General features: G+C 44.1%; 1 protein-coding gene and 1 pseudogene across 1 annotated transcript; both read left to right on the top strand.

Annotated features, from left to right (window-relative positions):
* Nucleotides 1-4,440, top strand: part of LOC126964139 (sorting nexin-19-like) — a 16,571-nt pseudogene extending 12,131 nt beyond the window's left edge.
* A 29,625-nt stretch (nucleotides 4,441-34,065) lies between these two features.
* LOC126929262 (nephrin-like) lies at nucleotides 34,066-58,881 on the top strand. The gene is given in 30 exon segments (XM_050745451.1): nucleotides 34,066-34,168; nucleotides 34,276-34,491; nucleotides 34,564-34,686; nucleotides 34,865-34,997; nucleotides 35,507-35,587; nucleotides 36,301-36,404; nucleotides 36,591-36,718; nucleotides 36,807-36,982; nucleotides 37,163-37,319; nucleotides 37,556-37,700; nucleotides 37,787-37,911; nucleotides 39,132-39,318; nucleotides 39,546-39,675; nucleotides 39,800-39,972; nucleotides 41,262-41,402; nucleotides 41,478-41,618; nucleotides 42,127-42,276; nucleotides 43,172-43,339; nucleotides 43,438-43,594; nucleotides 43,864-44,015; nucleotides 45,761-45,872; nucleotides 45,960-46,141; nucleotides 49,571-49,627; nucleotides 53,559-53,638; nucleotides 53,640-53,682; nucleotides 53,797-53,821; nucleotides 53,929-54,001; nucleotides 54,151-54,244; nucleotides 54,327-54,439; nucleotides 58,668-58,881. Coding segments are annotated over 30 exon segments (3,756 nt in total). The 5' UTR covers nucleotides 34,066-34,110; the 3' UTR covers nucleotides 58,800-58,881.
* The last annotated feature ends 13,208 nt before the right edge of the window (nucleotides 58,882-72,089 follow it).

Genomic DNA, 72,089 nt, shown 5'->3' with positions numbered 1-72,089 from the left:
CAGCCCGAGAGCACAGTGGCACCGGATTCCACGCATGCACACTCTGTACTGTGAAATATGAGACAGTCCTTGGTGACAACAGCAGCAGCCTGCAGCAGCTGGCCTGCCACACTGTGAATCATCGCTATCGGGTTCTTGAATCTGCATGTCATCGGGAGAAGAAACCAGATCTACGAAAGTTCATTAAAAATGTGAAGGATCCTAAAAAGTTCTTTCCAGATCTTCCATTTGGATACATGGACAGTGACAGAGTAGAAGCCCGTAAGAGCCTCCTAGAATAATTCCTAAAGCGACTCTTTGCCATTCTGGAGGTCACTGACAGTGAGGAGGTGCAGGAGTTCCTTGCTGTGAACACAGATGCTCGTATTTCCTTTGCCAGGAAATAATTTATGGTCTCTAGAATAGAGAAGATGGTGTTGAATATCATTGTGGACACCCTGAAGACAGCGTTTCCTTGCTCTGAATCCCAGAGCCTCACAGAGGAGCTGAGTGAGGCCAAGACTGAAAGCAAGTCCCATACAGAAGGCAAGAAGGCCAGCAAGTCCAGGCTGAGGTTCTCATCCAGTAAAATTTCTGCAACAGTAAGAGAAGAGAAAGAGAAGAGAGAGAGAAAGAGGAAGAGGAAGGAAGGAAGGAAGAAGGAAGGAAGGAAAGAGATTTATTATGAGAAAAGAGCTCCTGTGGTTATGAAGGATGACAATCTCAGTATTTCCAAGGTGAGTTGAAATGTTGGAGGCATACACAGAAGAACCAATGGTGTAGTTCTTGTTTGGGTCCAGAAATTGAGAACCAGGAGAGCTGATGGTGCAACTCCAGTTTAACAACCAGCAGGATGAAGACCCAGGAGGAGCAGATATGCCAGTTTCAGTATGAAGGTAGGAAAAATACTCCCTTACATGGAGGAGTTTCGGCCTTTTTGTTCTAATTAGCTCTTCAGCTGATTGGATGAAGCCCACTCACATTAGTGATGGCTAGCTGCTTCCTGGTCATCCTCCCTTATCTGTAGTTCTGCATTTTCATTAACACATGGTCAGGCATGATTCAAATATGTCAAACAGGAAATTTCAGAAATAAACAGTTCATAAGTTTTGAATTACATGCCATTTGGAGTAGCATGATGCAGTCTTACACCATCCCACAACATCCCTGGTAGGATGTGAATCACCCCTTTGCCCAACAGATCCATTCTGTATACACCACCCACCCATTAGTCACTTAGTAGCTGCTTGGTTCTCAGCTTGACTGTTGCAGTATAGCAAGGCAACGGCAGTGTTGGTGTTCAAGGACCCCTTATTTTACTTCGTAATGGTCCCAAAGTATAATAGTGGTGATGCTGGTAATTTGAATGTGCCAAAAGTAAAGTGCGTCCTCTAAGTGAAAAAGTGAAAGTCCTCAACAAGGAAAAATATTGTGTGTTGAGGTTGCTAAATTCACAGTAAAAGTGAATTTTCTATCCATGAAATAGTGAAGAAGAAAAGAAAATCAGGCTATTTTTGTTTTCCTATCTCAAACTGCAAAAGTTATAGCCACAGTGTGTGATTATAAGCACTTGGTTAAGATGGAAAAGGTTTCACATTTGTGGGTGGAAGAGATGAACAGAAATATGTCCTGATTGACAGCCGTTAGATTCAGAACTATTTGTGGTTGCAGGCATACACTGAAGATTTTTGAAGCTATCTCCCTTCCAAGGATAAGAAGAAACTACTGTACTCAGTGTACCAATGCACATGTTTATCTCATCCAAAACACCTTCACAGAGAGACCCAGAATAATAATAAATAGTGGAGTACCTAGAGGAGCAGTTACAAACAAAATTTACATTCACCTGTCGTTAGAGTCCTAATTTCCTAATTGAAATTGCTCTTTATTTAATTTAGTCAGTATTTTGACTGAAATCCTTGTAAAGAGTATAGTAAAAATTATTGATATTTGCATATAACTGTCAAAAATATAGAAATTCCATTTTTAATGTATGCAGTGACTTAAAATTTAGAGTATGTTTTCATATTTTTTATTCCATTGGATCCTAACAACTTTATTTTATGGTATATGCTCTTATCTTTATTTTTCCAAGTGACTATATATATAATTAAATTCTACTTTGATTGTTAAAAAGGATGACATTTTTATGTTATGTTAATTTTATTTAAATTATAAGTATGAGTTTATTTTCCACATATTCTATACTGAAAACTACTTTATAGAAGCTTTTTGATATATGCTGATAATGTTTATAACTAGAATCTAGTGGTTTCTTTTGCAGCATTTGCTGACTGAATAAATGACTATCACTATTGGTTGTATGCTGGTCTATGGCACTCCAGTTTGATACTATATCCAGATGAATACAGGTACAAAATGATAAATGAGTCATTCATGAATAGATGCCATTAAATTACAAATGAGTGCAGGGTATAGAGCTTGTGTTTGATATCACAGTTGATCTCGTAGTACTAATCACCAAAATTTTAAAATTAACCTTTCTAAGTGTTTTAACAATTTCTGAATTTATCATTTAAAATGGTACATGATTAGTAAAAGGACAAAATATTCTGTGATCATCAGAAGCTCATATGTGTATTATCTTTAAGACATAGATTTTCAAGTTAACTATTTTAGTATCTACATAAAGAAATTATCTAAACATCAGTGGTACTCCTATTTGATAAATAAAACCATAGTATTTGAAAATTTCTTTATTATTTTGATAAATGTTAAGACTCATACCATAGCCACTTGGACTGGAAGTGGTTATCATGAAAGAAAAGGGCATGGGCTTTCTAATCAAATAGTCTAGAATATTCTTTTTAAGCTTTAGCACTTATGAGTGATATAACCTCAAGCAATTTACCTCCTAATGTTTAGATAGGTAGGTGATAGACAGGTACACATCTAGTGCGGAGTTTGGCATGTAATAATTGGTAAATTAACATACATTTATTCCTTCCCATAAATTTTACATCTTATTGGATTAAATGTGTGTATTACCCATTGATTGAAAAACACAGAGTAAAGGCCAGAGAGGGAGAGAGAGAGAGAGAACAAGAGGGAGCACAAAAGAGTGTGTCTGTAGAAAACCTAAATATCTGCATGTAAATGCTGCTTCCACTTTTGTTATGATTAAGTTAAAAATACGTTATTACTGTTGATTAATATATTCAGAAATAAGCTTTAAAAGTTTATTTCTTTTACTTAAAATTTATTTCTTTTACTTGAAGTTTACTTATTTCTTTAACTTAAAGTTAAACCATTACTATTTTATAATTCAAATAACAATAGTTTACTTTCTATTTTCTTCAAACTTGTGTTAATGATTATATGCCTGGTCAAGATTAATATACTGGTCAAGATTAAACTGCGGTAACATAAACACTGGGGATCAATGAAGCCATCCCTTCCTTTCTTGTATGCTTTCTCCCCTAATTTATTCCATTTTCTAGTAAGGCACAGGTAACATCTTATATTCATACTTTGACATTAAAGTTTATATCAAAAATTTGCCTTATCAAACCTAACGGTGAAAGATCCGCCGCAACAAAACAGCACAATACTTGCTTATTCAATTCAATCATTTCTATAATCAAATTCAAACTGTATTTCATCTTAAGTTTTCAACTTGTTACTTGAGTACCATAAAACAAGTTGGATTGTGATCATTATCATATCCACCATATTCTGAAGACATACGAGATGACTGCTAATCAACTATGAAAAAATTCTGAGTATAAGACTAGCAATAGGAACAGGCAAGGGGCAAATACAATTCTGGAGAGGGAAAGAAACAGTGTAACCCACGTGATTGATGTTTCTCCACTTAGCTTATTTTTCATAGCACAAACATGACCAATTTTTATTTACTTTGATAGGCTTTAACGCATACACATTTGAAATATTTTAATAGTCTTGATATTTTGTTTTTCAGAAGAGAATACAAAAAATTTATATTAATGTTACCTTATGCCTTTTCAGACTTTTTAAAAGAGAGACTCAAAATGTATTCTGATCCATATTAAAATGTTTGTTTTGTAACGACAAGCCCTATGACATTATGTCTTACAACATTATGTGTGCTAATCTCCTGAGACTTCTTGCTTTAATAAATTGTCAACCAACTGGGAGGAGATTTTATTCTTGAAATTCAAAAATCCCTCTTCAAAGCAAAGTGCTGTCATAATGGGAAGCTTAATTCAAATTAACTAAAATCAAAAGTCAGAGTTTTCTGAAAGCAAAACAGAATCCAAGCAACTTTTGTCATGTCAGCACTCTTTTGTGGTGAGTTCCTACAGTTTTATGTTGCCTTGGCATCCATTTTGAATGGCAGTTTAACTTTCTCATGCCAGAAGCAGAGTCCAATTATCCATGACACAGTTTCTAGATCTACATCCCACCGACATCAAACTGGTGGCCAGAGACAAGAACTTAGAAGCGTTTTCTGACTAATATATTTGGCTCCCCGCTTTCTTGCCACTTTTTTAAGATGGAAAATTTAGGCATTTGTCCTTGAACTTGAAGTCACCCACACTCTATTCCCTTATATATACCACTAGTTGCCACTCACTTTTTCTCTCTCTCTCTCTCTCTTTTGCCTTGACTCTTCATTCCCATCTTGGATGACCCAGGGACAGAGGACTGCCCTCATTATGATCTCCCCATCCAGCTTCAAGTAGAAATCTTTGAACTAGTTTCTTGTGGCGGCAGTATATGGAATATGTGCCTTCCATTTGGAAAACTAGGGACTGCTCCAGGCCAGGATTTCCGGGGAACACCAGAGGAAGCACAAGGTCAGGATCTTAGCACCAGAGTGATGGTCAGACAGGCGTAAAATTGGACGTGGTCACACAAGAACCACACACAAGGACCTCTGACAATACAAACAAGTTTCCTGTGTGAGGACCCGTATCCCCTTTCCCAGGTCTCAGGTTAGACAACTAAGCCTAAGGCCATCTGCCAGACAGAAGAAGTATCTCATGGCAGGCACACTGTAAACACTCATTTCCAGCTCCCCTTCATTTCATGTTAAGACAGGGTTGCTAGGGTGACTAGCCACTGTGGCAGCTACTGGAATCCCAATTTAGCTAGGCACTCTCAAAGCATCTATAAAGCCTAATTCTTTTTACTCTTATTAATGTTTGTACAATATCAAGTTAACATAAATGTTCTCTTACACACGTGCCTTTCATGTTATAATTCTTAGAGAATGAAAGCCTCTCTAAAGCCATTTTAAGAATTTAAATAACATTTACAAGCGCAATTACCTTAAAGATCCGAGAATGGCATCTCCAGCTAATTCTGTTACTCCTTAGTGGTATTTGCCTAAGTGAAGTGAGAAATAAGAAGGAATGTAGAGTTGTTGGCAGGGTGCTTTTATGAACTTAATAAGTGAACTGAATCAAGTCACAAGCGTGTGTCCAAAAAACCCTTTTTGATGTCTGACAACTCAATGGCCAAGTAAATATAAATATTTTTGTCTTGAATGCTTTCTTGAGAAAATGTTTATTAGTTTGCATATTGTGATGGTTAAGCTGTTGCATGTAAAGTATTTATTTTAAATCATAGACACTATTGTTATATTTACTTTTCATTTATTTAGAGGTAAACATATTATATTCCAGGATGATATGTTAACCTTGAACTATAAATCTGAAATTTGAAATACTGTCCACTAAGATTAAGTTTTATAAATTTAATAGTATTGCCTTTTCTTCTGATAGAAAAATTATGTGATAATCACCTAATTATCACTAAATTATTACAGAAAGGTTTATACATATATAGTTTTAAGTAGGAAAGGAAGCAAACAACATAATTATTCAGAAACTACTTTCAAATAGTTTATAATTTATCATCCCTCTCTAGGTAATATTGCAGTTTATATTTACCAGCAAAGAGTTATTTATTTAAGAATATGTAATAATATAAATTTAATTTATAAAGGGTGAATACAAATTACTGCATATAAATTTTGGTGTCAGGAGGAAATTCAGATGGTAGTACACTATAGTAAATAACTTTTAAAAAACTGCTCTTTTTAGAAAAAATGAAAGTAGTCTTTTCAGTTAATCAAATAACTAGTACTAGATACAAGTAGTGAACATTCAAAGAAACACAGGTGTTTCCAAAAAATTTACAGAATAATTATTCCATTTCCAAATATGTATGGGTGTCAGTTTTATATCCAGAAGGAATAATACCACATTTAAGAATTAATTCAAAGAATAATAAAATACAGTATCACAAATAAAACACATTATCAATAGGGAAAAGAAAAGCCTTGATAAGACCATAAAACTAATAATCAATACTTACAGATTTGTGTAATTAATTTTAAAATATTAATAAAGGCAAAATAAGCAAATATAGATTTTTATGCAAAATAGTGATTTCTTTTTCCAAAATCCTAGGTGATTTAAAATAGAATGGAATATTTTGAGAATTGTTAATAATATCTTGAAACTAAGCATACTTTATGGAAGAAAGCAATGTGGCTTTTAAAATTTATCTTAAAGCAGCTTTAAAAATTGTTGTATTGACTGGGCGTGGTGGCTTGTGCCTGTAATCCCAGCACTTTGGGAGGCCAAGGCAGGTGGATCTCCTGAGGTTGGGAGTTCGAGAACAGCCTGGCCAACATGGTGAAACCCCGTCTTTACTAAAAATACAAAAATTATCCAGGCATGGTGGAAGGCACCTGTAATCCCCACTACTTGGGAAGCTGAGGCAGGAGAATCGCTTCAACCTTGGAGGTGGAGGTTGCTGTGAGCCGAGATGGTGCCTCTGCACTCCAGCCTGGGTGACAGAGCAAGAGTCTGTCTCAAATATATATATATATATATGTATGTGTGTGTATATATATATATATGTGTGTGTGTGTGTGTGTATATATATATAAATGTATATAGATCGGCAGTTCTCAAAGTGACTCGTGTTAGAAATGTGTATTATCAAGTCTACAGCAAATCTATGAATCAAAATTCTTTGGTGGGAACTTGCAGTCTTGTAATCTGTCTTAACAAAATACTGGTATATTTTAAAGAAATAAATGGACTAAGTTTGCAAAACGCCCTGTGTGACATCTTGAATATATAAAAGCTCAAATGTATTGAAATTGCTTACAATTGCTATCTTACAATTTCTTATAATTGCTATATTAATATTTTATTAACTGCATTTAAAAATATTTTAAAACTTTTTGATAAAGTCATTTGTCTATTGATCAGCATTATTTGTCTAATATTTATGTAGTATTGATCTATGCCTTGAATTTCTACATGGAGGTATTGATTGGTCTATGCATATGCATCATAGTTAGACTTATTTTAATTTTAACCCTTTGTATTACATGGTATTACCTTAGTGAGTACATCATCTTGTTATCTTTCAATACATTCTTATATCCTTCATTTATGGTTTTGTGGGGTTGTTTGTTTCATTTTTAACTCTTGTGTATACACGACATGGTATTATATTATGAGGAAACAGCAGTAGATATATCATACAGAGTCCCTGTCTTCACACCATGTAGTTTTCAGAGAGAGAGAGACAGATCATTTGTTTTCACAAACAAGACACCACTTTACTGATTATCTCTAGGATGAATTATCTCTGTCCTCTTGACTTCTTTAGTAGCTTTCTAAGAATTTTTCAAATTTTGCTGCTTTAGATCATGAAATATCTTGCAGATAATTGGGTGAAAGAAAAGGTGTTATTCTTTCCAATCTTAAAAACATAATTTTAAAAAACATTTCTCAAGCCTTGTTTTCCTCTGTGTATTCTGGTATTCTGCCAGCTTACTCTGTGATTTTGTCATTGTGATTGTGATAGTTAATTTTATATGCCAACTTGGCTGGGCCAGTGTCTTACTCCATTTATGTTGCTATGAGAGAATTCCACAGACTGGGTAATTTTTAAAGAAAATAAATGTATTTCTCGTAGTTTTGGAGTCTCTTATCAAGGTACCAGCATCTGGCAAGGGCCTTCTTTCTGCATCTTCCCACAGCAGTAAGCAGAATGGGAAGAGTGCATGAGAGAGGGAGTGGAAGAAGCCCAAATTTATTCTTTCATCGGGAACCAACTGTTGCAATAACTAACCCACTCCTAGGATACTATCATTAATCTATTTATGACCTAATCATCCCTTAAACATCCCACTTCTCAACACTGTAAAATTGAAGATTTTCACTGCACTCCAGCCTGCGCAACATAGTGAGACAATATAGTGTATATATACACACACAAACGCACACGCACACACACGCAAACACAGTCTATTGTTGAATTGATCTGTAAGTTATCTTAATTAATAACGAGAGCTTTTGGGGCTTTTTAAAACCATTATTTTATCTCACTTTCTTTGAAACCTTTATTTGTCAGCTTATTACTCACTTACAGAAGGTTTCGGTTTCCACATTGAGGAGGGGGAGGGGTTGGTTACTTTTTAAGATCTGTGCTCACTTCTTCCCAACCCATGAATTAATAGTTGCCTGTTCCCATCCCTGAGCCTTGCAACTTGGGGCTGTTGTTCAGCAGTAACTAGGGAGAGACCATGTCTCAAGTAGCCTAGCCCAAGCCAAAGTTTAATGGTTGTCATTTTTTGTCTCGCTATCACAGGGGAGCAATATCTATAAAAGGCACAGCGACAGGGCTCCGTTTCTGATGTTTTTGTTCCTGAGTCTTTGTTCCTGGGTGCAAGAAAGGCCAATTCAGTGAGGAATTTAGAGTTGTGAGCCTGGTTTTGATTTTCTGCAATGCATGGCCACTTACCCACCAGGAATAAAACGCAACACCTATTCCTCAAAGGAAAATTAAGCAGACTGATAGTTTTAGCTTTTGTTTCCTAACAATAACTTGAAACATTTATCTGGTTTTTGAGTATGCCCATAGTCACAAATATAATGTAATATGAATTTAAATTGTTTTATGTCAGGGAGTACTTAATCCAAATTACATTTTTGAAAAGATCACTCCAGCAATCCAGAATGGATTGGTGGTGCTAAAAGTTAAAACAATAATAAAAGTATGGGAAAAGAGAGGTAACCACAATGATGTGGTTGGACATAAAGAATTAAAATAATAATGTGAACCATGATGAGTGTAACTTACCTCACAGTTGAAAGTGACAGTACTTATTACAAGATTATTCATTATTAGTAGAAATAGCAACTAACATAAGGGAGAATCCATACCGCTTAATTAATTCCTGTCATTTTTATTCATCTTTTTTAGGCCTCAGCATAAATCTTAGCTCTCTCCATGTATCACCCTCCATTTGTAGAATTTCATGTTTATGTTGGTTTATTTCATTTTTACGTTCTCTGACTTTGTCTTTAGGTTAATAATTAACCATATTGTTGTGTCCTAAGAATCTTTTCTTATTTTCTGAAAAGCAGAATAATGTAGTCCAATTTTATTCCAGTAATAAAATTTTGCCATTAAGTAGAATTTAAAATAAATAAGGTAAAATTTAAAATCTGTCTATAAACTGTAATATTGCTGAGTATAAAACAAAATTTAAAACAAAAGGGAAACGAAACTGTAGCTGAGTCTAAAGCAACTCGATGGCCTCCTTGAATTTCCTTTTGGCTTTAAAGATGTAATACATTCACCCCTGTAGCCCTGATATTTTCCCTGCACATAGAAAAATAAGTCATCCTGGTTTTTAAAATTATGTTACCTTTAAACAACCCAAAAACGAAAGGTTAAAGAGCTGCACTGTGACATACATTTTCTATAGAAACAATAATTTTCTCAATTGATGTTAATACTCAGTCATTTAGACTTTTCAAAGCAATGAAGATATTGAAAATGTCCAAAATTAAAGAGAAATAAGAGGAGCCTGAAAAAACCGGCGTACATGCTTTTTAGGAAAATGCCCTGCAAGCGTGATCCAGATCTCACTGCCACAGTCATGGATATTTGAGGAGTATCAGTACACATACCCTCAAAAAGCATTGGAATAGTACAGCTTAATAAACATCTCACAGGTCCCTGGAGTGACCTTAATCAATTTACCAAAGAAAGCAGCTTTACAATGAAGAGTTTTAAGACACTTAAAAATTCTTAGCTGAAAAATCAATGCTACTTTTTATAATTACTTTGTTCTGTGAGGTGGTTGCACTTATAATTATTCCGGACATGCAATAGTAACTCTAAAATATCTAAATGCCATGACACATCTGTGAAAAAAATTTTTTGAATAATATTTCATTTAGAGATAAAAATATTTACTCAAATATTTTAAAGGCTACAGTTATCTCAAAATTTACACAATTGTAATTTAATTTGCAATTGAGTCTCCTACTGCTCCCCTCTCCATTTCACCTTGCATTTCTACATCTTTTTCTTTTTTTAAAATTAAAAAAAAATTTTTTTTAATTATACTTTTAGTTCTAGGGTACATGTGCACAACGTGCAGGTTTGTTACATATGTATACATATGCCATGTTGGTGTGCTGCACCCATTAACTCGTCATTTACATTAGGTAGCTCTCCTAATGCTATCCCTCCCCCCCACCACCTCCCCACAATAGGACCCGATGTGTGATGATCCCCTTCCTGTGTCCAAGTGATCTCATTGTTCAATTCCCACCTATGAGTGAGAACATGCAGTATTTGATTTTCTGTTCTTGCGATAATTTGCATCTTTTTCAATATGGCCATTTTCATTGGGACAAAGAGACATAAATTTATACTTTCTTTATAGTATCAACTTTGCTTGTTACTCAGCCCTCCTGCCTTCTTGATGGCATTTGCCAAGACTTAGTACAGAGCTTTCCTATTTGTACATCTGCCCTTCACAGAACATAAACCATGTGTGGCAATCTCAGATCAAAAGCCTACTACTGGTAGTGGAAAACTTTACAGATTGCAATTGGACTTGTTTCTTCCCTAGAACTGCACAACACCCTCCCTAAGCTCAGAAGGAACTTTGAACTTCAAAGTTAAGGTAGGAGTTTTTCTGTGTACATGGCTATGTTGAATATATCTGAAATTCTTGCTGTTTTGTCAAGTTACATTCATGTAGATCTTATTTTTTTTTTTTTATTTGAATGATACTTTCTAATTTCTTTAATGGCATATAACTTACTCTTTTCTGACAAATGGGCTTTTTTCCTTAATAATTGTTGTACATTACGTAATTCTTTTATTTTTTTCTACTCATTTTCCCCTTTTAAAACTGCACTTAAATTTATAGATGTTATGCTTAAAAGAAAGATAAGTTATTCGTTTTCATTGAACTAGTTCTCTATAATAATTTCACTGCATTCATATTTATTTACACATGATGTATTTTTATTTACACTAGTTAAAATGCAGGAAATTACAAAGATTAATATCAAAGCATGAATGCACCACTGAAATTGACCAATAATTTTGTGATGTTTATTCACAGCTATATTTTAAAAATAAACATAGGATTGCAGATACAGATGAAGTGCTTTAGGGATCTGTCCAGAGAGAGACAATAAATATTACAATTTGTTTACATTAGGCAGTAATTTTCTACATATTGTTATAAGTAGAATGTCCCCACCCAAAGATGCCAGACCCAAATCCCTATAATCTATGGATAGATCGTGTTATGTGGTAAAGCTGAATTACGGATGTAGATGGAAATAAGTTTGCATATTAGATGATTAGCTTAAAATAGGAAGATTATCTTTGGGTTATCCTAGTGGGCCCACTGCAATCACACGTGCCCTTTAAATTAAGAGTGAGGCAGAAGAGGAGTCAGAGGGTTTTTTTGAAGATGCTATGCTGTAGGCTTTAAAGATGGAGGGAAAGACTATAAGTCAAGAAAATAGGCAGCCTTTAGAAGCTTGAAAAGGCAAAGAACTGAATTCGTTCTTCCGTCAAAGAATGCAGCTTTGCCAATGTTGATTGAAGGACAATGAGATTTCTATTAGAGTATATTTGTGTTGTTTTAATCCACTAAGTTTGTGCTAATTTTTTATAACAGCACTAGGAAACTAAAACAAATATACATCCACTATACATATATGTTTGCAAAAACCTTTAATTGTATTTTTATATAATTAGATTTTACAGTTTATCTGTTTCCTTTACCTACAAATCCTAGTGCCTGGCTATATTCACAAGTCTTGTCTTTAGCTGCTTTCATGAAACTGAGTATGTCTGATATGATGTGAGCAAAAGCAACCTGCACCGCCTAAGATGAAGCCCTATTGAGAAGATCATAGAAAACCCTCCACACTCTCTATCCAACATTTACTGACTGAATACAGAGGAGTAGGAGACCATAAAAGCTGCAGAACCCCATGATCGAAGGACTGAAGATGGTGTGGAACACAGCCTCTACTCCTTTCCTTACTGCCGACATGTAACAGTCAACTGTGACATGACCAAAATTCTATGATAAGTTGCTGACATCTAGCGTTGTTTAATCCTTGTTACTCTTTCTCCTGCCTTCTCAAAGGCAGATCCCTAGTCGATATGACTTGAAAAGTACAGCATCTAATTCTAACTAAATTGTTGAGATTTTCTTTCCATACAGCACTGTATTTGATACTTAATTGATGAGCTTATAGAAAAATTTACTTATTTTAAATTACTAGCAAGACATCATTGTAATAATAAACTGCGATGTAATATATTTATCCACTTGAGCAGTAGTTTTGGGAAGATATACACACACAAACATATGATATGTGGATATATAGTAACTGTACTTTGGAAATATATATACATGCACAAAAAGAGAGACGCGTATGAAATAGTTTTGGAATATATGTATGTAGAACAACTTTACAAAATTCCAAAATAACCACACTATAACCAACAATATATCCCAAAAGTAATAAAATGGATATATAATTTTTAAAAGTTGATAATAATATGGCTTTTTGGATATTTTGTCAAGTTGCTCCCCAAATTATTCTTAAATACTATCAAAACTGAAATCACTGCCAACAACGTAAAGGGGCTCCAGTCATCTCTATCCTTGTAATTATAGGGTATTGTCAGAACAATAATGACATAGGTATAAAATATAGGTGTAAAGTCTAATTCCCATTTTGTTTTTAATTCCCATGACTATTAGATTAGCAGGGTGGGGTGTTTGGCATTTTGTTGCTTTTATGGATCTCGTTGCTCTCAATTGCCTGTTAGCACTTTGTGAAAACATATTTAAAAACTGAGTTTAATTATCACCCATTGTTCTGAACTTAGTCGTATGGTTACACTTGATTCAAAGAGGGACACTGGCATTTAACTTGCGTTTTTCTCCCTCAAATAAAACCTGAGCTATATTACAGTGAGGAAAGGATAAGGGGAGATTGGATGAATAGTAGTGGTCTCTATCTTCACCCATTTTTATGTTTCTAAGTTGTCTGTAATTTATAAGCTTAAAAAGTAGATGCAGATATACGGGGAGGTGCCTCCAAACTTATCTTTTAGATCATTAAAAAAATTGCTTTCCTCTATTTTAAGATACCTGCTCTAAATTTTTATAAATGTATTGCATTTTTTTATTTAAACATAACATTTATTTTTCTGAGTCAGAAACTTATTCGACTTGGAGTTTTTGTTCATGATGGATATGAAAGAAAATTCTGTCTTCTAAAATATGTGTAGCATGTTGTTTAATCATCATTTATTAGCTCTTTCCTTCTCAGTTTTATTTTTTATAATTTATCAGATAAATTTGGATTTGATTTAAAAATAATGATTTTATTTAACTATTAGGGTTTACATGAGTATTCGAAGACTTGGGGAGTGAAGTCTGGGGAGACTCAAAGAAGTCAGGGAAACTGCATCTGACAAGTTAAGGAAGGAGATACTAGACAGTTTTATTAAGATATTCTCAGCTGTAGTTCTCCTAATGTCAGTAGGAACCTGCAAGCAATTCTTAGGATTCTTTGTTTCCACCAACTATCTCAGGCTACAGCTTAAAAGTTATTTGCAAGTCATTTTCAAGACACTACCATGAATCACACGTCTGCACATCCCAGATCTCTCTCACCTCATCTATTTGGTATGGAATCTGAATCTCATCCCACTTCCTTCCTTTGACAGATTCTCACCCAGAATAGCAGAAGGAAGGGAATTAGGAAATATAGTATCAGCTTTTTATCTTTTCTGTAGTTCAGAAGGAAGACAATAGAAGTGAGAAGACGGTTGTTTAAAGCAGAAAATTCAACATAGATGACATGTTTCTACTTCTGATATATATAGAAGTTGTATTTCTTTATATATTATATATTTTATATTTATATATGGTATATAGTATTATATATAATATCAAATACATATATATAATATTAACCTTTAGACCTTAACTTGGGCAAGGCTTCTTGAACCATGAAATCTTTCTAGTTAACGCTGGAGAACAGCCCAAAGTTGTGGGGCTCAGAGTTGGGGGAAGACAACTACATGTAAAAAATGTGAGTATTTTCTAGATGGTGTTGAGATAGAGATGTGAATCCAGAAAGATTGTCATAATTTAAATGTTGCTAAATGCTGCTGGTTTTGAAGATGGAGAGAGTGGGCAGTGGTCGAGGTATGTGGCAGAAAATGTTCAAGAAATTGAAAAGAATAAGGAAATGGATTTTCCCTTAGAGTTCCAGAAAGAAACACGGCAATTTGGACACTTTGTTTTTTAGCCAAATACACTGTTGTCTTTCTTATAACCTACAGAATTGTAAGATAATAAATTTGTATTGTTAAAGACACCAAGTTTGTGGTAATCAATTACAGAAGCAATGAAAAAAGATTTAATATTTTATGAACTCAATTTTTTGAAAATAGATCATTTATATGGTTACTCATATATTTTATATTTCTGGCAGCAGTGCTTTTAAATTTTTATTCCTACAAAAAGAGTTTAGCTCATCTTTAACAAATATTTATTCCCAGATAAATAATTTAATAGTTGTTTTACTACTTCTCCTAACTTGCCATTGGTGACAGATACACAGACTATTGTATTTAAGTGCACATTATTTTTCATTCATACACATTGCTGAGCTTCCATAATGGTTTTAACAGTGAATAAATTACAAAAGACACTTTATCTAGACCAATATTTCCTCACTGACTAACAATATTTTGTTTTTAAAATTTCAGACTCTGTAAAACAAAAAAATATTTAGAATTCCTTCTGAAATAAAAATAGGATCACTAGTGTATATTAACAGTACAAGCCTTCGTTGGGAGATCCTTATATGGTTAAAGATTCTTCCTTAAATTCTTAGTTTGCAAATATATATAATATATATCCTTAAGTTTTGTTGATTTTAATTAAATTGTTACCTATATCAGTTCAAAAAATAATATTTTGTGATTTTCTTTCTTAAACTTTCAATGTAGTGAATAACATACACTATTTTTATACTTGGATTCTTGGTGATAAAAATAATAGTTATTGTTTATTATTTTGCACCTGTTTCTTAATTCGAGTTGTTTATGCTTATTTGAGAAGTTTGCATACTTGTGCATGAGATAGATGTATGCATTATATTTTGTTGTACCAGAACATACGGATAAAGTAAATTCTGAGTTTTGTAAAACAACTGTTATAAGCATATTGCTGACATTTAATGAAACTATTTTAAAAATTTTTAATGTTGCTTAGAACAAAATGTATAAAGCCACAAAAAACACTTATTTAGTTTTATTTTCCTCCCCTCTGCTATTGTTGCCTCTACTCTCATACCCATTCACTATGAATTGAATGGAGCTAGATTATCATATAGCATGCACCTACCAAGGATTCGCAGTTTTCCTTGCCTTGCAAAACAGATATGCAATCAGGGTACCTGTATTTCTTCAATATTACAGAAAACCTTGAACTCAAAACGTTAGCAGTGACAAATCTGAGAGAGTTGCATATATTCACATTTCACTATTATACATAAAGCAAGCTAGCTCTTCAAGGAACATACTTGTTTGAATTCTGTAATGTAAGATCTGACAACACAGATTTGCTACGTGGCTTATAGATGCTATTATACACTCCAGTCTGGCAAATGTATATTCAGAGAGATTATCCTCAGAGCAGGGCAGATAGTATCATTATGGCTATCTTTTAAGAAAAATCCAACAGCCTACATAGAGGGAAATGTGTAAAAAATATTTTCAACATCAATCTGAATTTGAAACTCACTTCAAAACTTAGTGAATGGAAGTTCAGTGAAAATTACATTAATGAGATAACAAATAGAACTAATTTTTTGTTTTATCCTTTTTGCCTAATTTATTATATCTTTTGACTTAACATATATAATGCTTTCAATGCTACAACATTGAAATAACTGCACAGAGCATGTTATTATCTATTTTATCATTTGAAATTAGTTTTGACAAAAAGAGTCAAACTCTGTAAAATATTTTAAGAGATTTATTCTAAGCCAAATATGAGTGACCATGGCTCATGACACAGCACTCAGGAGGTCCCGAGAACGTGTGCCCAAGGAGGTTGGGGTGCAGCGTTTTGTTACAGGTTTTAAGGAGGTATGAGACAATGAAACATCAATCAAACACATTTAAGGAATACATTGGTTCGTTTCAGAAAGGTGGGACAACTTGAAGGTGGGTAGTCTTCCAGACTATAGGTAAATTTAAACATTTTCTGGTTGACAACTGGTTGAGTTTTTGTCTGAGGACCTGGGATCAATAGAAAGAAAATGTTTAGATAAAAATTGTGGAGGTCAAGATTCTTTTGAAGTCTCATAGCAGCTGCCCTTAGAAACAAGGGATGAGAAATGTTTCCTATTCAGACCGTTTAAAAGGTACTAGACTCTCAGTTAATCTGTTCAGAACTGGAGGAGCCGGAGGAAAAAGATCTGGCTATGTTAATAGGGATTCTTTAGAGATGTGAATTTTCCCCCACAGAGGATGGCTTGCAGGACAACTTCAAAATGTGACCAAAGAAACATGTTTTGGGGGTGAAATATTTTTATTTTCTTCCTTGTCTTGTAATGTTATACCAGAGTCAGGTTGGAAAATAAGCCATGATATATAGGGTGAAATAAAACCTATCTGATGAAAATTTATGGTTTGTAGGGCGTGACTCCCTAGACCCCTTAGACGGGAATTTGGGCAAGATAAAAAAAATCCGAGTTTGGCCTCATTAGGAATAGAAAGACTGGATTACCTTGGCTACTTTGTATATCTAACCATTTTTTTTTAGTAACCTGGACCATGGATCACATAGCAATTTTTTATTTAATATAAAGTCAATTAAAATCAAGACAATCTTCCATTTGATTGAAGTAATTTGGTAGCAGAATCAAAGAGTAGCTTTGCATACTAAGTAAGAAATATGAATTGCTCTCAATATTAATTTATGTCTCTTCAATATTTCTGATGGCTGTTACCAATCCCTATTTTGCAAACATATGTATCTATGAGGCCTTCATGATGAAATTTGACCCATTCAGTTTTTCTCTTCTCTTCTATATTGTGCAAGTAATTATCATTATCTATTCCATTGAGGCAGAAAATAAATCCGAAAGACCACAAGGTACTGCACATGGGACAAATAAGCAGGCAGGTAAACAAACATACTTACAATGTAAAGACCAGGTGCTTAATTGCCTCAAGTGATTTCTTTTTCTATTTTATTTCAAAATAAATATACAAGAAAGTGTGTGTCTGTGTTTGCAAAGAAATATGTTATAAATGGATATTTAAATTTTAATTTCTCAATGTAAGTTAACAGAGTAAAGGAAATTGTTCACATTTATTCTAACTTTAATCATGTTATTCTTTCCTTGCTCTAAGTCTATTTAAAATTATTCATTTAACAACTTTTTTTTTAGTAACAAGTATTAGCCCAGCACTTGGGAGAGATGCATCTGTGAACAAAACAGATGAGATCCATGCCTGCAGAGAGATTTTATTATATAGTAGTAGGTGGGGCCAGGCATGGTGGCTCACGCCTGTAATCTCAGCACTTGGGGAGGCTGAGGCGGGCAGTGAGAACAGCCTGGCCAACATGGTGAAACCCCATCTCTAATAAAAACACAAAATTAGCCAGGAGTGGTGGCGCATGCCTGTAATCCCAGTTACTCGGGAGGCTGAGGCAGGAGAATCACGAACTCAGGAGGCAGAAGTTGCAGTGAGCCTGGATGGTGCCACTGCACTCCTGTCTGGGAAACAGAGGCAGACTCTGTCTCAAAAAAAAAGAAAAAAAAAGTATGTGGGATAAATAAAGGCAAGCAAAAGTGGTAAGTAATTAAGTTATGTGTACATTAAAAAGTGACAGATTTTTAAAAAAGCAAAAGTAAGGGGCTGCAGGAAATTGGGAAGGGAGGGATTGGTTTATTTTGTTAGCTGGGTTGTTCAGGATAGAATTAAGACGTTGACAAAGATTCAAAAATATGAGGGTATTAACTAAGGAGATATTTCGAAAAACATTCCAGGCAGATGGAGTATCTGGTGCAGAAGCACTGAGAGAAACATACCTGGCCACGTCACGCAACAGCAAGTGGGCCAAGGTTGTTGGCAAAGGTGGGCAAAATCAATATTAGAAGAAAATGAGGTTAACTGGTAAACAGAAAGCAGAGTATGGAGTATTTACAGATAAGTGGAAGAACTTTGATTTTTATGAAATTAAATGGGAAGTCTTTGTAAGGTACTAAGCAGAGAATACTATTAACAGAATACCACACTAATCCAGGGGAAATGGGATGGTATTGGAAAGGGATGGAGCACTGGGGAGGATGAGAATTTTTCAGTTTCTGGATAAATTTTGAAGGCAGTATTTCTGAAGAGTGAAGTGTGAGGTGACAGAGAAAAATTTTGAGTTTTTTCCTGAGCAACTGGGAAGACGGATTTGCCAGAAATTCAACAGGGAATAAATAGACAGTAATTGAGATCATGAGACCACAGTCCTGAGGACATGAGATGACACAGGAGTGACTGTAAAAGGGAAAAGTAGATCAACATTTCACCTTGGACCTTTCCAACGTTAAAAACATAAGGAGAAGCAAAGACGCCTGCAAATGAGACAAAGACGGACAAGGCAGTGACATAGGAGGAAAACCAAAATATGTTGCTGTCCTAAAAGTCAAGGAAAGTGTTTTAGGAAGGAGGGTGTGATCACCAAAATCAGCAAATAGGTCACCTAAGAGGAGACTGAGAAATCAGTGAATTTAGCAGTTGGAAGTTATTACTGAGGCAGGAGGAAAACCATCTGTTGGATATAAAAGAGGAGTAGAGTCAACGAATATTATCTTTTCTTTTTGGCAGTTTGGTACAAAGAAATAGGAGGGTAACTAGAAAGGAAAGGTGATCAAGATTATATATATATATATTTTTTTAATATGGGACAAATAAAAGCATGCTTTTTTAATGCTAACAAACTTGATCTTGTACAGAGCCAAATATTGATAGTGAATCTGTGGGTATATTTGGTAATGGAATTTTTCTTCTAACTCCAGCAGTATCCTAGGTGAAGTAGCATATACCATTCGTTAAGGAAGAGGAGGTTCAGAAGATTGATAAGCGAGAAGTTGTGAAATAGACATCCTGGTGCACGGTGGAGTATTTGTATTGAGGAAAGTCAGTAGGACTGACTGGTAGCCTTAAGAGCCCACTTGAGGTTTGTGGTCCTCTGTTTAATGTGGGACCAGCCATAAATACAGCCTTAACTTCTGCATAGATATGGGCATGGAACAGGCAGATAATTGTATTTAACTAGGGTTGAAGTTTTGCGCGGTAAAATTAAGGAAGTAAACAAGGGGTGAGTGTCAAGACAGTAATTATACTGACTGACAATGGCATTTAATCTGGTAAAAGGAATGAGGATATCAGTGAGGTTGGGGATGCAGAAAGATGAACAGTGAGGATCAGCACGCTATGGCTTGCAGATGTATTCAGCCTATCATCCGATTTAGTAAATAATGTGTAATTGAAACACAGTTATGCTCTTTTGTTTAACCACTGTGTGTAATTATTCTAACTCTACAATGGCAAAGACCGTATTACCTAAAGAAACTGAAATGTTTGCTACTTGGACCCAGGGCCCACATTATGACTTTTGTGGACCTCAGGATTTTTAAATTTCTTAGCCTCTCTCTCTCTCTCCATAGTGATATATAGATGTACAGATATAGCTGTGTATCTGCAGAAATATATATATATATGTCTATATAGATTGATGCTTCTTAGCTCTCTCTGCTCTCTGTCTACATAGAATAGCTAAGTAAAATATATTATTTATGTTTATGTATTTATGATACCTATCTATGTTTCTGAGACCCTCTGCTTACTGGGCCTCATGGATAAGTCTAGTCATTTACAGAAAACGTTTGCCAACCCCAATGCCTAGATGTTCAATTATACACATATAGATGTATGTAAGTATATATGTATATAATTGGAACCAGGGTTCTAGAGAAAATAAGCAGGAAATATAGAAACGGATAGAGGAGCATGAATGAAATAAAATTTTTTAATGTTTAAAAGAATGATTTTCTTGTTGTAGCACTATTTGCTTGAACTATATCAAACAGATTTCTTCTGCATTTTAGTACAACTGGCTCTGACCAATTGTGATGCTAAAGAGACATGAACTTTCATCACTTCAGCTCCATTCTATTTGCCAAAGTGGGTCACAAATCCAGCTGTAACTCAAGAGGTAGATAAGCAGATTCCATGTCTTTAGGGAGAAGAACTGAAGAATCGCATTGCTCAGGATGCAGAAACACAGAGCAGTGACTATTGGGGCATTTTCTTTTGCCCCATATTTATTCTCCAGCTTGATTTTCCAGCAAAGTTGCTCTAGAATTCTGGTAATTATTCTGAAATTATTATTTCTTGAGGATTCCTCAAGGAAAACAACCAAGCCAGATAATTCTGCAGAGAAGATCACTATTGACAATTCTCAACTGTGTATTACATGGCCAACTAATTTTTAATACCCTATTTTAAATATGAGCACATAGCTAAGAATTGCCAGAATCTAGATCTAAGAAATATCCACTGAAAAAAAAAACCCACAGAAACAAGCAATTTTGATAAAAATTGATTATGCAGGGAAAAGAAACCTTTAAAAATGTCAACAACTTTGTATATATTACTAATAAGATATGTATATTTATATGTAATCACATATTTAATATCTATAATACCTTTGTGTACACATATACACATAGTAAATACAACTCTTAGAACACACCTGTTTCAAAATTAACCCTAATTACCTTCTCAGAACTTCAGTATCATAATTTTTAAGATGAATTCCCCACAAATGCTTTGCTAGGCATTGAAGGGTGATCTTAGTCTTGTTAGCTTGAAATACTGTGCTTCTGCACTTATCGTTCCCCTTGCTATGAAACAAATTATGAGAAATTTACATTAAATTAAAAGGAGTAATCGATATTTTAGGAGAAGGCATTCATGGCCTAGACCTAACCACATAGTGAGTGTGGTTAAGCAAACCCACAGATCTTAGAAAGTTTTCTCTGTGGGATCCAGCATGAGTCTACTCACCCAGTAACTAGAGTAGGAGAAATATATTTAATATGTGCTAGATTTTCAAGAGGACCAAAATAAATGGAACATATGAAAACTGCAGATTTGAACACAAATATCATTCACTGTTTTTCTCAAAACCATAATAGGCAAAACTATGGTTGCCCAAAGCACTGCTGGCCAGAGATTCTTATGCATGTAAATTAGAATTGATTGTTCTTTCTGATAAGTGAGTGGAAGGCCTGGGTTAATGAGGGTTGCTGTAAATCAATCAGTAAAATTTCAGCTGAGTGCTTACAGAAGACAGGAATGTGGAATGGAAAACATGCATGGATTACTTTGTTCCAAATGTCAAGGGCAATTTAAGTAAAGGAACGGAGGTGGGAGAAGGCACAGTATGTGAAATGAATGAAAATAAGGTTTGCCTAGGTATAATATAAGGTGTAGGCGGGAACATTTTAGAATCCAGCTTGTAGTAGTTACATGAGTGAGCAGAAAATAATGCTGCAAAGATTTGTTCTTGACCTTAATGAAGGCATACAGCACCCACCTGCATATATTTTAGGAAATAATGAACTCATATTCATGATGATAATGATATTTTATTTTGTACAGTGCTTCTGAATATGTAATATTTGGAAATACAGACTTTTAGTTGACTATCACCTTTATAGCAATCTTGTATTATACAAAAGTCAGCATATGTTTTTAAATTCATTTGCATACTCATTTAATTAGTTCTCCTAACATTTACTGAGCATCTTCTATGCACCATACCCCATTTTATGCTCTGGAAATAAGAGCATGAATGAGTCACCTCTCTTATTTAATAGATTGAGAAGAAAAACAATCTTTGATGAGAGACAAACATACAAACAATTATCTGTGTTCTGTGAGCCTAATATATTTTGTTGAATACATGGATAAACATATAAGCTAAAATTTTAATTTTCACCATTTTAAATTGACATTCTATAATTCAAACCACACTATATACATAATATCCCAAAATTCCCACGTGATCCCAGTAAATGATGGGAAGATTGTGAAATAGGTAGCACAACCTATCTGCAGGAATAATAATTTCTTATTTTAACTGTGCACATAGTCATAGCCTTCCTCTCAATTTTCTTATAAAATGCTTAAAAGAGAGGCTTAATTGTTTATTATTAATTATTACTTCTGAAGAGGATGATAATATCTTGCAGAAGACAAGACTTAATAAGCTTAAAATTTCAGTGAATTTAGCAGATGGCTTTGCTACTGATACATTGAAAGGCACTGTTTAAATGACAATATTTCACATTTTATTCCTGAGATCAGCAGCTCAAGCCACTGCTCTGCCTATGGAGTAGCCATTCTTTTATCCCTTTACTTTCTTATAAACTTGTTTTCACTTTACTCTATGAACTAACCCCGAGTTCGTTCTTGCACAAGATCCAAGAACCCTCTCTTGAGGTCTGGATCAGGACCCCTTTCCGGTAACAGTGCTAAAAACAACACAAATCCCTGAGAACATAAACACAGGATCAGGTCTCAGAGAACTCTCTCAAAAGTGAACCCCCAGCACAGCAGAGATCAGGTCTCAGAGAACTCTTTCAAAAGTGAACCCCAGCACAGCACAACTGCTCTACACAAACATGGCCAGACTTCTTTTTTAAGCAAGTCCCCTTTTTAAAGAAGGTAACTCTTAGACCTGATCTGTGCTGGGCAATTTTGCACATGAGAAAGGGCTGTTCTGACCGCAGCACTCCTTAATTGCTAGGATAAAGTGTCTCATAAGAGCAAGTAGATCCTAGAGAGATAGCTGTCCCTGCCCTCTGGGCTGCATATCAGCTGACTTGTTGCTCTACAACTTTCCTTGTCTCCTGGAGGCTCCACCCCAGAAAGATGTGAGTTAGCGGTTACTTAATGTAATCACCCCAGGATAGAGGGTTTGTGCTGTGAGCCCAAGCCAGGGTTCCCTATCTGGTGATGAGCAGTGCAGGGTGTGTGGTACCTGTGGGAGATGGACTGGTGTGTTCCTTGGGTCAACTGCAGCTTGTTGGAGGTGTCGATATGGCACTTAGGGTCTTTGCTCCCTTGATATTCTGAGGGAAGCAAGGGCAGTTCCACTGCAGAGGCAGCGGCAGAGAGGATTTCAGTTGCTCCTGGAAGCTCAGTCCAGGGAATTGCCAAGTTGCTACAGGCTTGATAGTTCCAGTGGGGGGCTGGCTGGAGACCCCGGCCAGGAGGGCCTGCCCATCGAGGAGATAAGATATGGAAATGGGCACCCACTTAACAGTCTGGCCACTTTTCTGTGGGGCTGCTGTGGTATGCTGGGGGTCCACTCCAGTCCCCAATTGCCTCCTATTTTCCAGTGCCTGAAGGTATCAGCAGTGAAGTCTGCAAAAAGGCAAAGATGATAGCCTGCCCCTTCCTCTGGGAGCTCTGCACCTCTGAGGTATGAACCTGTTGCCAATCTGTACACACCTGTAGGATGTGGCTGGAGGCAAGTTGAGAAGTCTTGCCTAGTCAGGAGGAACAGGAACAGGGACTTGCTTAAAAAAGAAGTCTGGTCACGTTTTTGTAGAGTGCCTGTGCTGTGCTGGGGGTTCACTTCAGCCCCTGGTCGCCTCAGACACTCTGAAACTCTAAGGCTCAAATGGCTAAGTCTTCCAAACAGCAAAGATGACAGTCTGGTCCTTCCCCTGGGAGCTCTGACTCAGGGAGGCCTGAAACCTCTCAGCAAGAGAACAGCAGTGAAGGTGGCTGGAGACCCTGGTTGAAAGGCTCCAGCCAGTGCTTAGAAATGCGGTTGGGGACTGACTTAAACAAGAGTCTGGCCATGTTTGTGCAGGGTGGGTGTGCTGTGCTGCAGTACCACTTCCACCCCTGGTCAGCTTGGGCTCTCCAAAGGCTGCAGCCCAGAATGGCTAGTTGCCCACACAGCAAAGGTGGTGGCCCTTCCCTCTCTCTGGGAACTCTGGGATATAGGCCTGTTGAGGGGTGTCAGTGTGGAAGATGCAGAGGGAACAGGAGAGAGGCACTCACCTGCCCAACAGCTTCTAGGCTTTGATTCAGTGTCATGCCCTGTGTTGCTGCTACAAGGCATGTCACTAAGGTAGAACTGAACCCTGTCCTCACAGAATCCCACACCAGGGAAAAAATGACAAATCATGAGACAGTACCCAGAGGGGTCAGGGCTGTGCCTGGGAAAGTCATAGGCAGTGGCAGGGTCTGTGATGGCAGAGCCCTCAGCATAGCGAGCAGGATAAGGAAGCCCAGATCAGAGTGGTCATGGTTGTGATGGGTGGAACACAGGCAGAATGATCGGGCTGTCATGATGGAAGCATGTTGTGGGAAGTCAGGGACCCTGAACAGAGGGACCAGCTGGAGCCACGGCAGAGGAACACAAATTGTGAAGATTTCACTTTAATATGGACATTTATCAGTTCCCAGATATACTTTTATAATTTTTTATCCCTGTCTTTAATCTGTTAATCCTGTTATCTTCATAAACTGAGGATGTATATCACCTCAGGACCAGTGCGATAATTGTGTTAACTATACAAATTGATTGAAAAACATGTGTGTTTGAACAATACGAAATCAGTGCACCTTGAAAAAGAACATAATAACAGTGATTTTTAGGGAACAAGGGAAGACAGCCATAAGGTCTGACTGCCTGCGGGGTTGGGCAAAAAGAGCCTCATTTTTCTTTTTGCAGAGAGCCTATAAACGGACGTGCAAGTAGAAGAGATATCACTAAATTCTTTTCATAGCAAGGAATATTAATATTAATAGCCTGGGAAAGGAATGTATTCTTGGGGGGAGGTCTATAAATGGCCACTCTGGAAATGTCTGTCTTATGCAGTTGAGATAAGGACTGAAATACGCCTTGGTCTCTTGCAGTACCCTCAGGCTTACTAGGGCGGGGAAAATCTCTGCCCTGGTAAATTTGTGGTCAGACTGGTTCTCTGCTCTCGAGCAATGTTCTCTGTTATTTAAGATGTTTATCAAGACAATATGTGCACCACTGAACATAGACCCTTATCAGTGGTTCTTGCCCTTTGTCCTGTTCCCTCAGAGGCATGTAATCTTTGCTAGACCCTTACTAGTAGTTCTGCTTTTTTGCCTTTTGAAGCAAGTGATCTTTGTACCTACTCCCTGTTCTTACACCCTCTCCCCTTTTGAAACACTTAATAAAAACTTGCTTGTCTGAGACTCAGGTGGACATCACAGTCCTACCAATACGTGATGTCACCCCTGGTGGCCCATCTGTAAAATTCCTCTCTTTATACGGTCTATTTTTTATTTCTCAGCCAGTTGACATTTATAGAAAATAGAAAGAACCTATGTTGAAATACTGGGGGGATTCCCCCAATAGAAGTATGGGCTTCCTGGAACAAGAAATGTCTGAGCTGAGACTGGAGGACTAAAGGAGGGAATGAGGTAGACATGGGAAGAAAGGTAGGAGTGTTTCAGGCCAAGAGAATGGCATGTCGGCTGGGTACGGTGGCTCACGCCTGTAATCCCAGCACTTTGGCTGAGGTGGGCAGATCACTTGAGGTCAGGACCAGCCTAGCCAACATGGTGAAACCCCATCTCTACTAAAAATACAAGAAAAATTAGCCAGCTATTCGGGAGCCTGAGGCAGGAGAATGGTTTGAACCCAGGAGGCAGAGGTTGCAGTGAGCCGAGATTGCACCACTGCACTCCAGCAGGGACAACAGAGTGAGACTCCCTCTCAAAAAAAAAAAAAAAAAAAAGAGAGAGAAAGATAGAGAATGGCATGTGCTAGGTACAGAGGAGAGAGAGAAGTGCTGTGGCCTGGGGATGGCCTGGAATCAATGTGGCTGTCCTGAGGTAGGATCCCAGAGGAAGGACAGGTTTGGGGAGATATGGGGCCAGTATAAAGGGGCTGAAAGGGGGCTTGACTGTGATGAGGAGAGCACAGGCATAGTGACCCCCATCTGGGGCTCCAGATGGAGGCTGGGGCTGGGACAGATGTGTGGGCAGACTCTGCAGGTAGACAAACTGAGGCTGGGAGCTAGGTGAGATGGTCCAGGGGGCAGGAGGAGTGGGGTGAGGAGCTGAGTCCCAGTTCTGAGGACAACAGAAGGAAAAAAAAGGAGACAGGCATGGGAGAGAGATGGAAACACAGTGAAGGGAGCCCCACCCCTCCCAACACTCACCTTGGTCTCCAGAGTCCCTTCCTCCTCCAGAACCAGATCACTGTGGTCAGTGTGCACAATGGGGCCCTGGGGTAGGGAACTTAGTGAGAAGGAATAGTCAGACGATCTCCCCACCCCAATGCCAGACCCCAAGGACCTTTAGCCAGCCAATGGAGGCCAGGCAGGAGAGAGTAAGAGCACCCGAGTGCTGGGGACTGCACTCAGGACAATAAAAGGGCTGTGAGAAGCCAGCGCAGTGGCTCATGCCTATAATCCCAGCATTTTGGGAGGCTGCAGCGGGAGGATCACTTGAGGTCAGAACTTTGAGACCAACTTGGCTAACAGGCTGGAACCCTGTCTCTGCTAAAAATGCAAAAAATAGCCAGGCATGGTGGCAGGTGCCTGTAATTCCAGCTACTCAGGAGGCTAAGGAATGAGAATCGCTTGAACTGGGAGGTGGAGGGTGCAGTGAGTCAGGATCATACCACTGCATTCCAGTTTGGACGACAGAGCAAGACTTTCTCTCTAAATAAATAAATAAAAGGCCAGGTGCCGTGGCTCACACCTGTAATCCTAGCACTTTGGGAGGCCAAGGTGGGTGGATCACGAGGTCAGGAGACCAAGACCATCCTGGCTAACATGGTGAAACCCCGTCTCTACTAAAAAATACAAAAAAAAAACAAAAACAAAACATTAGCTAGGCGTGATGGCGGGCGCCTGCAGTCCCAGCTACTCGGGAGGCTGAAGTAGGAGAATGGCGTAAAACCAGGAGGCAGAGCTTGCAGTGGAGCTTGAGTTCGATGCCACTGCACTCCAGCCTGGACGACAGAGCAAGACTCTGTCTCAAAAAAAAAAAAAAAAAAAAAAAAAAAAGGGCTGAGGGGATATAGTGGGCCTAGGGAATAATCGGGTCAGGGGCATGGACTTGGGTGACATTTGGGTGCGGGGTCACTGTTAAGACTAGCACCCTCAGGCCTGGCGTGGAGGCTTATGTCTGTAATCCCAGCACTTTTTGAGGTCAAGGCGGGTGGATCACCTGAGGTCAGGAGTTCAAGACCAGCCTGGCCAACATGGTGAAACCCAATTTCTGCTAAAAATACAAAATCAGTCAGGTGTGGTGGCAGGCGCCTGTAATCCCAGCTACTTAGGAGGCTGAGGCAGGAGAATCACTTGAATCAGGGAGGCAGAGGTTGCAGTAAGCCTAGATTGTGCCACTGTACTCCAGTCTGGGTGACAGAGTGAGATTCTGTAAAAAAAAAAAAAAAAAAAAAAAAAAAAAAAAAAAAAGACTAGAACCCTCCTACTTAAAAAACAAACAAACAAAAAAATGGAGACAGGGTGCTCTGTAGCCTAGGCTGGAGTGTGTGGTGCAGTCATAGCTCACTGCAGCCTCTACCTCCTGTGCTCAAGGGATCCTTCCACCTCAGTGTCCTGAGTAGCTGGGACTATAGGTGTGTGCCACCATACCCGGTTCATTTTTTATTTTATTTTATTTTGTATTTTTGTAGAGATAGGGTCCCGCTATGCTGCCCAGGCTGGCTTCAAATTCCTGGCCTTAAGTGATCCTTGTGTCTCCACCTCCCAAAGTGGTATTACCAACGTCAGGCACCATGCCTGGCCTTAGAGTCCTGTTTGAATGTGGGGGCCCTCTTGGGACTGGGCTACTATTTGGGTCTAAAGGCACAGTCGGGTCTGGAGACCCTGGCATCCTACCCGGTCCTCGCGGCTGCCTGTCTCCTCTTCTTCAGGGCCTCGCGAACTGCAGCCGTCGCTGCTGCCGGGGATTCGCATCAGGTTCTTTTGCCCGGAGAAAGAGGCTGAGGCTGAAGAACAGCGACGGGTGGAGTTAACCGATGGACAGGGTCACAATGTGTGCAGAATAATAAGCGGGAAGAGAGAGGACTGGGAACTAATGAGGCGGATCGGGTGGGGATGTTGGAAACCAATAAGAATCCTTCCCACCTAGGAATGTGACCCTGGGAAGGTCTGGTTAGGGCTTAAGGAGGGAACCAGAACCTCAAGGCGAATTAAGCCCTGAGCAGAGCTGGAAATGGGACTGGAGCCAAGGCCCAAGGCCAGGTCAGGTCACTGGGCAGGCAGGGTGTGTGTGAGGCTGGCGCCTGAGGAGTTGGGGCGGGGCTCAGGCACTAACCCTTGCCGTGGCACCAGCAGCAGAGGGCCACCCCAGTGATGACCATAAGGAGAGTCGCGGTGGCAGCGGCCACTCCGGCCACTATCCGCACAGTGGGCAGCAGGTCTGCAGGAAGCAGAGGGGACATCCTGAGAAGGCTGAGGATGAACCAGGAAGCGGGGGCTCAAGGATTGAGTTTGGGATCCCTGGGTTCAAAAGGTTGCACATTTGGAGATCCAAAGGCCCTTGAATTTGGGGTTCCCCAAGTTTGAGAGTGAGTTTAAACTCCCTGGCTTTAGAAAGTCTTGGAATTTGAGGGGTCCTTTACTTTGCAATTTGCTTTGCAATCGTTGAAGTTTCTCTTTTGGGGGTCCCTAGGTGTGAGGAGTCTTCTGGTTTAGGATTCAGAATGTGAAGGCATTTGTGGTGGGGGGGTCTTGGGAATCAATGAGCCACAGTTTTGAGACTCCCAAGGTTTGGAGGTCTCTGCATTTGAGGGTCTGAGGTTTTGCAACCATCGGCTGGGGGATCCCTGAGTTTGTGGGGTTTAGACTCTCCAGATTTGGGTCTTCGGGCGGGGGTCTCACCTCTACGGCCCAGGCTGGCCCGGGCACCTCCTTCTCCCAGCCGGTTCCGGGCACTGCAGTTAAAGCTCCTGCTAAAGTCAGATTCCTGAGTCCCCGAAATGTGTAGCACAGAGATCAGGCCCGGACCCTGTCCCCCGCGGCTCTCCGGGGCAGGGAATGTCTCCACCAGGAACCCGCCCCGCGACCCTGCCTCCAGAAAGCCCTCATCCCAAGACCAGACCTGGGAGCATAAAAGAGTGAGAATACCAAGGAGACTGAGGAGGGGAGGAAGAAGCAGGAGGGATGTCTGGGAAGGCAGAGATGGTCACAGTAGTTTCAGGGGGCCAGGTGGGAGGTCAGGGATCACGGCTGGATGGGTCACAGGAGGAGTGACATTTCCTTACCACGCATCTGGGGCGGGAGAGGCGAAAACCAGACACTGGAGGCGAGCAGGGCCCCTCAGGAAGGCAGGCTCAGAGTGCAGGGCAGTCACTACTGGGGGAGCTGGGATGGAGACAGTGGGTCACTCAGAGGAGAGGCCTTGCTCTCCGCAAAGGCTGTAACAAAGCCTGGTCTGGCCAGCGCACTCTCCACTAACCTTAATCAGTCAGGCCATGCTGCCTCCAAACTCCGATTCCCCTAAAAACCTCGCCTTTAATAGTCGGTCTCCAGGCCCCGCTGGGTGTAAAGCTCCTTCCAGGCAACTCCCACTGCATTAGCCCTTGCCCCCTCTGTCCACTCCCTATCCCAGGACGGGCTAGGTCCCCTAGGAAGCCCCGCCTTCTCACCGTTCAGTCAGCGGAGTCTCCGCGGCGCCGCCACCCTGGCCAGAGAGCCCAGGCTCAGCCCTGCACACATAGTCGCCTGCGTCCTCTGGTCCCACCGACGGAAGGCGCAATGTGGCTCCAGAGCCCAGCACCTGCGACAGGGAAGGGGCGTCAGAAGCCGGATTTGCAAGGAAGCCTGGTCCCCCGCCAGCCACCGCCTCAGATTTAGGGCTGCACCTGCGCGCCACCGCGGCGGGTCCAGATTACCCGTGGAAGCGGGTTCCCGCGCCAGGCACACCTGAAGGAGGCGTCTTCCCCCACGTCCAGGGACACGGGCTCCGGCTTTGCCTGCAGAATCGGCCCAACTGGATGAAGGAGATGAGAGGTCACAAGGCCGGGGAGGAATGTAGTCCCTGACCCGGGATCAGCCCCATAGAAACACCACACCCTAGGGGGCAAGAATATGCCCCAAGTCCACTCTTTCTTTCTCCTAATACCCCACGCCCACTCTCCCGGCCCCGCCCCTCAGCAACCCTGAAAGCCTCGCCCACCTTTGACCCCACCCACAGCCCCGCCCCAGCTCACAGCACATCCAGCGCAGTGCTGCGGTTGGCGCTACCCATGGCTTTGCTGACCTCGCAGGACACGGGCTCAGTCAGGAACGAGGCGTCTGCCACGACCTCCAACTTGGGCCCGCGGGCCCCGAGCACCAGGGAGCCCCCTTTTGCCCACCTGAGGAAATGGTGGCGCTGTTACCGTTGTCCCTGCTCTCCGGCACACCTACTCAGGTCCCAGCCCTTCCCAAGCTCACTCTTGGGGATAGGGAGAGGTGGTCTTCGTCCTCACCTGTAGCCTGTGACAGGAAGGGGAAGGATGAGCATTTCCAATTCCCGCAGGAGATAAGCAGGCAGAAGAAGCTTATCCCAGGCGAGTGTATGTGCACGCGGGGAGGGCAGGCCCACCAGCATATGGTTATAAAATCCAGGGATGTGATGAGGGGAGCCACTCAGAGATGGAGAGACACATAAGAGAAAGAGGCGTGGTCAGAGTGCGGCTAAGAACAAATATTTATGGAGCTCCTGGGTGTGTGTGAGACAGAGTGTGGGGTGAGGGGAGCAACAGAAGTGAGAACAGAGACAGAAAAACGGAAGAACAGCGACATGTAGAGACGGAGAGACAGTGAAATAAAGATTGACTGAGATTTAACCACTTAATACAGAGAGAGAGAGAGTCTCAAACAGATGGAGAAACATAGAAAGATAAATTGGCTGGGCACGATGGCTCACACCTGTAATCCCAACACTTTGGGAGGCTGAGGTGGGCGGATCACCTGAGGTCAGGAGTTCAAGACCAGCCTGATCAACATGGAGAAACCCCGTCTTTACTAAAAATACAAAAAATTAGCCAGGCGTGGTGGCGCATGCCCATAATCCCAGCTACTAGGGAGGCTGAGGCAGCAGAATCGCTTGAACCCGGGAGGCGGAGGTTGCAGTGAGCCGAAATCACACTACTGCACTCCAGTCTGGGCAACAAGAGCGAAACTCCATCTCAAAAAAAAAAAAAAAAAGAAAAGAAAACAAAGCAAAACAAAAAGGAAAAAAGAAAGACAAATCAAGGGCTGGGTGCGGTGGCTCATGCCTGTAATCCTAGTACTTTGGGAGGCCAAGATGGGAGGATTGCTTGAGCCCAGGAGTTCCAGACAAGCCTGGGCAATATAGCAAGACACTGTCTCTGCAAAAACATTTTTAAAAAAATTAGCCAAGTGACCAGGTGCAGTAGCTCACACCTGTAATCCCAGCACTTTGGGAGGCCAAAGCAAGTGGGTTACCTGAGGTCAGGAGTTCGAGGCCAGCCTGGCCAGCATGGTGAAACCCCGTCTCTACTAAAAATACAAAAATTAGCCTGGTGTGGTGGCTGATGCCTGTATTCCTAGCTACTCGGGAGGCTGAGGCAGGAGAATCGCTTGGACCTGGGAGGCAGAGGTTGCAGTGAGCCAAGATCATACCATTGCACTCCAGCCTGGGTGACAGAGCAAGACTCCCTCTCAAAAAACAAAAAATAGCCAGAATGGTGATGTGGGCCTGTAGTCCCAGCTACTCAGGAGGCTGAGGCAGAAAGAACACTTGAGTCCAGGAGGTTTGAGGCTGCAGTGAGCCATGACCACACCACTGCAATCCAGCCTGGGCAATAGAGCAAGACCCTGTCTCTACAAACAAATTTTTAAAAATTAGCTGGATTGGTGGTGCGTACCTGTAGTCCCAGCTACTCAGGAGGCTGAGGCAGGAGGATCACTTGAGCCCAGGAAGTTGAGTCTGCAATGAACCAAGATCATGCACTGCCCTCCAGCCTGGGCAACAGAGCAAGATTCCATCTCAAAAGAAAAGAAGAGAAATCAAGATGGATAGAGGGAGGGAGAGAGAGAGACTGGAGAAGGAAAGAAGAGATGGGGGATATGGCAAGAAAAAGAGACAGAAGAAAGCTCATGCAGTCCTTGCCAAAGGGCATTCACTCTGGGCTCACACTGCACCCATATTGGGGGCCGGCAGAATTGGACTCTGCCTTTTACTCCTGCCCACACCCTGTGCACTCCCATGTAGGACTCTGTCACACACACACACGCTCTCCATGTGCTTATTACAGATCACAGTTCACTCTAACCTTCCCCACTCTCACACCCATGTACACACACGGATATCTTCCCTCTCTCCTACACTCTCCCAGTCTCTCACACTCACTCTTGCATACTCCCCAGCAGAGATCCCTGACATCATTTAGTCACTAATGTCTACTCAAGAAAGGAAGGGAGGCTAGGTGCGGTGGCTCATGCCTGTCATCCCAGCATTTTGGGAGGCCGAGGCAAATGGATCACCTGAGGTCAGGAGTTCAAGACCAGCCTGGTCAACATCATGAAACCCCATCTCTAGTAAAAATACAAAAATTAGCCAGGCCTGGTGGTATATGACTGTAGTACCATCTACTTGGGAGACAGAGGCAGGAGAATTGCTTGAACTTGGGAGGTTCAAGCCATGGGAGGTGGAGGCTGCAGTGAGCTGAGATCATGCCACTGCACTCCAGCCTGAGCAACAGAGCAAGACTACCTTGAGAAAAAAAAAATAGAAAGAAAGGGACTTCCCAAGGTCATGTATCAGGGCAGGGAAGAGCTGGGGGCCCAGCTGGCTGCTCCCCTGCTGAGCTGGGAGACCACCTAGGTCTGACTTCTCCCATCCTCCCATCCTAAGCCAGGCCCTGGGGCCATGGAGGCTGGGGAGGCACCGAGGAACATGCCTGGCCTGTGCTGACAGGGGATTTTATGCTCCAGCCCAGCTGGCTGGGAGGAGCCTGCTGGGCAGAGGCCGGAGCTGGGGGCTCTGGAGGGCACCTGGGGGAGGTTGCACTGTGAGGATGAGCTCAAGTTGGGTCAGAGAGCAGGGCCAACTCTGCCAGTGCCTGCGTCAGCCTCATTGCTCTCCTGGGCTCCTGGCCTGCTAGACTCTGGGCTGCAGGTCCTTCTTGAGAGGCCGTGAGTAGTGAGACAAGGAGCAGGGGTGAGGGGTGGCAGCAGAGAAGATAGAGACAGAGAGAGACAGAGAGAGAGAGAGAGAGAGAGAGGATGAGACAGAGAAAAAAGGAGAGAGAATGCCTTAGACAAAGAGAGAAAGATGGAAAGATAAAGAGACAGTCTGGCGGCAGTGGCTCATGCCTGTAATCCCAACACTTGGGAAGACCAAGGCAGGAGGATGGCTTGAGGGAAACAGTCTGAGATCAACCTGGCCAACATAGTGAGACCCTGTCTCTAAAAAAAAAAAAAAGAAAAAAAAAAGAAAAAATATTATTTTAAAGGGACAGAGAAAGAGACTCAGAGATTGAGACTGAGAGAGCAAGACAGAGATAGAGAGACACTGACGGGAGGAGAGGAAAACAGAGAAAGGGAGGAGAGTAATGGAAAGAGAGATAAAAAGAAAAGCAGATGGCAGACAGAGAGAGGGACCCAGAGAGAGCCAGACAGACGCAGGTGGCTGGCTGCGGGCACTGTGGGGGTAACAGTAGGGGCACCTGTGATGGCCCTAGGGACGATGCTCAAGGCTCCTCTCCTGCTCCTGGGGCTGCTGACTGAAGGTGAGTGGGATCCCAGCCTTGTACCCAGCGCCAAGTGGCCCCCATTTCCCACTTACCTTCCCTAGACAAACCCTCTGCCCTTTCCTTGCACCCTGCTGTGTCCCCAGGCCTGGCGCAGTTGGCGATTCCTGCCTCCATCCCCCAGGGCTTCTGGGCCCTGCCTGAAAACCTGAGAGTGGTGGAAGGGGCCTCGGTGGGGCTGCGGTGTGGGGTCAGCACCCCTGGCAGTGCGGTGCAATGGGCCAAAGATGGGCTGCTCCTGGGCCCCGACCCCAGGATCCCAGGCTTCCCGAGGTACCGCCTGGAAGGGGACCCTGCTAGAGGTAAGGGATCAGAGCCTGAGACCCTCAGCCACCAGCCCAAGTTGCAACCCTGACCTCCAGCTCCCCCTGCAGGTGAATTCCACCTGCACATCGAGGCCTGTGACCTCAGCGATGACGCAGAGTATGAGTGCCAGGTCGGCCACTCCAAAATGGGGCCCAAGCTCGTGTCTCCCAGAGTGATCCTCTCCATCCTGGGTATGGGTGACAGACCCCCAGGACCCACGAGTCTGGATTAGAGGACCCAGGAGTCCCTTACCCCAGGACCCAGGAGTCCAAGCCCCCAGCTTCTCCTCTCTCCCAGACCCTCGGTACCAAGCTCCAATCTTCAAATCCTTCTCAGTGCTGGAAGCTTACCCCAGACCCTTCTCAACAGTTCCTCCCAAGCTGCTCCACCTGACCCCAAAGGCAGGCACCATGGTCACCTGGGTAGCTGGGCAAGAGTACGTGGTCAGCTGTTTGTCTGGGGACGCGAAGCCAGCACCTGACATCACCATTCTCCTGAGTGAGTGAGGGTTAACTGGGTGGCAGGGGGCAGCGTGAAGCCTCTGGAGTGGGAAGGGTGTGTGTTCCTGACCAGTGCCCTCCTAAGGGCCCCAGAAAAGATGTCATCCCTGGGATGGGGACCCAGGAGAAGGTGTGAGGAGATGCTGAGGCCAGTGTGGGACACAGTGGATGGGAGGGCACATTGAGGAGGCGGCATCCAGCACAAGGCTGAGGACCAGATAGAGATATGGGCAGTAGCGCTGGTGCAGACATGAGAAGCTGAGGGATGGGTGCATGGTACAACCCAGCAAGGAGTTGAGAGGAGTGGGGAGGCCCAGGACCCAGCACTGAAGATTGCAGCCTTCAGGCCGTCCAGAAAGTCGGGAGGGTATGCAGCTGTGCTCCAGGCCCTTTTCCTCTAGAACCAGGAGGGAGGGGGCATCACATCCACTCTGAGGACTTCCAGGCCATGCCCCCAGAGTCTATCTTGCGGGGAGCCCAGAACCCCTCTAGCCCTCTTGTTGCCCCAAAGTGGACAGACAATATCCGACATCTCTGCAAACATGAACGAGGGCTCCCAGCAGAAGCTCTTCACTGTGGAGGCCACAGCCAGGTGTGGAAACTGAAAAAAAAACCGAACCATGACCCCTAATTTTCCCCATGGGAACCACAGACCCCAGGGATGAAAGCATGAAGCTTGGGCTACGTATGAACATCTGCGACCCAATGCTTCTTCATGGGGAACTCTCAAAGCTGACTCTCAAAGCTTCTTCACAGGGAACAGGGGTGGTGGCTCATGCCTGTAATCTCAACACTTTGGGGGGCTGAGGTGGGTGGATCACCTGAGGTCAGGAGTTCAAGATCAACTGGTCAACATGGTGAAACCCTGTTTTCACTAAAAATATGAAAATTAGCCTGGCGTGGTGGCGCATGCCTATACTCCCAGCTCGTCAGGGGGCTGAGGCAGGAGAATCGTTTGAACCCAAGAAGTGGAAGTTGCAGTGAGCTGACATCGCACCACTGCACTCCAGCCTGGGCGACAGAGCCAAATTCTGTCTCAAAAGACAAACAAATAAAAAAACTTCATGGGAACCTCAGTTCCAGAGTCCCAGGCACTAAAGTTTGATCAGATGTGGGTCTCTCTAGGCTCCAGTTCTCGCTGCTCACTCCCAGAATCTCTCCCATGGAACCCCGGATCCCAGAGGAGATCGCCATGGGGACTTAGACCAGGTGTGGGGACCAGAGCCAGCATCCCCGCCTCTTCTTCCTGACTCCCCAGATTTCGGATGATGACTCTGACTCCAGAACCGTGAATTATCATCCCAGGGTGACACCCCAGAGCTCGGATAATGGGCAGTTGCTAGTCTGTGAGGCGTCTAGCCCAGCACTGGAGGCCCCCATCAAGGCCTCATTCACCGTGAATGTTCTGTGTGAGTGGAGAACTGGGCCAACTAGGGCGCTGAGGATGGGGAGCAGGCACTGGGGGGTGTAGGGGAATCACAGGAATTATGGAAATTCAGGCACTCAGAGAAACATGCGGTTTCAAAAGCAGCTTGTGGGGCCTGGAAAGAGTGGATGGGCTACTCCAGGCCCATTGAGTGACTAATATCTCCCAGTCCCTCCAGGACCCCCTGTCATCGAGTGGCCAGCCTTGGATGAGGGGCATGTGCGGGCAGGACAGAGCTTGGAGCTGCCATGCGTGGCCCAAGGGGGGAATCCCTTAGCCACACTGCAGTGGCTGAAGGTGAGGGCAGACGCGGGCATGGGAACTGTGGGGAGAGCGGAGGCCGGGAGCTGGTCCTGAGCTGGCCCTGGCCTGTCCCTGTCTCCAGAATAGCCAGCCAGCGTCCACAGTGTGGGGCACAGAGCACACCCAGGCCGTGGCCCGCAGTGTGCTGGTGATGACCTTGAGGCCAGAAGACCATGGAGCGCGGCTCAGCTGCGAGGCCCATGACAGCATGTCTGCAGGGACCCAGGAGCGCAGCATCATGCTGCAGGTCACCTGTGAGTCCTGGTGCCGGCTGCCCACCTGTCGGTCTGTGCCTCAGAGAACCATCTCTGTGTCCCCCCAGATTATGCCTACTGGATGCCAAAGATCTCAGTATGTATCTCCAGTCCTGTTGTTCTCTCTGGGCTGGTCTGTGAGAAATTCAGCTCAGCTTAATGTCTTCCCTCTCTGTCCCTGCAGTTCCCCCAGTGCCATTACTATCCTGGGATCTGCATCCCAGGTTGAGAACAAGAACGTGACACTCTCCTGTGTCAGCAAGTCCAGTCGCCCACGGGTCCTGCTACGATGGTGGCTGGGCTGGCAGCAGCTGCTGCCCATGGAGGAGACGATCATGGATGTGAGGCGGGGGCCAGGCTCCTGGGTCTGAGCATGGGGGGTGCAGGGCATGACTCTTGGATTGGGAAGGGGATGGGTCCAGCAGCCTGGGGGCTTTCTCCTTGAGGACCATGGTTCCAACAAAGGGGGAGTTAGAGATGGCTCATGTGTGCCTGCTGGAGACTGGGATGGACTCAGGCCCTAACACAATGGATGGGGGTGCTGCAGTCCCCACATCTGAAGCTCATTTCCTGCCAGGGACTACATGGTGGTTACATCTCCATGTCCAACCTGACATTCCTGGTGCGGCGGGAGGACAACGGTCTGACCCTCACATGTGAGGCCTTCAGTGAAGCCTTCGCCAAGGAGACCTTCAAGAAGTCGCTCACCCTGAACGTAAAATGTGAGTGTCTGCCCTTACCCAGCAATGCCCCCAAGCCTCAGGACCCAGCCCAGAGAAAAAGTCACTCTTCCTGTCTCTCCTCTCAGATCCCGCCCAGAAACTGTGGACTGAGGGTGCCCCAGAGGGGCAGAAGCTCCGGGCTGGGACCCGGGTGAGGCTGGTGTGTTCGGCCATCGGGGGCAACCCAGAGCCCTCCCTCATATGGCACAAGGTTGGTGCCACGCCACGGCTATGGGGGTGGCCAGGAATGTGGGGGAAGGACCAGGCCCCCTTCTTTCCTTCAGAATCTTGGGCAATCTTGGAAAAAGATTAAATTTCTTGAAAAGTACTAGAGATTCTGAGGTTTGGCAGGGAATCAGGAAAGACACAAATGCCATGAGAATTAAATGGAATCCTAGGAAAATTCTGGGGAAACAGAGTTCTAGGATAAAAAATGGAATTCTGAGTCAAGATTAGGTATTCTAGAGAAAAGGTAATTTCGTTAAAATTATGGAAAATTCTAGTGAAAAATCTCAGAATTCAGCTGAAATGTCAGGAATTTTAGGGAAAGACTTGAATCCCAGAAAAAAAGAAAAAGAAAAAGAAAATTTGGAGAAAAGCTAGTAATTCCACAGACTATCGAAAACTCATTAGTATTAAATCGAATTCTTGAGATTTGGAGGTAAGAAAATGAAATTTCGTTAAAATGAAAGAGAAGCCTAATTCTAAGAAAATCCTGGGAAGTCAGGGAGCTGGTTGAAAATTTTGGGGGGAAGACTAGGAATTATAGAAATGACAATGGAATTTCCTTTTAATAGGATGGAATTCTGGGGAAGTGCTGAGAATCTGGGCAATATAAAGGAATCTGTTAAAAGACTGGGATTATAAGATATAATATCGGGAAATATTCAGAATCTATGGAAAGTTTAATTTGTGCAGCAGCAACAATAAAAAAAAAAGAAAGTAATCTATGGAAAGGCACTGGAATTAAGGAAAATTTCAAAGGAAATCTTTGGGGACAGTGGGAATTTTAAGAAAAGGAACTGAGGCATTCTGGGAAAGGCCTGGGAATTTCAAGGTAGTTTCCTGCAGGTGGTGTTGGGTAAACAGAGCAGAAATAGATTTTGAGGAGTGCGCTGACAGCCTGCAGGTGGCTGCAGAGGCGGAGCGGGGGTTTGGGTGTGGTACAGAAGACGGATTCAGATCCCCAAAACTGCCATGCACAGGGATCCGGGGAGGCCGGAGAGACTCCAGGGCAGGGGTTACTCAGTTCCACTCCCCACTGCTTTGCCCTAGGGGGGTGGCGCTGATGGGGGTGTTTCTCCGTACCACCAAAAGGCTTTGTCTGGGCTGGCAGCACCAACCCAGTGGGCAGGGTGTGGGAGTTGGGGGTTGGTGGAAGCAGCAGGGCTGCCTGCGGCTCCCCCCCCCCCAGTCACTCCCGCCCCATAGGACTCGCGCACTGTGACTGAGTCGCTGCTGCCGCAGGAGCCGCGGTGCATGCAGCTCGGCAACCTGGAGAAATCTGGGAGCACCTTCTCCCGAGAGCTGGTGCTGGTCACAGGGCCGTCGGACAACCAGGCCAAGTTCATGTGCAAGGCTGGCCAGCTCAGCCTGTCCACGTAGCTGGCGGTGCAGTGTGAGGGCGCGCACGGCTGAGGCCCGGGGGCGGACTCCGCCGGGGCAGGACAGGGTGGAGGACAGAGCCAGGTGGGGCAGGGACCCAGCGAACCCTGGACTCGCGGGGTGCGGGCGGGGGCGGGGTGGGGGACCCGAGACTGGACGGAGCCTGGGGTGCAGGCGGGATGGACGCAGACCAGGCCGCCCCTAACCTCTGAGTCTCGCTCCTCCAACCCCCTCTCCCAGTTCCCCCAACTAACGTGACGATCCTGGCCAACACATCCGCACTGCCCCCGGGGGACGCCTTAAACTTGACATGCATCAGCGTTAGCAGCAACCCGCCGGTCAGCTTGTCCTGGGGCAAGGAAGGGGAGAGGTGGGAGTGTGAGGGACCCCGCCCCTCTCTGGCCTTGGCCCCCTCCACGCATGTCCCGCCCGTGCCTAGCCCCTCTCCAGCCTCTGGCTCTGCTGGCAGCCCTGGCCTCACCCCGGGTCCACAGGCTGGAGGGCTTGGCCGTCCCACTCCGGCGAGCCCCGTTCAAAGGCTCCGCCACGGCCAGAAGCGTCCTTCTGCAAGTGTCATCCCGCGATCATGGCCAACGCGTGACCTGCCGCGCCCACAGCGCCGAGCTCCGCGAAACCGTGAGCTCCTTCTATCGCCTCAACGTGCTGTGTATGTGCCCCGGCGGAAAGGTCCTCTTGATGCCTTCCTGACCCTAACCTACTCCTTGCGTCTCCGCCCCCCGCCCCGCATTTTTTTTTTTTTTTTTTTTTTTTTTTGATGGAGTCTGGCTCTGTCACCCAGGCTGGAGTGTAGTGGTACGATCTGGGCTCACTGCAAGGTCCGCCTCCCATGGTTCATGCCATTCTCCTGCCTCAGCCTCCCGAGTAGCTGGGACTACAGTCTCTTGCCACCATGCCCGGCTAATTTTATTTTTGTAGTTTTGGTAGAGACGGGGTTTCACCGCGTTAGCCAAGATGGTCTTGATCTCCTGACTTGGTGATCCGCCTGCCTTGGCCTTCCAAAGTGCTGGGATTAAAGGCGTGAGCCACCACGCCAGGCTGGCTGGCTGGCTGGCTTCCTTCCCTCCCTCCCTCCCTCCCTCCTCTCTCTCCCTCCCTCCTTCCTTCCTTCCTTCCTCTTTCTCTCTTTTTTTGATGGAGTTTCCCTCTGTGGCTGGGGCTGCAATGCAGTGACGCAATCATAGCTCACTGCAGCCTCCAGCTTCTGAGCTCAAGTGATCCTACCTCAGCCTCCTGAGTAGCTGAAACTACAGGTGTGCACTACCACTTTTGGCTAGTTTTTTTTTGTAGCAACAGGGGCTCACTATGTTGCCCAGGCTGGTCTTCAACGCCTGGGCTGAAGCAATACTCCTGCCTTGGCCTCCAAAAGTGCTGGCATTACAGGCGCATCCCACTACACTAGGCTGATTTTTTGTACTTTTAATTTTAAATAGAGATGGTATCTCTCTAAGTTGCCCAGGCTGATCTTCAACACCTTGACTCAAGTGATCCTCCTGCCTTGGCCTCCCAAAGTTCTGGGAGCAGAGGCGTGAGCCACTGAGCCTGGCCTGGGTCTTTGCTTTGGCACTATCACTCTATCATGAACCCCATCATGAAACTTGAAACTCCCTACCTTCATCCTGACCAGTAGTCCTGGGCCAAATCCTATCCTGTCCACTCCCATATTGCCTTTGTCCTCTCTCCTAACCCCGATCCCTATCATGACCCCTCTTTCCATCCTTCAACCTGATGCTGGCTTCTACTCTTTTCCTAAACTGTATTCTAATTTCTATCCCGAACTTTACCCCTGAATTCAGTTCTGAACTTGTTGCCTTGTCCACAACCTTAAACCCGTAGTGATCTCCCCACTTTAACCCTTGAACCTGTGCCTGATCTCCAATCTGTCCTTGATCCTGACCTTGACAACAATCTTGACTCCCTGTGGCGCCCCCTCTGAAGACCGTCCAGAGTTCCTGGGGGAGCAGGTGCTGGTGGTGACCGCGGTGGAGCAGGGTGAGGCGTTGCTGCCCGTGTCCCTGTCCGCTAACCCCGCCCCCGAGGCCTTCAACTGGACCTTCTGCGGCTATCGCCTCAGTCCAGGTGAGGGAAGTGGGCATGAGGAGGGGTCCCGGGAATGGGAGGGCCTGCCAGATCCTTTATTCTGGCCTTCCCCAGCGGGCGGCCCCCGGCATCGCATCCTGTCCAGTGGGGCTCTGCATCTGTGGAATGTGACCCGCGCGAACGACGGCCTCTATCAGCTGCACTGCCAGAACTCCGAGGGCACCTCGGAAGCGCTGCTGCGGTTGGATGGGCACTGTGAGTCCCGCCCACCATGGAAACCACACCCACCAAAGGAACCTTGCCCAATGTGGAGTCTCCTCATTGTGGGAGCTCCGACCATCCGGGGATAGCCACCCATCCTGGAACCCTCCCGCTCTGGCTCTGGTAGTCCCCGCCGCGGTGTAACCACTCCACTGCGGAACCCCTTCCACTAGAGAGACCCAGTGTGGAATCTCTGCCCAGAGAGGGGGCCGACGTAGACTCGGAAGCTGCTCCCATCAGGAATGGGAGCCCATTGTAGAAGGCCCCCCTCTCACAATTCTGGAAGCCCACCCAACCCACTCTATCACAGCGGCATAGTGGAGGGTGGAGACAACCTCGCTAACCTTGAGAACTCTCCTCCAACTCTTTCGTATTAAGGGCAGATTGGGTCCACATCTCTAACTTTCCTGGAACTCCTAAGACATCCCTCCCACCTGGGGCCCTCTCCCACGGAAATCTGTCTGGTCCCAAGTGCCTTCCCCAAGCCTCTGCCTTCCACCAGATGCTCCCACCATCCGTGCCCTCCAGGACCCCACTGAGGTGAACGTTGGGGGTTCTGTGGATATAGTCTGCACGGTTGATGCCAATCCCATTCTCCCAGGCATGTTCAGCTGGGAGAGACTGGTGAGGACCCAGCCTTTGGTGAAAGGAGGTGGGGTCAAAGGGTTGTGGTTTCTTGACTGTGAGTTCCTTGGGAGAGGGGACCACCTACATCTGTATGATCCTGTATAACTATATACTCGTCAGGGCATGCTCCCAGAATGAATAACTGTTGGTGGCAAAATGAATGGATGGATGAATGGTAGACAGTCAGGCGAGTGAGTGGGTAGATGGATAGATGGGTCGATAGGTAAGTGGATGAACAGGTGGATGAATGAGTGAGTGGATGGAGGAACAGATGGACAAATGAAAGGATGGATAAATGGGTGAGTGGATGGGTGAGAAGATGATTGAAGGAGAAAAATCAGTGGATAGAGGGTAGATGGATGAATGGATACACCAGCAGAGGAAAGATATCTATGGAAGGATGATGGATGAATTGATGGATGGATGGGTGGAAAGATCAATGGAGAGATGAATAAATAAGTAGCTGGGTAAATATCTGAACAGATGCATGCATTTATGGGTGTGCAAGCATGAGTGAATAGTTGTGTGAATGGGTGCAGAGCTACAAGGGTGGATACATGGGTGCAGAGAAAGAAGACAAATGGGCGGAGGAATGAGTGAGTAAACCGATGAGTGGATGGAAAGATAAATGGCTGCATGGATAGATAAGCAGATGGATAAATGAATGGATGGATGGATAGATGGTTGCAAGCATAAGTGGTTGGGTGAATGGATGGGTAGGTGGTTGCCTGGATTGGTGGATAAAAAGATGGATTGGGTAAATGGACAGATGGATGACAGGAGAATTTTCTTTTTTTCTTCAGTACCTCTGTGGAGGATGATTGTGTCTAGGAGAATGAGGCTACAAAAGGGACAGTTTGGGCAGTGATGGATCTGGGGCTAGACTGGGAGGACAATTCTTGACTCGGGCCTCCGGGGAGAAGATGAGGAGGACCAGAGCCTGGATGACATGGAGAAGATATCCAAGGGACCCACGGGGCACCTGCAGATTCACCAGGCCAAACTGGCCCAGGCTGGTGCTTACCAGTGCATCGTGGACAACGGGGTGGCGCCTCCAGCACGAGGGCTGGTCCGTCTTGTTGTCAGATGTGGGTATCACCCAAACACCTGACTTTAAGACCTGCCACTGAACCCACAGCCCTCATGTCTCCCACATAGCTCATGTTGACCTCCCATCCCCTCCCAGTTGCCCCCCAGGTGGAGCACCCCACTCCCCTAACTAAGGTGGCTGCAGCTGGTGACAGCACCAGTTCTGCCACCCTCCACTGCCGTGACCGAGGTGTCCCCAACATCGTTTTCACTTGGACCAAAAATGGGGTCCTTCTGGATCTCCAAGATCCCAGGTGAGCCCAGGCCCAGCCAGGCAGCACTCCAGCCCCAGGTCTGGACCTCCAGCCCCATTTCCCCTCCCTAGGTCCCTGCAGAGAAGGGTGCAGAGAAGGAAGATGAATGCATGGAGGAATGAGTGAGTGAATGGATGAGTGGATGAAAAGATTAATGGATGAATGGATAGATAGGCAGATGGTTAAATGAATGGATGTCTGTATAGATTATTCCAAGCATAAGTGGTGGGGTGAATGAAAGGGTGAGTGGTGCCCTACCTTCTCTCTAGGTACAGGGAGCACACAAACCACCAGGGTGGTGTCCACAGCAGCCTCCTGACCATTGCCAATGTGTCTGCAGCCCAGGATTACGCCCTCTTCACACGCACAGCCACTAACCCCCTAGGCTCGGACCAAGCCAACATTCAATTCGTCAGCATCAGTATGGAGGGGCTGTGAGGGTGTTGGGGAGGGGGTGCTCCTTGGATCCATTCTCACATCCCTGATTGGCCCTGGGCTGCCCATGTTTCTGAAACCTGAGAATATGTGTATATGTGAGGCTGGAGTTTTTGCCTGCCCTGAAAATCCTAGTGGAGACTGAATCTTCAGGGAGACCCACAACAAAGGCAAAAGAAAAAGAAAAGAAAAGAAAAAAAAAGATGGAGAGGGGGTACTTATTAGCTCAAGTAACTGAAAAATGATTTTCAGGGGTTTCTGGAGCTAGGTTCAGCTGTGATCAGCAACTCTCCATTCTTTGTTGTTGTTGAAACAGAGCTTTACTCTTGTCACCCAGGCTGAAGTGCAATGGTGCAATCTTGGCTCACTGCAACCTCCGCCTTCTGGATTCAAGCAATTCTCTCACCTCAGCCTACCAAGTAGCTGAGATTACAGGCGCCCGCCACCACACCCAGCTAATTTTTGTATTTCTAGTAGAGACGGGGTTTCACCATGTTGGCCAGGCTGGTCTCCTGACTTCAGGTGATGTGCCTGCCTCAGCCTCCCAAAGTGGTGGGATTACAGGTGTGAGTCATCACACCCAGCCCTCTCCATTGTTATGTTTGCATACCTCTGTGTTGGCTTTATTCTAAGGGCCCTCATAGTGGTCTGTTAGAATTCCCAGAGGAAACAGAATTCTTTCTCTTCCTAACAGTGGTATAAAAATACTAGAATTAGCCAGGTGTGGTGGCTCACGCCTGTAATCCCAGCACTTTGGGAGTCTGAGGTGGGCAGATCACAAGGTCAGGAGTTTCAGACCAGCCTGACCAGTATGGTGAAACCCCGTCTCTACTAAAAAAAAAAAAAAAAAAAAAAAAAATAGCTGGGCATGGTGGCACGCACTTGTAATCCCAGTTACTCGGGAGGCTGAGGTAGGAGAATTGTTGAACCTGGGAGGTGGAGGTTACGGTGAGCTGAGATCGGGCCACTGCACTCCAGCCTGGGCAACAGAGCAAGACTCCATCTCAAAGAAGAAGAAAAGAAACCTAACCAAGCCAGGCGCGGTGGCTCATGCCTGTAATACCAGCACTTTGGGAGGCCAAGGCAGGTGGATCTCCTGAGGTCAGGAGTTTGAGACAAGCCTGGCCAACATGGTGAAACCTCATCTTTACTAAAAATACAAAAAATTAACTGGGCATGGTGGCGGGCACCTGTAATCCAGCTACTTGGGAGACTGAGGCAGGAGAATTGCTTGAACCCAGGAGGCAGAGTTTGCAGTGAGCCAAGATTGCACCACTACACTCCAGCCTGGGCAATAAGAGTGAAACTCTATCTAAAAAAAAAGACAGAAAGAAAAAAGAAAGAAACCTAACCTTCATTTTCCATAGAAGCAACCATTCGGTCTTGAATTTTTTTTGCTGTTTCTTTTGGTTTTGTTTTCACTTACTTCTTTTTAAAATTATTTTTAATTGTAATGTTTAATTTGAGAAAGGGTCTTGCTATGTTGCCCAGGCTGGTCTCGAACTTCTGGGCTCAAGCAATCCTCCAGCCTTGATCTCACAAAGTACTGGGATTTTAGGAACAGTTTGATGTTTGCCAGAGGAGTGTTCACAGTGACCTTATAGAACATGACTATACCGTGAACAATGAGAAGCAATTGTATATTTAAAATCATTCCTAGGGAAAACTTGGACAGAATCCTCTGGGATTCTTCTGTATCCTCTGACTGCTTTCCCATCTTTCTCCCCATAGGCTGCCCTGACCCTCCATCAGGATTAAAGGTTGTGAGTCTGACCCCACACTCTGTGGAGTTGGAGTGGAAGCCTGGCTTTGATGGGGGCCTGCCACAGAGGTTCTGCATCAAGTGGGTCCTTGTCGAGGCAGGAAGGAAGGGGAGGCAGCCAATGGGCTGGGGCACTTCCCTGAACTTACTATCCCCCCTGTCCTGCAGGTATGAGGCCCTGGGGACTCCAGGGTTCCACTATATGGATGTCCTACCACCCCAGGCCACCACTTTCACAGTGACTGGTCTGTAGCCTTCTATATGATACAAGGTCTGGCTGCTGGCCAGCAATGCCTTGGGAGACAGTGGACTGGCTGACAAGGGGACCCAGCTTCCCATCACTACCCCAGGTGGGAAAGAAGGCTTGAGCAGGTTGGAGTGTGCCTCAGAGAATGTGTAGGGTAGTACAGTGAAGTCAATACAATTCCCTTTTTATGATGAGTTACTGAGGCCTAGAGCTGTTAAGCAAATTGTCCAAGGTCACACAGCTAGTAAAAGATAAAGACGAGACTGCAACTCGGGCAGATGAACTGGAGACCAGCCGTTAACCACAACCCATACTGTCTGAATGTGATTAATGACCAAGGGAAATTAGAAAACAGTTTGAATTAAATGAAAATGAAAACATATAAAAATTTGAGGTTGCAGTTAAAGCAGTATTTAGAGGGAAATATATAGTATTAAGTGCTTATTTTAGTTATTTATTTTATTTTTTATTTATTTTATTTTTTTGAAATGGAGTTTCACTCTTGTTGCCCAGGATGGAGTGCAATGGTATGATCTTGGCTCACTGCAACCTTCATCTCCCGGGTTCAAGTGATTCTCTTGCCTCAGTCTTCCGAGTAACTGGGATTACAGGCATGTGCCACCATGCCTGGCTAATTTTGTATTTTTAATAGAGACGGGGTTTCACCATGTTGGTCAGGCTGGTCTCGAACTCCTGACCTCATGATCCACCTGCCACGGCCTCCCAAAGTGCTGGAATTATAGGCCTGAGCCACCACGCCCAGCCTTATTTTTTATTTTTGAGATGGCGTCTCACTCTGTCACCCAGGCTGGAGTGCAGTGATGCGATCCTGGCTCACTACAACCTCCGCCTCCCTGGCTCAAGCAATTCTCCTGCCTCAGCCTCCTAAGTAGCTGGGATTACAGGCATGTGCCACCACGCCTGGCTAATTTTAGTAGAGACGGGGTTTCACCATGTTGGCCAGCCTGGTCTTGAACTCCTGACCTCAGGTGATCCACCTGCCTTGGCCTCCCAAAGTGCTGAGATTACAGGCGTGAGCCACCATGCTTGGCCAGTTTTTGTTTGTTTTTGTTTTTAGACACAGTTTTGTTCTTGTTGCCCAGGCTGGAGTGCAATGGTGCCATCTCAGCTCACTGCAACCTCCGCCTCCCGGGTTTGAGCAATTTTCTTGCCTCAGCCTCCCAAGTAGCTGGGATTACAGGCATGCGCCACCATGCCTGGCTAATTTTTGTATTTTTAGTAAAGACGGGGTTTTACCATGTTGGCCAGGCCGGTCTTGAACTCCTGACCTCAAGTGATCCACCTGCCTTGGCCTCCCAACGTGTTGGGATTACAGGTGTGAGCCACCACGCCTGGCCTAGTTTTTTTTTTTTTTTTTCTTTTGAGAATCACCTCGAATGCATATTCTAAGTTTTCATCTTAAGAAAGCATGGCTCATGCCTGTAATCCCAGCACTTTGGGAGGCCAAGGCGGGTGGATCACCTAAGGTTGGGAGTTCAAGATCAGCCTGACCAACAAGGAAAAACCCTGTCTCTACTGAAAATACAAAATTAGCCAGGCGTGGTGGCACATGCCTGTAATCCCAGTTACTTGGGAGGCTGAGGCAAGAGAATCGCTTGAACCCGGGAGATGAAGGTTGCAGTGAGCGGAGATCATGCCATTGCACTCCAGCCTGGGCAACAAGAGCAAAACTCCATCTCAAAAAAAAAAAGAAAAAAGAAAGAAAGAAACTAATAAAAGAACAAATTAAACCCAAAGTAAAAAGAAAGAAGAAAAATAATAATGGTAAAAGCAGAAATGAATGAATTAGAAAACAGAAAAACAATTGGGAAAAAAATCAATGAAACCGGAAGCTGGTTATTTGAAAAAAAAATCAGTAACATTTATGAAGCTGATTAAGACAAAAAAAGAGAGAAGATACAAGTTACCAATAACAGGAATGGAAGAAGGTATATTACCACAGACTCCACAGACATTAAGAGGATAATTAGGGAATATTATGAATGACTTTATTCCAATAAATTCAGCAAGTCGGATGAGAGGACAAATTCCTTGAACATGATGAATATGTTACAATTCTGATAGGTACAGTATTGCAATGGTTAATCCTTACAGAGCCTGGTTCAGAGAAGCTTGGGTTCAAATCCCCTCTCTGCTACCTCCTAGTTGTGTGACCATAGGCAAGTGTCTCAGTTTCTAAAAATATATTATATAGCACAGATCTTTGTGGCTCAGTTTCTTTTTCTTTCTTTTTTCTTTCTTTCGTTTTTTTTTTCCCTTTTGTGTGTGTGTGTGTGTGTGTGTGTGTGTGTGTGTGTGTGTGTGTGTGTGACGGAATCTTGCTCTGTCACTCAGGCTGGAGTACAGTGGCATGATCTCCGTTCACTGCAACCTCTGCCTCCCAGGTTCAAGCAATTCTCCTGCCTTAGCCTTCCAAGTAGCTGGGATTACAGGTGCATGCCACCCCACCTGGCTAATTTTTGTATTTTTGGTAGAGACGGGGTTTCACCATGTTGGCCAGACTGGTCTCAAACTCCTTACTTCAGGTGAGCCACCTGCCTCAGTCTCCCAAAGTGCTGGGATTACAGGGGTGAGCCACCACTCCCAGCTGCAAGCTTCTTCTTTCTGTTTTCCTCTTCCTGACGGAGCAGGCTTTTTCTCAATGTAAGGAAGGACACTTTCTCATCTCTACAATCTTCTCTGCTCTTCCCACTACCCCATTCCTGTCTTCCCTTTGAACACTAAAACATAAAGTATGACACTTGCCTCCTTTGCTTTAGAACTTATACTTCTATTAAGGGATCGAGAGCCCAAAGTCTCTTTTGGTTAACTCAACAAATTGATAATTCAGGTGAAAAGGATCTTGTACACTGAAAGTGCTCATCAACAATTAATTTTTGGGCCAGGCATGGTGGTGCATGCCTGTAGTCCCAGCTAGTCAGGAGTCTGAGGCAGGAGGATAGCTTGAGCCCAGGAGGTCGAGGCTGCAGTGAGCTATGATCATGCCATTACACTCCAGCCTGGGCCACAGAGTGAGACTCTGTCTCTTTAAAAAATAAAATAATAAAATAAAAAATAAAAAAATCGGCCAGGCACAGTGGCTCATGCCTGTAATCCCAGCACTCTGGAAGGCCGAGGTGGGTGAATCACAAGGTCAGGAGTTCGAGACCAGCCTGGTCAACATGGTGAAACCCCATTTCTACTAAAAAAGTTAGCCGGGTGTGGTGGCGGGCGCCTGTAGTCCCAGCTACTTGGGAGGCTGAGGCAGGAGAATTGCTTGAACCTGGGCGATGGAGGTTGCAGTGAGCCAAGATTGCGCCACTGTACTCCAGCCTGGGTGACAGAGCAAGACTCTGTCTCGGAGAAAAAAAAAAATTATCTGGGCGCAGTGGCTCAGGCCTGAAATCCCAGCACTTTGGGAGGCTGAGGCAGGCAGATGGAGTCTTGCTCTGTCAACCAGGTTAGAGTACAGTGGTACAATCTCAGCTCACCGACTTAGTGTTAAGTTGCAATCTCTATATCCACTCCCCAGGTCTGGACCAGCCTTCCAGAGAACCTGAAGACCAGCTGCCCACAGAACCGCCTGCAGGCAAGTCCTCTGTCCCCTGATCCCTCCCATCTCCCCAAAGGAGACGTCTTCTTGTCTTTGACCCTACCTGCTCTGCTCGTAGTCACAGCTGCTGAACAACTTAGTTCTGGCCGAGCTCAGTGGCTCATGCCTTTGGGAGGTCAAGGCATGTGATCACTTGAGCCCAGGAGTTGAGACCAGCCTGGGCAACATGGTGAGACTCCATCGTTGCAAAAATAAAAAATAGCTGGCTGTGGTGGCATGTGCCTGTAGTCCCGACTACTCAGAAGGCTGAGGTGGGAGGATTATGTAAGCCCAGGAGTTGGAGGATGCAGTGAGCTATGACTGAGCCACTGCACTCCAGCCTTGGGAACAGAGGGAGACCCTATCTCAAAAAAATAAAATAAAAAAGGCTTAGTTCTCTCCCTGCAGACTTGCAGACCCCTTAGAGCTTCCTCTTTTTTCTTTCTTTTTTCTTTTCTTTTTTTTTTTTTTTTTTTTTGACACATAGTCTCGTTCTGTTGCCCAGGCTGTAGTGCAGTGGCAAAATCTTGGCTCACTGAAACTTCCACCTCCCAGGTTCAAGCGATTCTTTTGCCTCAGCCTCCCGAGTTGCTGGGATTACAGGCACCCGCCACCACACCTGGTTAATTGTTGTACTTTTTTTAGTAGGGACAGGGTTTCGCCATGTTGACCAGGCTGGTCTCAAACTCCTGATCTCAAGTGATCTGCCTGTCTCAGCTTCCCAAAGTGCTGGGATTATAGGATTACAGGCATGGGCCATGGCACCCGGCCTTTTTTTTTTTTTTTTTTTTTTTTTGAGACCGAGTCTTGCTCTGTCACCCAGGCTGGAGTGCAGTGGTGCGATCTCGGCTCACTGCAACCTCCACCTCCCAGTTTCTTCTCTTGCTTCAGCCTCCTGAGTAGCTGGAACTACATGCATGTGCCACCACAGCCAGCTAATTTTTTGTATTTTTAGTATAAATGGGGTTTCATCGTGTTAGCCAGATGGTCTCTAACTCCTGACCTCGTGATTCGCCCCAAAGTGCTGGGATTACAGAGGTGAGCCACTGCATCTGGCCACTTTTTTTTCTTTGATCTTTCTCTTGCCTGGAGTGATACATTTTTCTCTCTTCCAAATTTAGTTTAATTCTGAAAAAATTAGCTCACTCCATGTCCTGTAAGAAGCCTGCATCAGTTAGTATTTGCTGTATAACAAACCACCCCAAACATGGGTGCTTATAGCAACATTCTTTCTCATGATTCTAAGAGTCTGGCAGAACGGTGCTGGTCTGGGCTGGCTTAAGTAATCTCTGCAGTCAGCTGGCAGCTCCACTGGACTGGGTGGTCTAGGGTTGCCCCCTTCCCACACGTCTGATGGTCATCTGGCCTCTTGGTTGGAACAATGGAGATAACTGGGCACGTGTCTCTTCTTGACTTTTTCACATGAAGGTGGTCACAGGGGTCAAAAGCAGCAAGAGAGTACATTCCAATTTACTAGCTGATTCTGTCACAGTTACTATTGTCTCATTGGAGACATGGCTCAACACAGAGTCAGTGTGGAAAGGCCCTGTACTCAAGGATGTGACTACCAGGAGAGGATTGCAACCATTTGGCAAACAATCCCCTTCAGAGCCTGAGAAAAAGGTTGCAAGTGACAGAAATACAGCTGTTTTGTCAACACATAAAAGAATGACTTGGCTGGGCACAGTGGCTCATGCCTATAATCCTGGCACTTTGGGAGGCTGAGGCAGGTAGATCACTTGAACCCAGGCATTGGAGACAAACCTGGGCAACGTGGTGAAATCCCATCTCTATAAAACAAAAACAAAAAAATTAGCCAGGCATGGTGGTGCACACTTGTAGTCCCAGCTACTCAGGAGGCTGATGCAGGAAGATTTCTTGAGCCCAGGAGGTTATGGCTTCAATGAGCCGAGATCACGTCACTGCACTCCAGCCTGGGCAACTGAGTGAGACCCTGTCTCAAGGGAAAAAAAAAAGGCTTGGTACATGAAATAAAACTTCTAAGTGTGGCCACTTTCAGGTGCTCAAAAATCTCACCAGCGATCTGTTTTTTTTCACCCTCTCTCAACTTTGCCTTCATCTGTGCTGGTTTCTTTCTGAGTTTCTTCAATCAGAGGGGCAGAGAAGCCCTCCCCAACCTCTGTCTTCTTGACAGCTAGTAGAATTGTCCTAAACGTTTTGTTAAAAACACACGTTGGGTCAAATGCCTGTGTCTAAACAATCACTGTGGAGAGAGGAATGGAGACTCTTATTGTTCAGGACAGGCCATGTGCCCACTATGGAGTCCTGCCTGAGCCCAAGACTGAGAGTGGTGAGTGGCTGTTCTCCCCAGAGGAAAAAAGTGCTGTTAGTAGAAGATAGGGGAGATGGCCACCTAACAGATGCCTACTTAGAGGGATTCAGACTTGTCCTCAGGGATACAGCAGCCAAGTCAGCCTGATATTGACTGGGATAGAAGTTAGTGGAAAGAAGTCATTTGAGGCTGGGCGTGGTGGCTCACGCCTATAATCCCAGCACTGTGGGAGGCTGAGGTGGGCAGATCACTTGAGCCCAAAAGTTCAAGACCAGTCTGTCCAACATTGCGAAACCCTGTCTCTACTAAAAATCAAAAGCAAAACTTTAGCTGGGTGTGGTGGCATGCGCCTGTAGTCCCAGCTACTTGGGAGGCTGAGGCAGAAGAATCACTCGAACCTGGGAGGTAGAGGTTGCAGTGAGCTGAGATTGTGCCACTGCACTCCAGTCTGGGTGACAGAGTGAAACAAACTCTTTTTTTTTTTTTTTTTTTTTTTTTTTTTTTTGAGACAGAATCTCACTCTGTCACCCAGGCTGGAGTGCAGTGGTGTGATCTCGACTCACTGCAATCTCCACCTCCCTGGTTCAAGTGATTTCCCTGCCTCAGCCTCCCAAGTAGCTGGGACTACAGATGCCTGCCACCACACCTGGCTAATTTTTTGTATTTTCGTAGAGATGGGGTTTCACCGTGTTGGCCAGGCTGATTTTGAACTCCTGACCTTGTAATCCACCTGCATCGGCCTTCCAGAGTGCTGGGATTATAGATGTGAGCCACCACGTCCAGCTAACTCTATCTTAATTAAAAAATAAAATAAAATAAAGAAGTCCTTGAGATGGGATTTTTTTTTTTTTCCAGAGACAGGGTCTTGCTCTGCAGCCCAGGCTGGAGTGAAGTGGTACAATCATAGCTCACTGGAGCCTTGAGTTACTGGGCTCAAGCAATCCTCCTGCCTCAGTCTCCGGAGTAGCTGGGACTATAGACATGCACCACCATGCTGCTAAACTTTTAAATTTTTTGGAAAGAAGTGGCCTTGCTATGTTGCCTAGGCTGGTCTTGAGCTCCTAGGCTCAAGCGATCCTCCCACCTTGACCTCCCAACGTGCTGGGATTACACGCATGTGCCGCAGCGCCTGACCTTGAGATGGAATTTGTAAGGCAAACAGAAGTTTGCTTGAGAAGAAAGGACATTTGAGGACAAACACTTAGCTATTCCAAAGCTCTAAGGTGCGAATTTGCTTCAGTGATTCTGGAAACAGCTAGTGGTTGGTTTGGTTTGTGTGGCTGGACAATCCAGTACCAGGGTCTAAGTTCAGTGGACATGGCTGGAGGCGTTGGAAGAGGCTGGACCACAGAAAGTCTTCAGTGCCCAGCTAAGGAGCTGAAGCTCCCTCCTGAGTCCGGAGTTCAGTTCTGAGTTTGCAGAGTTCAAGCAAAGGGAGGACATTTTGTTAATGGCTTGACTTAAGAGGCCACCTGCCCTTGGGTGGCAGAAGGGTTGGACACAGAGACCCCTCCCCATCTGTTTCTCTGACCCTGGGGGAGGGACTTGGCTCAGGGGTAGGCTTTCTCGGGGAGACCCACTCCTGGCCTACAGCCTGTTGTCTGGGATTCACTGAGGGGTATCTTCTACCCCTAGGACCCTCGGGGCTGCCCCTGCTGCCTGTGCTGCTTGGTCTTGGGGGACTTCTGCTCCTCTCCAATGCCTCCTGTGTCGGGGGGGGGCGTCCTCTGGCAGCGGAGACTCAGGCGTCTTGCTGAGGGTGAGGAGAGACCTTCCCTGCGGGGGTGGAGACCTGAGGGTGATGGGGAACTTCCTGGGGCCAGGGGAGGGGCTTGTATGGGGTCACTGAGCCCTTTATTCCTGTTTCCTTCAGGCATCTCAGGGAAGCCAGAGGCAGAGTAAGTGGGGATATTTTTCTGTAAAGAAGGCTCTGAGGGAGGAGGTTTGGGGGAGATGGGTGGCGGGGGGCAGCACTCAACTGCCCTCCACACCTCCATCCTGGAAGGTCAGAGGACCGAGTCAGGAACGAATATGAGGAGAGCCAGTGGACAGGAGAGCAGGACACTCGGAGCTCCACGGTGAGTGGGGGTGGCCCTGGAGACCCCACAGTCAGGGCACCAACGGTGACTGAAACCCTGCCGTTAGCATCAGGTTGATCACTGCCCTTCCTGGGACCGTGGGGTCAGAGGATGGAAAGGGCTTTGTCTGTTTTGCGTGTGGGGAACAGGTCAGCACAACAGAGGCAGAGCCGTATTACCGCTCCCTGAGGGACTTCAGCCCCCAGCTGCCCCTGACACAGGAGGAGGTGTCTTATTCCCAAGGTGAGTTAGGACCCCACTCAGAGGTACCCCCAACGCCTGGACCGGGTGCCTTGATCATGTCTCCCTTCCACTCCAACTCCAGGTTTCACAGGTGAAGATGAGGATATGGCCTTCCCTGGGCACTTGTATGATGAGGCAGAAAGAACGTACCCCCTGTCTGGAGCCTGGGGACCCTTCTACGTTGAAGTGCAGATGGTGAGGAGCTTTGCATCAGCAGCCATCCTTCCTGGCTAGTGCTGGGAGCCTACCTCCTACTGCTTGTATTAAGTTAGGGCCAGCTAGCTGCTGTAACAAAGAGGCCTGACCATGATCCAGTGGTTTAAAGAAGACAGTTAGCTGGGCATGATGGTTCATGCCTGTAATCCCAACACTTTGGGAGGTCAAGGCAGGAAAATCGCTTGAGCCCATGAGTTTGAGACAAGCCTGGGCAATATAGTGACTTGTCTCTACAAAAGATTAAAAAAACGAGCCAGGCATGGAGGTGTGCACCTATAGTCCCAGCTACTCAGGAGGCTGAGCCAGGAGGATCCCTTGAGCTCAGGAGTTAGAAGCTGCAGTGAGCCATGATGGCACCACTGCACTCCAGTCTGGGCAACAGAGCAAGACCCTGTCTGTGAAAAAAAAAGATGGCAGTCTATTTCTTTTTCACAGTCAGACACAAGCGGCCCTGCTCAAGTCATCTGAGTCTAAATGAATGGGCTAGTTCACTGAGGGTTCAACCCATGGGAAAAGGTGAAAGAATGTGGAGAAGGCACAACCTTGCCTTGTGGCCCAGGCCCAGAAATGGTGCACACCACTCTGCTCTCACTCCCCTGATGAGAATAGAGTCACACGGTCACACCTGATGGCAAAGGAGGCTGTAAAATATGGTCTAGCTTGGCAGTGATGTGCCTTGCTGCAATTCTGCTGCTGTGGAAGGAAGTAGACATGAATATTTTTAGATAATTAGCCGTATCTACTCCACTGATTAAAGGGAGAGAAAGAGAAAATTTGGGGGCCCATTCAACTGAAAAATCAAGGCATACAATTGTCATCAGGCCCAGCTGGGCCCAGAATTTTCCTCCCCAAAAATGCTATTATGGCTAGGCATGGTCACGGCTCACATCTCTAATCTCAGCAGGCTGAGGTAGGTGGATTGCTTGAGCCCAGGTGTTGGAGACCAGCCTGGGCAACATAATAAGACTCCATCTTGAAAAAAAAAAAAAAAAGCCGAGCATGGTGGCTCACGCCTGTAATCCCAACACTCTGGGAGGCCGAGGCGGGTGGATTACCTGAGGTCAAGAGTTCGAGACCAGTCTGGCTAACATGGTGAAACCTTGTTTCTAAAAACATGCAAAAATTATCTGGGTGTGGTGGCACACACTTGTAATCCCAGCTACTTGGGAGGCTGACGCAGGAGAATTGCTTGAACCTGAGAGGTGGAGGTTGCAGTGAGCGGAGATCATGCCACTGCACTCCAGCCTGGGCAACAGAGCAAGACTCTGTGTCAAAAAAAAAAAAAAAAAAAAAGTTTAAAAAACTAACTGGGCATAGTGATGCATGCCTGTGGTCCCAGCTACTCAGGAGGCTGAGGTAGGAGGAACGCCTGAGCCAGGGAAGTTGAGGCTGCCGTGAGCCCTGACTGGGCCACTGCATTCCAGCCTGAGAGACCATGTTTCAAAAAAGAAAGGGAAAAAATGTTCCTAGAAAATCTAGATTTGTATCCTACGAGATTAGTAATCTTCAAAGAAAGAGAACGCCTATTTTCCAGTGGCCCCAAATGCCCAATGCTGACACTTATTGGTCTAGTTTGGGTCACATTCTCATCCCTGAACACATCCCTGAGTCAGGGGATGGAATATGCTAACAGGAGAGGCCTGGGTCAGTTCACCATGCGATCAGGGAGTAGGGGCCAGCCCCACTCAGTTCACTGGGCTGAGAATGGGAGAGGGACAGAGAGCTCGCAGGGAAGTGAGGATGGTGGCTGTACAGGCAAAAACAACAGACAGGCACTTTGACCACCAGCTAACCCCCACCCATTGCTGCACAGTTAGGGAGATGGGACAGAACCCCTGATTTCTTGTGTGGCCTTGGCTGATGCTCTGGCACCTCTGGTCCAAGGATTTCCTTCTGTCTCTGTGAACGACCTCCGATACAAGGCACTGTTATCAGATCCTAGCTCCTCACCAGCATGGTGCAGAGCGCTGTCCATGGTGCTGGACCATATGCGCTCTCTTTAAGAGATCCGCAGATGGAGGCTGCAGGCTTTTTTCGAAAAGGGCCAGATAACCCTTTTCGAAAACCCTTAAACCCAGTAAACCCTTTGGGCTGTGTGAGACATACGGTCTTCCTCAAACTCTACACAAACTCTGCCACTGTAAAGTAAAAGCAGCCATAGACGATGCATAAATGAATGAGTGTGGCTATGTTCCTACAAAACTTTATTTTTGGACACTGTAATCTGAACTTCATGTAATTTTTCTGTGTCACAAATGTTATCTTTTTTCATTTTTCCTCAACAATTAAAAAATGAAAAACAGGGCTGGGCACGGTGGCTCATTCCTGTAATCCCAGCACTTTGGGAGGCCGAGGCGGGCGGATCACTTGAGACCAGGAGTTTCAGACCAACCTGACCAACATGGTGAAACCCCATCTCTACTAAAAATGCAAAAAGTTAACCGGGCGTTGTGGCGGGCGCCAGCAGTCCCAGCCACTCGGGAGGCTGAGGCAGAAGAATTGCTTAAACCCAGGAGGCAGAGGTTGCAGTGAGCCAAGATTGCGACACTGCACTCCAGCCTGGGCAACAGACCAAGACTCCGTCTCAAAAAAAAAAAAAAAAAAAGAAAAGAAAAGAAAAAAGAAAAATAAATGAAAACCATTCTTAGCTCTTGGGCAGTAAAAAAAAAAAGCAGATGGCAGGCCATATTTGGAGTATGGGCCAATTTGCTCTGAAGTCTGCTGAACTAAAATAATCATTTTCTCCCAGCCCTAGAACAAAACACATCCCCAGTTAGGGCCACCTTTCATGTTTTTGGTTTGTTTGTTTGTTTTGTTTTTTTCTCTTCTATTATGATTAGGGAACTGTTTTGGAAATTCATAGGACAATAGAATCATAACTTACATTCCATAGTTGCCATAGCTGATAACATGGACTTTTAAAGTGTTCATTTTTAAAAATTTTAATGGAGGCTCGCTCTGTAACCCAGGCTGGAGTGCAGTAGCACAATCTCAGCTCACTGCAACCTCTGCCTCCCAAGTTCAAGCGATTCTCCTGCCTCAGCCTCCCAAGTAGCTGGGATTACAGGCATGCACCATCATGCCTGGCTAATTTTTGTATTCTTAGTAGAGACAGGGTTTTTTTGCCCATTGCCCAGGCTGGTCTTGAACTCCTGACCTCAAGTGATCCGCCTGCCTTGGCCTCCCAAAATGCTAGCATTACAGGCATGAGTCACCATCCTCAGCCTAAAGGTTTTATATTTCTGACATTTACATTATTTTTCTAACATGAAATCATTGGATATCTTGGGCTTGCTTCAAAATAATCCAGTTAGTGTGGGAGGGGAATAAGATAGAAATATAGATAAATCAATTGAGCAAGGGTTGCTACTGGTTTTTTTCTTTTTTTCTTTTTTTGAGACAGTCTCACTCTATCAACCAGGCTGGAGTACAGTGGCATAATCATGGCTCACTGCAGCCTTGACCTCCTGGGCTCAAGCGATCCTCTTACCTCAGCCTCCTGAGTATCTAGGACTATAGGCACTCACCACCACACCTAGCTAATTTTTTAAAAAATCTTTTTTATAGGCTGGGTGCAGTGGCTCACAGTTATAATCCCAGCACTTTGGGAGGCTGAGACGGGTGGATCAATTGAACTTAGGAGTACAAGACCAGCCTGGGCAACAATGGAAGCCTCGTCTCTGAAAAAAAAAAAAAAAAAAAAAAATTCAAAAATTAGCTGGGTGTGGTGGTGTGTGCCTGTAGTCCCAGCTACTTGGGAGGCTGAGGCAGGAGAATGGATTGAGCCCAGAAGGTGGAGGTTGCAGGGAGCAACCATTGCACTCCAGCCTGGGTGACAGAGCCAGACCCTGTCTAAGAAAAAAATATATATATTTTTTTTGTAGATGCAGGATCTCACTATGTTGCCCAGGCTGGTCTTGAACTCCTGGTCTCAAGAAATCCTCCTGCTTTGGCCTCCCAAAGTGCTGGAATTACAGGCATGAGCCACCGTGCCTGGCCTGATATTATTGAAGTCAGGCGATAAGCACATGGGGTTCATCATAGGCGTTCATTATAACGCACTCCTTTTTTGTATATTTTGGGGGTTTAGTAAAAGCTAAAACAGTTTTTGTCTGGAAAGTTAAGCAGGGGCGTGTATCCCCCAGATCTTCAATGAAGACCTACAGGGCATCTCTCCATGGTTCTAACTCCACTTTTTGCCTGTCAGGGCCTCTGGAACCTCCGCTGGCCTGAAGACGCATATCAGGATCCAAGAGGAATCTATGACCGGGTGGCAGGAGACTTGGACACTCTGGAACCTGATTCTCTGCCCTTCGAGCTGAGGGGACATCTGGTGTGAGAGCCCTCTCAACCCCCTTGTCCTGCACCTGCAGGAATTTACACTCCACTGGTCCCTTTCATTACAGCCTGAGCCGAGCTGGTTAGGTGAGCTCTATAAAATGCAAAGGGACTCGGCTTTGTCAGGAGACGACATGGAAGGGGCTGAGTGACAGAAGCTGGTACCAGACTAGAAACAAGGTATATCCTGGGGTTGACTTTAGATTCTAAACTTTTCCGAAAGGACAGGGCAGATTGTAAATGGCATCTCAGAAATGAAATGCTGCCAGGTGCGGTGGCTCACGCCTATAATCCCAGCACTTTGGAAGGCCAAGGCAGGTGGATCACCTGAGGTCAGGAGTTTGAGACCAACCTGGCCAACATAGTGAAACTCCATTTCTACTAAAAATATAAAAAATTAGCTAGGAATAGTGGTGCATGCCTGTAGTCCCACGTACTTGGGAGGCTGAGGCACGAGAATCGCTTGAACCCAAGAGGTGGAGGTTGCAGTGAGCCAAGATCATACCACTGCACTGCAGCCTGAGTGACAGAGTGAGATTCTGTCTCAAAAAATAAAAATAAATAAATAAAATGCTATTCTGAGGGTCCCTATGTGCTTCATGAAGTAAAGTTTTCAGAAGTGGGAAAAGACATATTAAAAACTCTGTTCATTTTGCATTCCATGACATCTAAAATAGCTAATAAGTAGAATTTATGAACCCATGTTGTATCCTACCTATTATTTTATTATTTCCCACAGTTATCTAACACAGGAGACATAAACTATGGCACATGTAAACATAAGTTTGCTCTATAATCATTAAAATAAACAGACAATCAAAAGAAGCTAGAGGAAAATAATACATACTGTATGCTTTCATTTATAGAAATTCTAAAATAGGTGAAACTAATCTATGGTGGCAGAGAGCAGAGCAGAGGTTTCCTGGGGCCATGAGAGGAGGGTTGACTGCAAAAAGGCATGGGAGAACTTTCTGAGGTGATGGAAATATTCTATATCACGATTGTGGTGGTGGTTGCATGGATGCACAGATTTGTCAAAACTCATTGAACTGTACACTTAAGATGGGTGCATTTTTATTGTACATAAATGCTGTCTCAATAAAAGTGATTTTAAAAACAGGCTTCATAATAGAAGCCCAGTAAGAGGATTCCTCCCTCCCTCCCTCCCTTTTTCTTTTCTTTCCTGTCTCTCTCTCTCTTTCTGTCTATCTCTCTCTCTTTCTGTCTCTCTCTCTCTCCCCCCCCTCTGTCTCTCTATCTCTCTCTCTTTCCCCTTCCCTCCCCTCCCTTTACTTTCTTTTCTCTTCCTTTCTTATCTCACTTTGTCACCCAGGAGTGCAATGGCATGATCTCAGCTCACTGCAACCTCCACCTCCCAGGTTCAAGTAATTCTCTTGTCTCAGCCTCTCGAGTAGCTGGGATTGCAGGCGCCTGCCACCAGGCTCAGCTAGTTTTTTGTATTTTTAGTAGAGATGGGGTTTCAACCAAGTTAGCCAGGCTGGCCTCAAACTCCTGGCCTCAAGTGATCTGCCCGCCTCGGCCTTCCAAAGTGCTGAGATTACAGGCATGAGCCAGTACTCCCGGCTCCATCTTTCTATTGAATAGCAGGATAGCTGAGAAGTCTACCTGTTTCCATGAAGAACGGACTTTCTTCAGACTACCACTTCTACTTGATTAACCATATTATCAAAATTTTCTAGTTCACGTTTTTGTCAATATATTTATTTTTCTTTGGTTTTGTTTTTTACAAATACACCCCAACTGTTGAATGATAATGCTATTTTTTATCAGCACAGACTAAAATAAGTTTTTACACCACAGCACTGGAATACACAATACATTAAGATCTAAATGATTTCCCTGTAATTAAGAGGTGACTTCATTCCTAACAGTAAAATTCTTCTAATTGTATATTTTTTTTCTTTTTTTTTTCAAATAAATCCACAGCCAACATGTAATTGTATATTTTCCTTTTCAAAAAAAAAAACCTACAACATTTTTTTATTTTATTATTTTTTTTGAGACAGAGTCTCACTTTGTCGGTGCGATCTCAGCTCACTGCATCCTCTGCCTCCTTGTTTCAAGTGATTCTCCTGCCTCAGCCTCCCGAGTAGCTGGGACTACAGGTGCTCACCACCACACCTAGCTAACTTTTTGTATTTTTAGTAGAGATGGGGTTTCACCATGTTGATCAGGCTGGTCTCGAACTCCTGACCTTGTGATCCACCTGCCTCGTCCTCCCAAAGTGGTCAGGAGTTCAAGACCAGCCTGGCCAACATGGCGAAACCCCATCTCTACTAAAAATACAAAAATTAGTTGGGTGTGGTGGTGCATGCCTGTAATCCCAGCTACTCGGGAGGCTGAGGCAAGAGAATCTCTTGAACCAGGATACAGAGGATGCAGTGAGCTGAAGTAACGCCACTGCACTCCAACCTGGGCTGTGGACTCTGTCTCAAAAATAAAATAAAATAAAATAAAAAAGAATAAAAATACAAAAATTATCTGGGTGTGGTGGCACACACCTGTAGTTCCATCTACTTGGGAGGCCAAGGTTCAAAAATTGCTTTAACCGAGGAGGTGGGGGTTGCAGTGAGCCAAGATCGTGCCACTGAACTCCAGCCTAGGTGACAGAGATAAATTCTGTCTCAAAAAAACAAAGAAAGAAAAGGCTGGGCATGGTGGCTCATGCCTGTAATCCCAGCACTTTGGGAGGCCGAGGTGGGCATATCACCTGAGGTCAGAAGTTCAAGACCAGCCTGATCAACATGGCAAAACCCCGTCTCTACTAAAAATATAAAAATTAGCTGGGCGTGGTGGCGCGTGCCTATAATCCCAGCTACTCGGGAGGCTGAAGTGGGAGACTTGCTTGAACCCAGGAGGCAGAGGCTGCAGTGAGCCGAACCCATGCCACTGCACTCTAGCCTGGGGGACAGAGTGAGACTCTGTCTTAGAAAAAAAAAAAATAGGGAGAAGGATACAACCACATGTTACTAATACTACTGACTATAAAAGTGCATAACCTGAGCCGGGTGTGGAGGCTCATGCCTATAATCCCAGCACTTTGGGAGGCCAAGATATGTAGATTGCTTGAGACCAGGAGTTTGAGAGCAGACTGGGCAAATTGGTGAAACTCCATTTCTACAAAATAATACAAAAATCAGTTTCACATGGTGGTTTGCAACTGTAGTCTCAACTACTCAGGAGGCTGAGGCAGGAGGATTGCTTGAGCCCAGGAATTCAAGGCTGCAGTGAGCCATAATCACACCACTGCACTCCAGCCTGGGCAACAGAGCAAGACCCTGTCTCAACAAACAAACAAAGAGTCTGGTTACCTTTGGGAGAGAGGGGAATGGTTATTGAAACTGACACCAGGAAGGCTTGGGGTGAGAATGTTCATAATGTTGTTTTCTTTTCTTTTTCTTTCTTTCTTTTTTTTTTTTGATATGGTGTCTTGCTCTGTCTCCCAGGCTGGAGTGCAGTGGTGCGATGATGTCTCACTGCAGCCTCTAACTCTTGGGCTCAAGTGATCCTCCCACCTCAGCCTCCTGTGTAGCTGGGACTACAAGTGTATATATATACACGTATATATACACACACACGCACATATATATATACACACACATGCATATGCATATATATACATATATACACACACACATATATATGTATATATGTATGTATAAATATATGGCAGTTGTTGGAAAAAGGATTAAGTTCTTGATTTGATTCTCAGCTTGGTTGTTGCTGGTGTATAGCAGTGCTAATAATTTGTGTACATTGATTTTTGTGTCCTGAAACTTAACTGAATTTATGATATCTAGGAGCTCTTTAGATGAGTCTTTAGAGTTATCTAGATATAATAGTATCATTAGAAATCAGTGACAGTTTGACCTCCTCTTTACTGATTTGGATGCCCTTTCTTTCTTTCGTCTGATTGCTCTGGGTAGGACTTCCAGAACTATGATTAATAGATGTGGTGAGCAGGCATCATATTCTTAAGGGGAATGCTTTTAAACTTTTCCCTATTCAGTATAATGTTGACTGACGGTGGGTTTGTTATAGATGGCTTGTATCACCTTGAGGTATGCCCCTTCTATGCCAATTTTGCTGAGGATTTTAATCATAAAGGGATTCTGAATTTTGCCAAATGTTTTTTCTGTGTCTATTGAGATGGTCATACAATTTTTGTTTTTAATTATGTTTATGTGATGTATCACATTTATGACTTGTATATGTTAAACCATCCCTGCATCCCTGGTATAAAACCCACTTGATATCATTAGATTATGAATTTGGCTGTTCTTTCTAGATATATAAAATTTTACTTTATATAATTTGAAGTTCTATTATTAAGAGCATATGCATTTCAAATTGTTTTGTCTTTTAAATGAATCAATTATTTTATCATTATAAAATGTTTCTCTTTCTCTTTTGTACTGATTTTCCTGTGAAGTCTACTTTGACTGGTATTCACATTAGACTTCATATATGTTTTTTATAACACTGGAACTTATTCCAGACACATGGCACAATAAGGACTAGGTTTGCATTCTTGGCTTAAATAAACTAAGAAATTTTTGATAAAATATACGTATCAATGGTCTTCAGACAGTGAACATCAGATAGGATAGGACGGTGACCTCGAGACAGGGAAAATGAAGGTAGGAACTAAATCATCCATCCATCTTATTGCCTTTATTGAACACAGAATAATTTTTCTGAGATTGGATCTATGGAAGTATAATCACAAACGCAAGCAAATGGATATAGTACATTGAAGAGGTATTAAATTTTTTATGCATAAGAAACAATATCAAAATGAGTTAAATTTACATTTAAGTCTTTAATTCATCTTGAGTCAATTTTTTTGTATATGATGTAAAGAAGAGGTCAGTTTCAATTTTCTATATGGCTAGCCTCTTATCCCAGCATCAATTATTTAATAGGGAGTCCTTTCCCCATTGTTTGGTTTTGTCTGGTTTGTCAAACATCAGATGTTTACAGATGTGTGGTCTTATTCCAAATTCTCTGTTCTGTTCCACTGGTTTATGTGTCTGTTCTTGTACAAATACCATGCTGTTAGGATTACTGTAGGCCTGTAGTATAGTTTGAAGTCGGGTAGTGTGATGCCTCCCACTTTATTCTTTTTGCTTAGGATTGCCTTGACTATTTGGACTCATTGACGGGTCCATATGAATTTTAAAATAGATGTTTCTAGTTCTGTGAAGAATGTCAGTAGTAGTATAATGGAATAGCATTGAGTGTATAAATTGTTTTGGGCAGTATGACCATTTTAACAATATTGATTCTTCTCATCATGTTTTTCATATTTGTGTCATCTCTGATTTCCTTGGGCAGTGGTTTGTGGACTGTAAAAGCTTTGGAAGATCACCTAGGCTATACCATTCAGAACATAGGCATGGGCAAAGATTTCATGATAAAGACACCAAAAGCAATTGTGACAAAAGCAAAAACTGACAAATGGGATTTAATTAAATTAAAGAGCTTCTGCACAGCAGAAAGAAAAAGCAAACTATCATCAGAACAAACAGATACCTACAGAATGGGATACAATTCTGGCAAAATATGCATCTGACAAAAGTCTAACATCCAGCATATACAAGGAACTTAACCAAATTTACAAGAAAAAAAAAAAAAGGCCATTAAAAAGGGGGCAAAGGACATGAACAGACACTTCTCAAAATATGACATACATGTGGTCAACAAGCATATTTAAAAAGTTCAACATCGCTGATTAGAGAAATGCAAATCAAAACCACAGTAAGATACCAACTGATGCGAGTAAGAATGGCTATTACTAAAAAGTTGAACAGCAGATGCTGGTGAGATTGTGGGGAAAAGGGAACACTTTACACGGTTGGTGGCAGTGTAAATTAGTTCAACCATTGTGGAAGACAGTGTGGTGATTCCTCAAAGACCCAAAGACAGAATTAACATTCCACACAGCAATCCCATTAACGGGTATATGCCTAAAGGATAATAAATTGTTCTACTGCAAAGACGCATGCATATGTTCCTTGCAGCACTATTCACAACAGCAAACACATGGAATTAATCCAAATGCCCACCAATGATAGACTGGATAAAGAAAATATGGTACATATACACCATGGAATACCATGCAGCCACAAAAAAAAAAAAAAAAAAATGAGATAATGTCCTTTGCAGGGACATGGATGGAGTTGGAGGTCATTATTCTAAGCAAACTAAAGCAGGAACAGAAAACCAAATACTGCATGTTCTCACTTTTAAGTGGAAGCTAAATGATGAGAACACGGCCACATAGAGAGGAACGACACAGACTGGAGCCTATCAGAGGATGGAGGGTTAGGGGAAGGAGAGAAGCAGGAAACATAACTAACGGACACTAGGCTTAATACCTGGGAGATGAAATAATCTGTACAATCAACCCCCATAATGCACGTTTACTTATGTAACAAACCTGCATATCTTACACATGTACCCCGATCTGAAAATAGAAGCTTAAAAAAGAACAAAATGAGTTAAATTCTTGGAAAATTATTTCAAATCAAATTACATATAGCAACGTGTTAAGATCTACTCACTGTAAAGAACTCTTTTACTCATCATACAAGCATTTAGTGTAAGTGTTCTACTTGCTAGGCAATAGGAACTAGAGGCTGGAAAAAGAATGCTGAAGAAAATGCCCATGCCATTAAGAAATTTGTATATATATGTGTGTATATATATATGTATCATGTACTTATTAGAACAAATTAAGACATGATTGAACAATGGTGCAAACAGCAATTAACAATAACAAAAGGCTAAAATACAAAATTATTAAAATAATAATAACCTAACAATTTTTAAATTGAGAGGCAATATAAAAGATACTGAAAAGATCCAAATGTCAAAATGTGTGTGTGTGTTGAGGGGGATAGAGTTACGGGGTAAATGTTTATATCTTTTCATTTCTCTCTTTTTTGTTCTTTGCAATCAAAGTTAAGTTTTCTTCAGTTTAAAATCACTTGTTACAATGATATTCCTTAGCCTCATGGTAACTGGAAAACAAAATTCAGTAATAGACACCTTAAAAATAACAGACACCTAAAAAGCAAGGAATTAAATCACATTACCAGAGAAAATTACCTCACTATAAATACAGACAGTAAGAAAGGGAAGGAGGGAAGAAAAGAAAGGAAGAAAGAAAGAAGGAGAGAGAGAAGAGAAAGAGGAAGAAATGAGCAGAGAAGTAACAAAAGACAAAAGAGAGTAGCAAAACGACCAGAAAACAAGTAAAACTGGCAGTAGTACATTTTTACCTGTTAGTAATAACCTTGAATATAAATTAATTAAATTCTCCAATTGAGACAGAGTGGCCGAACGGATTTAAAGACAAGATCCAACTCTATACTGCCTACAAGTTCACATATGAAGATATACATAGACTGAAAATGAAGAGATGATAAAAGATATCCCATACAAATGGAAACAAAAAAGCACAGTAGCTATACATATATTCGATAAAACAGAAACACAATTGTATAATGAGAAAGAAATCAACACAGCAGTATCACCATTATAAGTGCAAATGCAACCAACACTCGAGCACCTAAACACAGAAGCAAATATTAACAGATCTTAAGAGACAGATGGACTGTAATGCAATAATAGAGCACCTCAACACTCTACTATAATCAACACCCCACTATCATCAATGAACAGATAATCCAGATGACAAAAAAACAGTTAAACTGTAATCTCTACTGAATGGACCTAACATTTCACAGCTTTCCACTCTGCAAATGCGCAATGCACATTCTACTTAGCAGCACATGGATCATTCTCCAGGACAGACTATGTGTTAGGCCAAATAACAAGTCACAACACATTTTTTAAAACTGAATTCGTATCAAGCATCTTTTCAAATCACAGTGGAATAGTGTTAGAAATCAGTAACAGAAGGATCTTTAAAAACTGTACAAACATATGGAAATTAAAATACATGTTCATGAACAACCAATAAAATAATAAGAAAATAAATTAAAAATTTATTGAAACAAATAAAAATAGAAACACAACATAACAAAACCTGTGGGATGCAGCAAAAACAGTTGTAATAGGAAAAGTGCATAGCTGTAAATGCCTACATCAGAAAAGCAAAAAGATCTCAAATAGTCAACCTGACAGTATACCTCAAGTAATGAGAAAAACAAAAAAATCAAATGTTAAAATTAGTAGAAAGAATATCATAAAGATTACAGAAGAAATTTTAAAAACAGAAAAAAAAAACACAAAATGCAAAAAAATACAGTCAATGGAGAGCTGGGGGATTTTGAAAAAAAAATAAAAATTGACAAGTTTTAACTAGACTAAGGAAAAGAGAAAGAAAGCTGAAATAAAATCATAGATGAGGCTAGGCATAGTGGCTCTCACTGGGATCCTAGCACTTTGGGAGGCCGAAGCTGTTTGGATCACTTGAAGTCAAGAGTTCGAAACGAGCTTGGCCAACACAGTGAAATGCTCTCTACTAAAAATACAAAAAAATTTACCCAGGTGTGTTGGCAGGTGCCTGTAATCCAGCTACTCAGGAGACTGAGGGAGGAGAATGGCTTGAACCTGGGAGGTGGAGGTTGCAGCAAGTCAAGATCATGCCACTGCATTCCAGCCTGGATGACAGAGGGAGACTCTCTATGACATGCTTGAACTTTCTGACTTGTCCTATCTTTCCCTATTTCCTAAATAATGAGTCATTCTGCTTTAGGATGACTAATTTACTCTAAGAATTTGCCATACAAGATCCTCTCTCATGTAAAATTTCTTTTTTTATAACATTTCTAACCATAAACACATCTTCATATCCACAATTTTCTTTGTATCTCTCCTCCCTACTAATTTCTTATGCCTACCCAAATCAGAAAAGATCAGGTAATGTAACGCAAAACAGTAGAGCCTTAGATTTTGAGAGGGACTTGTCTGCTTACAGTTCTTGGGATTCCATGAGGAAAACAGAAGTTTCTCTTAAAAAGGGATCTGTGGCACTTTCTGTTTTTCCCGTGGAGGCCCAGGCTGTCAGAAATTATCTCAGATCCACTCATGTGGGCACTGAGAGTGGCAACAAGACTAGGAAAATAATTCAGACAACTAAGAAGAAAAAGAAAAACAGTACTATCTTCATTGTAAAGGCAGATAAACTGAGGCACCATGCAGTTTAAAATTTTATGTTCACATAGCGTTAGACTCCACAGCTCTCTCTTTTAACCATCCTGTAATTCTGCTGACTCTATGCCCAGTCACTGATGCACTTGTATGGTAGCTCGTGGCCCCTTAGAGCTTGGAACCTGGGTTTCATTTCCTGCTCTACTGGTGTATAATTTAACAATTTTCCTCCAGGTTTGTTGGATTCTAATTCTATATATCCCAAATTTTATTAATATTACTGAATATTAAAGGGGGCTGTGATATCTGTAGTCTGTAGAAATATTAATCTACAAACAAAGGACTGTATGAGGTTAAACAGTATAGAAATTTCTATATGCTTTAAAACATCGAGGCAATGTATTGAGAAACACACCTAAGAAACTGCAACCAATCTACTCTGGACAAAAATTTAGACACTATTCTTCAATATAAGCTATCTAGTGGCATTTTTACATATCCTTACATATGTCAGAGTAGTTTACATGCTCATCACCTTAAAAATAAAAAGTGTCAAAATTATACACCCTATGCATTTCTGTGGGCTTGAAAAATGATACAATACAGATTGTTTCTTTAAAGTAGTCAATAAAATGCATACACTTCTAGAGTAATCACTAAAACAAAGATTTCATACCAAAGGTAGTAATACCATAAATAAAACAGGGTTCAACACTGCAGTTTCTTAAAGGCAAAAGTTAATACTTTGTTTTGGTTGTGAATCTTGGCCTTAAAACATTGTACACATGATCCTCCCTGTCCTTTTCCTTTGCAAAGACGCGATGAACCAGATTTGCTCATGCAGATGACAATACTCTCAAAAATGGTGGCAGAGAAATAAAATGAAGGGAGTACAGTTCACGTAATAACCTCATAAATTGGAACTAATTACCCCCGTGACTCTTGCATAGCTCCAGACTAAGTGAAAGAGATGAAAGGGCTGTTCGCTAGCAATATTTTATTTGATGCTTCATTTTTGATTCCTTGAATAACTACTTACATCACATTAACAGGATCATGAAAGTATAGCTATTCAAGTAACCATAATTAGGCAATCAATGTTTTTCCTCATCTCTAAAGCATAGTAATGGACCGATTATTTTATGAATACAACTCACTGACAAGTAGTTTATTTTTAACTCAGTTTTGGTTTGTTGTTTGTTAAGGCCATTGCTTAGGATAATGAAAACAAGAGGAGGAGAAACAAGAATAGAAACAAGAAACAGAAGCAACAGCATAAGAAAGTGAAGACGAACAAGATGATGATTAGATGAAAAAAAAAAAACAGACAGAAAGGAAGACGAACAGGTGCGGGAATTAGAAAGCCCATTATGATACTTTATTTCCCCTCCTGATTTATGAAATTTGAAAAAAATCCAAGACATTTCACAACAAAACCAAGCTAAAAGATACACCGATAAGTCACCCCCTAAATTTTGTTAAGAATAGGACGATGTTGCCACTCACACCTGGGCCAGGCACCAGCAGGAGGAGGGCACCTCCAGATTCCGCAGGAGAAGAAGGAGGACTCCTCATTGCGCTGGCTGTGCCTCCCCTGCTGCCAGCACCTGCAGTACAGCACCTGCAGCTTCCTCCCTACCTCAGCCGGGCTGCCTGGTGGGCTCCACAGCATTCCCACTCCAACTTCTCGGATCCCAGACTTGCTGCTGCTGCCACCACTAACGCCAACACGACCACCGCTGCTGTTGCCCTCAATGCACCAGCCCACCCTACAAGCCTCCTACCACCTGGCCCCCGTCGATAATCTCCTACCATTCCAGTCGAGCTGCAGTCTCTGTCTCCGCCACCAATTGCAGCGAGGCAAGCCACAGAACCACACCGTCTGCAAGCTCCTGCCTCCAGCATGCAACAGGTGATTCCTCCATCTTCTGACTGGAAGCATCTGGGTGGTCAAAGCCAGACATGCCTAGAACAGGACGCAGGGAGTGGGAGTGTTAGAGGCTCACCTTGTCATGCTGGCCACTGGGTGGCAGGGGCTTGTTTCAGCGAAGGCACAACTGGGGTGGGTGTTACTGCCTTTGCTGAAACGGGCCCCTGGATAGGTAGAGCTGGCCAGGAACTGCTGGTCCTACCCTGGCTGCACTCCTTGTTGAACAGGAGAAGCAAAAACTCAGACCCAGCCAGCCCTCTCCAGCCAAGTGCTAGTTCCTGTTTCTGATGCCTCCACCCACAGGGCCCTGTTTCCCCGTGGTGCCCACTACTCCATACCCGGGAGACCCAGGTTGTCTCTGCAACACAGTGAGAGGCTGCAGACCTGGGAATCATGGCGGGTGTTGGGGCCTTACCGTGCTCAGGATTCCCTGGGAGACACTGCGTGCCTGCCACGCTCCAATACGAGCAGAAGGAGGTTGCCCTCTAGAATCTAGAGTCTGGGAAGAGGAAGACGGCCCCTTTCTCGGAGGCCACAGCTATGGCTGCCACATCTGTAGACTGCTGCTAGCAGCAGCAGTGCAGTGCAACCCCCAATAGAGCTCCTCCGCCCTATGCTACAGGGCACGTAAACCTGATAGTGCCCCCAAATCACCTCACTGCCCCCATCTGTGCAGCCAGGGATAGTGCCCCTAACCAGCTGGGGGTAGTGACAGCCCAGATAGCGCTCCCAACCTGCCCCCCTGTCATAACAGTGCAGGAGCTGATACCGCCCCTAACCCTCTTCCCAGCTGGTGGTGCGGCCCCAGTAGCACACGCAACCACCCCCACCACCAGGCAGTATAGCCAACCCCGCCATCCCACGCCCCCAACACCCCACCCGCAACCTGACCTTGATAGGACCCTATCCAGGGTAGTGCATCCCTGGAGAGCTCACCTATCCTGCCACCTTTCTACCATGCTGGCCAAGCTGCAATCTCCGTCACCTCCACAAACCTCAGTGAAGCTAGGCTAGGTGCCACAAGCTCAACCCTCCAGCTTGTGGTGTGTGGATCCCACTTCTCGTGCTCTAAGCTGGGCTCCCAGCTTCAATTCTGATTGGATGAGAGCAAGTCTTAGGACAACCAATCACAGCATGAAAATAAAGTCCAATCAGGATAGGCCTAGAGGTTTTCTCTCATCCAATCAGAATATGTAGTCCAGGAACCTCATTTGCATAACCTCAGTATATAAAGCGTGCAGAGGGGGCATCCCACCATTTCAGGCTTTTACGTGGCTGCCTGCCGGGCTGCTCCGTGCAAGGCTTAGAGGACCAGGAGAAGGAGTCGTCACTTGCCGCGGCTAGAGGCTGGAGCGGCACCACAGCTCGCCTCGCTGTGGTAGGTGCTGGTGACAGAGACGGCAGCTCCGCTGGAGCGGTGGGAAGTGGTAAGTAGTTTTGGGGTAGGTAGAGGGATAAAGAGAGTGGTTAGCGGCAAAGGGAAAAAGAGGATGGCGTTCAGGAGAAGGCATTGCAAAAAGACGGTGGGGAAAAGATGGTTGGAAAAAAAGTTTTTGGGTAGATATTGGGGGAAAAGAGGGTGGGAAGTGGGAGGAGGAAAGAGAGGGGGGTGGGAAGGAACGGGCAAGTAGGAAGGAGAGAAAGTTTGCAGTTTTTCGGTATATGGAGGGGGAAAAAAGGGTGGCAAGCGGGAGCAGGAAAAGGAGGGTGGCGAATGGGAGGGAGGCAGGGTTTTGCCAAAAGACAGTGGGCGGAAAAGACAGATGGTGGGGAAAGAAAAGACAGAGACGGTGGGTAAAAAGCGGGTAGATGCAGTGGGAAAAGAGGGTGGCAAGTGGGAGGAGAAAAGAGGGTGGTGAGAGGGAGGGGGGAAAGAGGGTTAGGAAAAAGATGATGGGGAAAATAGTTTTGGGGTAGATGGAGGGCAAAAGGAGAATGGTAAGGATTAAGGAAAGAAGAGGGTGAATGGGAAGAGGGGGAAGGATTTGTGAAATTTGGGGGGTGTAGATGGAGGAAGAAGGAGTGGCGAGCAGGAGTGGGGAGAAGGCTTTGAAAAGACAGTGGGGAGATGTTTTTGCATAGATGGAGAATGGAAAGAGGGTGGCAAGAAGGAGGAGGGGAAAGACGATGGGGAAAACAGTTTTTAGGTAGATGGAGGTTGGGAAAGAGGGTGGTGAGCAGCAGGAGTGGGGAGAAGGCGTTGGGAAAAGACGAGGG

This window comes from Macaca thibetana, chromosome 10 (assembly GCF_024542745.1).
Source record: "Macaca thibetana thibetana isolate TM-01 chromosome 10, ASM2454274v1, whole genome shotgun sequence".
In the NCBI taxonomy this organism is placed as follows: Eukaryota; Metazoa; Chordata; class Mammalia; order Primates; family Cercopithecidae; genus Macaca; species Macaca thibetana.
The sequence above is the reverse complement of the archived record's forward strand: the minus strand, read 5'-3'. Positions and strand labels throughout refer to the sequence as shown.